This window comes from Aythya ferina, assembly GCF_964211825.1.
Source record: "Aythya ferina genome assembly, chromosome: 4".
In the NCBI taxonomy this organism is placed as follows: Eukaryota; Metazoa; Chordata; class Aves; order Anseriformes; family Anatidae; genus Aythya; species Aythya ferina.
Genome location: NC_140300.1, coordinates 1,450,545 through 1,520,016, shown reverse-complemented (window position 1 = coordinate 1,520,016; position 69,472 = coordinate 1,450,545). Strand labels below are relative to the sequence as shown.

Sequence of the window (69,472 nt, the reverse complement as noted above, 5' to 3'; positions counted from 1 at the left end):
TATTTCGGGTGCATTTTCTCCTTAAAATGCCATTATGCTCCTAAATGTTGCTTTTTCCCCCCCCTTGCAGTGGTGTAGGGTCCTTCTCACACCCTCCACATTCACCACGATGGCTTGTGCCAGGGGCTGACCGCAGGGCAGGGAAGGGAGCTGGCTTTTGCCATTGCCCTGGGACATCCACAGAGCTGCCAGCAGGGTAGGAAAACCCCGTTGAGGTTTGGCTCTTGGGATCAGGTCCTCAGCCTCCTCCTACCTGCTCCGTGTGCTGGATTTTCTCCCCTTACTGGAAATCAGAGATCATCCACAGTGTGGATTTGAAGGCCTTTCCCAAAGGACAGCTCCAAGATGTGCTCCTCGAGCACCTTCCCAGAGGAGACGAAATACTGCGCGCCGGTCTCAGCCCCGAGCGCGCCACAGAGCGGCTCTTCTGAACTCCGGGGTGGGGAGAGCCACTTTTTGGGGGTCCTCGACTCACAGCAAGGAAGATAGAGGGAGGGGAAACTCCTTTCATAAATCACACAACAAAGGGAGGAAACATAGAAAGCAGAGGGGATGCTTTCCAGTTTCTCGAGGAGCAGAAGAGGGATGGGGAAGGCAGCGTCGTTAAAGCGAAATCCCCGACTGGAATGACAAAAGGAAAAGAAATTAAAGCCAGATTTGTTCCCCTGGGCTGGAGGAAGGAGGATCCCTTTTGGTTTGTTCCTTCTTTCTTATTTCCTTTAAAGACAGGAGATCAATTGCGGGCCTTAATGAGAACCGTCTAGCGCGAGAGGTGGACAATGCGAAGCGGAGGACATCCCGGAGCCCTGGATTTTTTGCCACAGCTGCGAGCATCGGATCCATCCCTCTGTCCCCGTCCCTCCTAGCCCAGCTCAGGGCCGTGGCTTTGTGCAGTGTGAGCATCTCATGGTGCTGGGGGCTTCCGGTGGCTCTCCTGGTCCCTCATCCCGGGGGTCACCGTGTCCATGGGTTTCCTCTGCACACCCAATTTGGGAGCCAGGGGTACAGACACAAGGTGCTTGGAGAATCGGGGTCCATCGGGGCTGCCGTGGTGGTGACAGCCCCGCTGAGCTGCCTGCAGCATCACTGCCCACCATCCGTCCTCCTTCTGGGCATCCCCACGTTTTAGTTGCTGTGATGCTGCACCGGGTTTTCCCCATGCCCAGGAGCTAAGGAGGACTCACGGGGATGCTACCAGGACGTCCCCATGGGGTGCTCCTCCTGGGGAGGCCATCCCAGAGAGCATCCCCTGGAGCCCCACGATGGAGATGGGGGATGCCCACAGGGTGCACATGCAACAAACTGCCCTTTGCATGATAATCTCATGCCAAAACACCCCATCTCCCCTAGGTTTTAAACCCCATCACCCACTGGAACAGTGCAAGGGGGGAATTAAATCCCCGATCATTTCCCCCCAGGAATGGCCACCCGGGAGCTGGGAGCGGGGACACGGCCGTGCAGAGCAGAGCCTCCCCCATCGGCATCCCAGGGGATGCATCCTCTTTCAGGGCAAATCATTGTCCCTGTCACTCGATCGGTGTCGGGCCCAGCAGCATCCCTGGAGCTTCAGCAGCAGAGAGGGAGTTTTCGGGGCAGGTGAGGACGGCGAGGCGCGGAGCAGGGCTGCGGGAACAGCGCTGAGCTCGGCTGGGGACCTCTAATGAATGCAAATGAGCTTTTAGCTGCTGGGTCACTCGGCGGGGTTTTGTGCAAAGGTTTTGTGCTCCTAACCGTGACTGTTCACGTGCCCGGCGTGAATGGAGAGGGGCACGGCGGGGGCGGGAGGGCTGCGCAGGTGCCCGCTCGCACCGAAATGCTAACAGCTTCCTCCCTGTGCTGCCTGCCAGCTCCTGAGACCCGATACGGTTTCACCCAGGCCTCCAAAAGCCCTGTGCAAAGGTTTTTTTTTTTTTTCCGGGGCCTCGTCACCCTGGATGCTTCGTACCTGCTCACAGCTTTGCTCGCTGGCATGCGAGCAGGAGGAGGGGAGAAAAAAGGAGGCAATGCCCCCCCTGCTCCTGAACCCCAGAGCCACCCGTCGGGGCACCCCCGCAGGTCCTGGGCACTGCTGAAGCTGCTGCTCTCTGTTCCATGGGTAAGTCCTCAGTATTTTATGCAGAAAAATCAGCTTTGCCTTCTCCAAAAAGCTGCATGTGGCTCAAAGTGGTTACGAATTGCTTTCCCTGATTTTTTAACTCAGAGTGTGGGTGGAATTTGGATTTAAGGCACATTTAAATTCTGCACGGCTAATAGGAACATCTCCCTGCAACTCAGCAATCCTAAATCGAGACACAGGAAACCCTTGGTTCAGAGGGAGGTGTCGATACCCTCAGAGCCAGCAATGCCCCACCTGGGCCAAAAGTGATGCCCGATGTGTGCTGTGGGTGGAAGTGGGGTCATCGCAGTCCCCTTCCATCCAGATCAGGTTGGTGCTGCCTAAAAGGTGATGGATTTTTGCAAGAAAACGAGCAGAGCTGCTCTCAACTTCATCCAGTGTGTCCCTGAGGGAAGTGGGAAACTTCCCCAGACCAGAAATAGGAGTTCTGGAAAGCTGCTCTCTTCCTCTTCCCCTGGCCTCAAGCCTCTCATTGCTCCCTCTCCCACTTCTGGTCCTAGAGGATCAGAGGACAAAGTTGCCCCCTCCTCCTTTGCTGAAAAGCAGTGGGATGAAAATTAATGAATTCTGAGGGGGTGAAAAATCTGGTTTATAATTATTTTTTTCCTTTTGAAAAAAATTGTCGATCGTCTCTTGTGCCTGACAGGGATGCAGGCCTGGTGTTATTTGGCTACACCAGATGCCTGGAGCTCCCCATCCTGCTTTTTGGTGCCACCTTTTGTCCCCAGGGCTGGGGGAGCTCCAGCTTTTGGGCTGCAGCACCATCCTGCAACCCTGCACATGCTTTGTGAGGGTTTTCTCAAGGGCACCCTGGGTTTTTCCCCCAGGCACCCTCCTTGGTAGCACCATCAGGTGCTCAGGCTGCGGTGACAGTGACCCTGCCGCGAAGGGGCGGCCCCATCCAGGGGCACTTTCCTTCATTTCAGGCTCCTTGGCCTGGAGAGATGCAAGTGCTGCAGGCAGGGAGTGTGTGGGGTCAGGGAGAGGATGTCCTTCACCCCAGGTGGATGCCCAAAATGTTGGGTGCCCCAACCACCAGCACTTGTGCCCCAAACAGCCCGGCCACCTGGCTGTGGGTGAGCTCTGCGATTGGAGCTGGCTGCTGTCGCTGGCTTTTTGAGCAAAAGGGAATAAAATAAAGAAAATAAAAGGCACAGAGGGGTATTTTTTCATTATTTTTATTTTATTTTATTTTATTTTTTTCTGGGGGCCCTTAGGATCACCTCGCCAGCAGCTCCAACATGGAGCTCTGGAGGGCACCGAGCCCTGCGCATTGATGTTTGGGGAGACGACGAGTCCCACGCCAAACTTCCTCTCATTTGCGGGTTGATGTTTTTCATTTGGGTCTTGTTTTGTTTTCTTTCTCTTCTTTTTCACCACCTTCTTCCCCATTTTGCCCAGCAGGGCTCGGTAAGTGTCCAGGTGTGGCTGGATGGAGCGGGCAGTAGGACAGCACCGTGGGGACGTGGCCGCGCGGCTCCAGCCCTGCGCTGCCCGACAGCGAGGTTCCCACCACTCTCCTCCTCCGTATTTTGTTTGACTCTTTTTCAAAGGGCTTTGAATGAGTTTGGGAGAGGGGGCAGCAGCAGCAGCAGCAGCAGGGAAGGGAAAGAGGAATCTGGTGAAAGCCCAGGCGAGCCGTGCAAGCGGCTTGTGAAATGCCCTTCACGTGCGCCCGGCGTTTCCATCCAGGAAGACGTGGGCTCGGGAAGAGGTTTCTGAGCAAACTTTAAATTCTTCCCACTCCGCTGCAGCAGCGCGTCCTTGAAGTTGCCTCTCCAGCAGTGTTTTGTATTAAAAGGTCTGGGATATAAATAGTTTTTTTTTTCAGCAGCATCTTCAAAGTCTCATCGCTTTAAAATATATACATGCACACATGTACCCCTCCCTCCTCCCGGCCGGTCCCTGTCTCGGATTACGCTGGCATTTTCTCTGGAGATGAATGGAGAGACTTCAACGTAGTTTATTTTCCTTCAGAGCAGGGTAAGATGTTTCTCGTTATGCCTTTTTAATTCTCTAAAAGGCTGCATGGCATGTAGAATAATAGTGGCTGTATTCTTGCAATGATGCAAAAATCCTTCGCAGCCCACCCTTTCTAGTAATTATCTGCTGCTCGCATAGAGCGAGGCCGGGGGAAAGCCAGATGGTTTTCAAACAGGGCTGAGATTTAGGAGGACGGTTGTGCTGGTAGCAGAATGAAGAGGAAGTTTTTAGGAAAAAAAAAAAAAAAAAAAAAAAAAGAGAATAAGTACCATCAAGGACTGGTGGGGTTGTTTTTCGGAAAGGCATCTGAACCAGATTTTTAGGGCAGAGATACTAGAAAGGAAGATAAAATGGGAAACAATCCTGAAAGCAAGGAAGAAAAAAAAATAAAAGGGGAGGACACCCAGGAAAGGATCTCTCAGTAAAAATTTCAAACCGAGAAACATCGAGGAAAGGCCCTGGCTACCTGAGATGATTAACAATGTGCAGATAATGCTGCCAGCTTGCAGGGGAAGACAGTCACATCCCCGCGTATTTGACCCAGCTCAAATCTTTCTATTTTCACAAGCAGGCAGAGAAAACATGCAAAATGCTCCTAAAAGAGCAACAGAAACCCAAACCTGCCTGTGTACAGCTCTGGAGCTGAGGGGCAGCGGGGTTCCCATAGGGATGCCTGTGGGGGCTCAGGATTTGGGATGCTCCTCGAGCTGAGGGGCTCAAGGCGATCGGTTTAGAAGAGGGGAGGCAGGAATGGGACAGCTTCAGCCGGGGGAAAGGGGCAGGGAGGGGTGGAAAATGCTGCCGAGATGCAGGGCTGCACCTGCGAGCAGAAACTCGGGCATGGATGGACAGACAGGACACAAACGGAGCTGGACACCACGCTTCTCCCTTCATAGTATGTAAAAGAGGAGTTTGATTTTTTAATATGTAAATATATTTTTGTGTGTGTGTGTATTTCTGTAGCCACCACCTATAATAAAGCCTGGAGCCGGACCAAGCTGCGTGCCTTTTCCTTGGGAGACCACGTATGCACAAAAAGGGGAATATCAAAATGATCTCGCTTCTGTCTCTCTCCGGTCTCATACGGAACAAAGGGCGGATGGGAACAAGAAAGGAAGGAAAAAAGCATCACCTGTTCCCATACAGTCTTAGCGAGATCGCAGTCATTATCTCGGCAGCCTCACATTTCTAAAGGGGCTTCATTTTTCTTTTAAACACTGGCATCTTGTTAAAAACGAGAGGAGAAATCACCGATTTGCCCAGTTCCCCCCAAAGCGACCGGCGCTGCCTTGCCTTTCCCCGCAGCCCTGACTTTAACACCTGGGAAAAGAAAGTGGAAAGGAAACCAAAGCCGCTAGCCACCAAAACACAAATAAAGCTGCCGCGGCCGAAAGGCCCCCAACCCTGGCTTTTCTCGATGGCGTTTCTCCATCTGACAAAAGCCTTTGGTTTTCTGTCATTCTTTTCATTTCCTTGATGGCTCCCCAATTGTCAGGCCTTCAAGAAAATGCACTTTAGCTCTTTGTCACCAAATGTAATTTGATAAACTCTTTGCAGAAACATTCTGGTTTCGGAGGCTTTTCAAAAAAAAAAAAAAAAAAAAAAAAAAGGAAAAGAAAAAAAAAAACACAACAAGAAAAAAGAGAGAAAAAAAAAAAAGAAACAAACCACGAGCTGCTCCTGCAAGGGGCAGACGATATTTGAGAGCCTATTTGAGCATTTTTTTTTTTCAATGAGTGTTTTGCGGCAAAGCGAGAGGAAAAAGCGGGGCGGAGGGGTCCCAGGCGGGCTTTTTTTTTTTTTTTTTTTGGGGGGGGGGGGAGCACGGAGGAAGCTTTACATTGTCATCCTTCCTAAATGCTTATGAATACCGATTTTCAGGCAGCACCCTGTGGGCGGGGACCACCCCAGCTTTCAGGCTATAAAGCACTCCGGGTCGCCCCGGCGTGGGGAGCGCTCGGTGGGACAGCCAGGCTGGGGAGGGAGGGGGCCGGCGGCACCCCAAGTCCAGCGGGGCGTCGAGGTTTGGTAAGTGGCGGCGATGTCCCACTTCTTGGTCCTTTTCCCTTCTTTTTGTGGTTTTTGCCCCACTGGGGACCCCTGGGTGCCGGGTTGTGGGTGTGGGTGGTGGGCGTTGGGGAGCAGCCCCTGTCCCTCCCCACCAGCGCACCCCCGCCACCTCTCCCCTCCTTTTCCCTACCCGCCTCCGCCAAGGGATTTCGTTGTTGTTTTGTTTCATCCGAGGGGTGAAAAAGCCGGTGATGACAACTTATAAATTTCATCGCGGGGCTTTAAAGGCGCCTGGTTAAAAAGCGAAGCAAAACAAAGCGCCGAGCCCCAAGCGGGGGCCTGCTCCCAGGTGGGGGGGTTGCTGCACGCGCTCTACCAGCCGCTGGGACCCCACGGGGCTCCCCGGCGAGTTTGGCTGAAAACGTTGCGAAAATGGGCAAGAAGCTGGTTGGAAAAATTAAACTGTAGATTTGGTCAATTTTTTTCTTTTTTTTTTTTTTTTTTTTTTTTGATTCATAGCCTGGCAGGGCCGCTGGTTAAATCAGCAATGAGTTGGAGGTGTGACTGCTCTGAAATGTAAAGCTTCCATACGTGGTGCTGCGCTCCTAGGGGCACCGGAGGGATCGCACGGCGGCCCCCGTGTTTTATTCACCATACAGGTGGTTTAGTGTTTAGAAAGTACATGGCGGTCCGTAGCATAAAAGTTATAAAATCAGCCATAAAAGGGTTGTCAGAGCAGAGAATGTTAATGCCTGCAAGAAAGACAAACCATGGTCGGACTGAAAAGACGTAGCGACATGAAATCCATTCGCAGTGTGGTGTTAGCAGGGAGTCCTGGATCAAAAATCAACGTTATTTGGGTCAATCTAAAGCAAATACAAGTAGTGTCACACTCCTGTGCATGTTGTAGTGAAACCAGTCTTTGGATGGGACATGAAAATCAGAAATCGCACTTGTGCCTTTGCAATTCCTCCCAATTCCCCTCTTGGTGGGTTTTGCCTGCGTGCCAGCTGAAACACAGACAGAAGCGATCGGTGTGCTAGAGAAAGAGACAGGAGATGAGACAGAATTAAACAGAGAGGAAGATAAAAGGTGATTTCAGAATGAGCTGCTCGCTTAGAAAAGAAAAACAAAGCAAGGAGTTACCTAGGAGTGCCTGCGGGATTATTTCAGGGCATCTGCTGCCGGTGCGGCTGGGGCGGGTGCGCTCGCTCTGCCCGCAACCCAGGGCAAGGGTCATGGGTGTGGGGTGAGGGTCAGAAACCTCGCTCCGTCCTGCCGTGCCCGAGGAGCTGGAGTGACCCCGAAAGGCCGAGCAACCCCACTTTCACTGCTGGTGAGCCTTTGCAAGTCGCTCAGCCCAGCATTTAACCTAGGGGACTCTCTGCTGCTCTCTCCAGCCGAAACGTAACAGTGCTGGGGTTTGTCTGGGGCTGCAGGGAGAGGAGAGCATCGCTCCTTCTGGTGAAGCCAAAAGCCTGGAGGCTTGGAAGGGAGAGAAATTCGCTGCTCAGAGCTGCAGCTGTCAGGAGTGGAGCCGGGGAGGGTTGGGCCCAGCTTCGCCGAAGTTTTCTGCTTTTCCCCAGCAGGGAAAGAAGCAGGAAAAGTTCAGGATCTCGTTCGTGTTGCAAAACCGGGCTTTGGGATGGGGGAATTTTTGGAAGGAGGGGGTTTTGGGCACCCCTAAGCCTTAGCTTGGTAGCCCTGAGCCTGCTGGTGCTGCTGGCCTCAAGGCTCAAGGCTCAGCCCGGCAGAGCAGCAGCCAACACCGCGGTGCTCCCTCGGGCTGCGTTTCCCAGCCCCCTGCCTGGCGGTGTCTGCACCCTCTCCTCCCCATCAAAAATTGCTCCCCATTTGCCCTTTCCATCCCGTTCGCAATTCCATGGGTTTTTGCCTTTATTTGTTGATGACACTAAATTTATCCGGGTGGTGGTTGAAGTGTCCGAGGCAGGAGAGCTGCAGGCTGCACCCCGGGGACCTGGTGCTGGCTCCGCTGCTGGCGTTGGGAGCATTGTTTTCCCTCTGGACTCTTAGGGTTTTATCTCCAGAGGGGTGGGAATTCTGGAAACAAACAAACAAACAAACAAGAAAAAAACCCCAAGCAGCCAATTTTTTGGTAGGCTTTTCCCTTGAATTTCCACAAGAGGGAAAAGGGACAGATTCTCATGAGAATACATCGTGCCGGTGGCCGCTTTCTGTCCCTCTGCCAGCCCCGCAAAAAAAGTCATTTTCACATTTCTGGACACGAGCTGTGCTCACACACACTGAGCAGCTCCGGGGGTGACTTTTCCCTGGGGAAAGGGAGGAGGAGAGCAGGGCAGAATAGGGCTCCCTCTGAGGAGGCTGATCCTGTGCTCAGCCCCACTGTCTGGGGGTTCCTGGGGTGTTTTCAGCAGCAGGTGCTGATGGTAGGGTTGAAAAAATGTTGGGGGATTTGAGGGATTTGCTGTGCTAAAATAATTCTTGGCAGTTTTCAGCCCTGGCCCAGGTCTGGTGCTGAGCCTGGTGTCACAGAGCCAGGGGGACAAATTGCGTCCCCTCCGCTCTGAGCTGGGGGCACCAGGGGGGGAGCTGAGCTCTTTTTCCCCCAGTTTCTCTTCGGGGTGGGGGGATCTGAGCCCTATGGGGTGCACAGCTGCCTTGGGGGGGGCCAGGGCTCAGTGAGCTCCCCAGTTAGCAGCTGGGCAGGGAGCACAGCGGGGTGCAGGGGGAAGAATCTGGGGACGGTGCATTTGGGGAAGGCGCGCGGGAAAGTGTTTGGGAAGGTTTTTTTGGGGAAGGCGCATGGAAAAATGTTTGGGGAGGTGTTTGGGAAGGTGCTGGGAAGGTGTTTGGGGAAGATATTTAGGGAAGCTGTTTTGGGACATCACTCCTGGGCAGCATTTCGAGGCAGCATTTTGGGGAGATGCTTCGGGGAGGAATTTTGGGGAAGGCGCTTCGGGCAGGGGCTGCGGCACCTTGCGGGCAGCAGCCCTGACCTGGCCGGGAGGTGATGGTTTTGGGGGGGTGTGGGGGGGTTCAGCTTCGACCCCCGTAGCCCCCCCCCTCCGGTTTCGGTGGCCACCTGCGCGGCGCCGCCTGCAGTGCCGGCAGCGGCCACCGGGTGGGGCGGCAGGGCAAAGAGTGAGCGCGGCGCCGGGGGGGCGCCGGCACCGGGATGCACCGGGGGGGGGGGTTGGAGGAAGAAGAGGAGGAGGAGGAAGAGGAGGATGGGGGGGGGAGCAGCCCTGCAAGGGGTGTATGGGGAGAAGGGGGCCGGCGCGCCCTGGTGTGTGCTGGAGGTGTTTTGGAGAGGGTTGTAGGGGGGGTCCCCGGTGGTTGGGATGCGCGGGGGGGGTCCCTGCATCGGGGTGCAGCGGTGTGAGGCGGGGGGGGAGGGATGATCGTGGAGAGGGACACGCGGGGGGGGGGCCACACGGGGATGCGTGGGGTGTTTGGCACCGGTTCCGTGCGCCGGGATGCGGGGGGGAAAGGTGGGGGGGGTGGGCTCAGCACCGAGACCACCGAGACCCCCCCCCCCATCGCACTGTGCCCACGGGAGCGCCCGGGGGTGCTCAAGGATGTGGGGAGCATGGGGAGGGGGGGGCGGCGCTGCGCCCACCCTCCGGGACCCTTTGGGGAGGGGGCTCCGGTGCCGGCTCCCCCCGGGTTCACCTCAAAACAAGGCTCGGGGGGGGGGGTCCTGTCCGCCCCCCAGGCTCCCCAGGACCAGGAGCGGCGTGGGGGGGGGGCTCAGCCCCTCTCGGAGCTCCGCAGTCCCACCGGGCACCAGACTCAAACCAGCTGGGGAGGCTACGGGGGGACGCGGTGGGGGGGGGAGGTTGGGTGAGTGGGGGGGGGGTGGCGAAGGAGCGCGGGGGGGGGGGGAACTCAATGAACTTTTGTTTTTCCTGTAATCTGAAGCAAATGCTTTGCAAAAGTGCCTGTAACCAGGCAGCCCGGATACCTGCCTCTGCCTCCATCGCTGCTGGGGCTGCTGGGGGGGGTCCGGGAGGGGGGGTCCGGGGAGGGGGCGCAGGGCGGCAGCCTCCTGGGCAAGGTTTGGAAGCACCGCGGGGAGACAGCGGGACCCCCAGCCCTGAGCCCTGTGTCCTGGGAAGGTGGTTGGGGGGGGGGGGGGGGGCAGAAGAGTGGTTGTGCCCCCCCCCCCCGAGACATAGGGGTGAGGGGTGGAATAGGGCAAAGGCGAAAAAAAATGTCTCGTGGGGGCAGAGGGTGAATAAATGGCAAGTTACTGGGAGCAAATAAGCGGAGGAGGAATTATTGCAAGGGGGTGAATAATTGGGGGGGGGGGCATTTCAAAGAGGTGAATAACTGGGGGGGGCACTGCAAGGGGCAAGTTGTTGCAAGAGGCCGGGGGCAAATCGGCCAAGGGGGAAATCACTGCAAGCGGAGAGGGGATGGGGGCAACACGGAGGGCAGGGAAACGGGGGGGGGGGGTCATTGTGGGGGGGCAAACCGCTGCAAGGAGCCAGCCATGGGAGAGGAGAGAGTCCCTAAAAGGAGGGAGGGGTACTGGGGGGGCAAATTAGTGTGGGGGTAAATGATGGAAAAGGGAAAATTATCGGGGGTGAATCCTGGGGGGCATCACTGCCAGGGGGAAGTCCCGGGGGGGGAGTTCTCGAGGGGGGGAAATTGCTGGAGGGATTGTTATGGGGTGAGCTCTGGGGGGATGGTTGGAAGGGGGAAATCCTTGGGGGGGTAAGACTTGGGAGGGGGGATCCTTGCAAGGGGAAATCATTAGGGTTTTACACCGGGGGGGCATTGCGTGGGAGAAATATTGGCGTTAACTGTGGGGTGGAGGAGGGGGGGACCACCAGGAGTCGGGCATTGGGGTGATATTGCAAGGGGGGGTGTGACCCCTAAGGGGTAAATCTTGGGGCGGGGGGATTGCAAGCAGAGACTCATTAATTGGGGGAGCAAATCTTGGGGGGGTAAATCCCAGGGTGGGGGGGCAAATCTTGGGGTAGGGTAAATCTTGGGTTAAGGGGGTCGCAAGGAGAGCCTCATTAAGTGTGGGGGGCAAATCTTGGGGGATAAATCTTGGGGTCGGGGGGTAAATCTTGGGGTGAGGGGATTGCAGAGAGGGACTCATTAAGTGGGGGGGGGCAAATCTTGGGGGATAAATCTTGGGGTTGAGGGGTAAATCTTGGGGTGAGGGGGTTGGAAGGAGAGACTCATTAAGGGAGGGGGACTTCATTAGGGGGGGACTCATTAAGGGGGGGAACTTGGGGTGGGGTAAACCTTGGGGTGGGGTAAATTTTAGGGTGAGGGGGGTTGCAAGGAAGGACTCATTAAGTGGGGAGGGTGCAAATCTTGGGGTGGGGTAAATTTTGGGGTGAGGGGCTTGCAAGGAGGGACTCTTGAAGTCGGGGGGGCAAATCTTGGGGTGGGGTAAATCTTGGGGTGGGGTAAATTTGGGCCTGAGGGGCTTGCGAGGAGGCCCTCACTAGGGGTTAAGCATCTTGGGGGGGGGGGGGGGCTGGCTAAAATCCTTGGGGTTGGGGGGGGGCTCCGGGCTGAGCCGCGCTGCGCTCGTCTCTCCGCAGGCCGAAGGTGCGGACGGCGGCGGCGGCGGCGGCTGCTGGAGGAGAAGGAGGAGGAGGAGGCGAAGGAGGAGAAGAGGAGGAGGAGGAGGAGGAGGAGGAGGAGGAGGGAGGCCGAGGAGCTCGGCGTGACCGTGCTGCGGGCGGCGGGCCAGGGCTCGCACGCTCCAGCGCCGCGTCCGCCCGGCTCGGCCCGCCTCCCCCGGAGCCCTCTGAAGTGAGGGTGGGTGTGCGGGGGAGCAGCCGGGGCTGGCGGCGAGCCCAGCCCGGCTTCCCCGCCTCTATATAAACACACATTGACTTTCTGTTACCCGAACTCACATCGCGAGGGGCTATACCGAGGCAGCCCTGCCTCCTCCTCTTAAACCAGGAGTCTTGTGAAAAGTCTGGGGCTAACAAATAACCGGCGCGCATATATATATATATATATATTTATATATATATATATATACACATATATATTTATATATATATTTATGGAGATATATTTATGTGGAGGGAGATAGAGATATAAACCGATCTGTCTCGCTCCCTGTGTATAGATACATATATAGAGCTATTTAATTCTTCCATCTCTCCAGGTCTTTGCTGACTTATTTTAAGATTTTTTTTTCAGTATTTTTTAAAATCTCGCTCCTTTTTTTTTTCTTTCATTTTTTTTTTTTTTTTTTTGCTCCTTCTGGTGTGTGTGGCTTGCCTTGAAAGCGAGCGAGAGCCAGAGCATCTGCATTTGGACTTTTTGGGGGTCTTTTTTTTTTCACTCCGGGGTTTTCCTTTTTATTTTTTTTTCTCGCGTTTTTAGCTACTCAGTGCCCCCACGCCCCTCTTTTGGGGGCTGTTCTGTAGCCTTTTTCTTTTTTCCTCTCTTTCAGCGTAGTTGGTGTGTTTTTCTTTTTTTTTTTTTTCCCTTTTTTTTTTTCGCCTGTGTCACTCTGTCAAGTTTATTCCAAACAAGAACAAAGTTTTCAGAGAGGGACAGAGGAGAAACTGCTTTTTTTTGCCCCTTTTCAATTTTTCCTTGCCCTTTTTTTTTTTTTTTTCCCTCCTTTTTTTTTTTTTTTTTTTTTTTCCTGCTGTTTTTCTAACCTGCCGGCGGAGAGGGGGGCGAGCGCAGCCCCCCCGCCCCAGGACCCCCCAGGCAGGGTCAGTGTGCGCTCCGCAATCGCCCTCTTTTCGTGCGTGCGTGTGTGTGGGTGCGAGTGTGGTGCCTGTCAAGGGGCTGTTTCTCTCCCCACCCTCCTCCTCCTCCTTCTTCCAAATATGCTTTTTGAAAGTTTTGATCTCGTCTCGGCACTGGCTACCCTCGCGGCGTGCTTGGTGTCACTGACTTTGCTGCTGGCCGTGTCCCAACAATTGTGGCAGCTCCGCTGGGCTGCCACCCGCGACAAAACCTGCAAGCTACCAATCCCTAAAGGCTCTATGGGATTCCCTTTAATCGGAGAAACCTTCCACTGGCTCCTGCAGGTAAGGAGGATTCCCTTCCCTCCCTGGAAGGTGGGCTGGGACCGGCTGCTTTTTTTTTTTTTTTTCTTCTTCTTTTTTTTTTTTTTCCCTCCCTTTTTCTTTCCTTTTGCACGGGCTGCGATTGCATCAGGCGGGTTCCCGGCGAGCTGGGGAGGCAGATGGGGCTGGGGGGGACCGAGGGAGCCCGGCTCGGCTCGGCTCGGCTCGGCTCAGCTCGCCCGGGGCTCCGCGCTGCGCTGCCCGGCCCGGGGCGCGCCGGGGTTCCCCCGGCGGGGGCTGCGCGGTGCCGGGGAGGCGGCGGGGGGAGGCTCGGGGGTCTCCCCCGCGCTGCCAAAAAGCCTTTTTCTTCCCCCAGCCCGAATCCAAGCAAAATGAAAAGAGAAAATCAGCCAAACCCCGGGGGCGGCACGCGGGGATTTGGCTTCCCCGGGGGTTTGCGGGCACGGTGCGGGGGTCCCCCGGTCGCGCCCCCTCCCCTCTGCTCATCCCGCGGCTCCGGGAGCTGCTCCCGGCCGGGTTCCCGACCCGCCCGGCTCGGGTCCGGTGCCGGGGGAAGCCCACGGAGGTAATCGGGAGCTTAACCCGGGATTAACCTCGCTAAGTGCTGAGCAGCAGCGGCGCGCGGAGCGGGATCCCCTCGGACCGCGTTGAGGAAGGGTGACTGCCAAAAAAAAGGGGAGAAAAAAAAAAAAAAAAGAGAGAAAGAGAGAAGGAGGAGGAGGAGGAGAGGAGGCTGGCGGCCGCCGGGGGTGCCCCGCTCGGGGGGGAGCCGCGGGTTGGGCTGGGGGCACCCCGCCGCTCGCAGCCTCCCGGGAGGGAAGCCCCGAGGACAATTAGCCCGAGCCTTTCCCACTCCGAGCCAAACAAACCTCCGCCGGGATGCTCTCGCCGCCCAAGGTCGCGTTTCATTGACGGCACGGCCCCGGCACGGCTCCTCCGGGCAGCGCTGCCCGGCACCGGCTGCGCGGCTGCGGCTGGCCCGGCCCGGCCCGGCCCGGCTCGGCTCGGCTCGGCTGGGAGCTGGGGGAAACCCCGAGGTGAGAGCCCCCGCACCCCGAGCGGTTCCCCCCTTCCCCGGGCGCGGCGCCGAAGGGGTTAACCGCACGCTCTCAATAGGGCTTTATTTTTTAAAGAAATTTATCAGATTTTTACAGGGGGACCAGAAAAGGGTTCTCGCTTTTCCACAGGCTCCATCCAAACAGAGTCCAGGGCTAAAAATACAAAATTTTGTATAAATTGGACTCCATTCGAAACTTCTCCCACATAAAGGTCCTCTTTGTGCTGCCCTGGAAATGGTGTACAAATAACTCTTTATTAATGCCACAAAAAGGACTTTAATTATATTTACGCAGATCAAGAAACAGGGTCACCTGAACATCTGAAATTCACAACCGCGCTTTTGTTTCAAAATAAACACACGCACTCGCAACCCGCGATCGCTCGCAGCGCTTCTCCCCGCGGGTCGGGGTTTTTTTGGGGGGCGGACACGAGCCGGGTTTCCCCCCCCCCCCCCCCCCCGCCTCTCCGGCCGGCTCCTCGCCGACAAAAGCCCCCCCCGGAGCATGTGGGAAAGTTATTAAAGCCGCCCGAAATCTGCAGATTTACTTAGGCGAATCGCAGCCTCTCGAGTAAATTCGGTCTGAGCGAGGGGGAAAAAAAAAAGAGAAAAAAAAAAAAAAAGGAGGGAAGAAAAAAAAAAAAGAGAGGGGAAAAAAAAAAAAGTGAGGGAAAAAAAAAAAGAGAGTTTTAAAAGTGCCGGGGGAGGTAGAAAAAGGGAGGCGGACGGGGAGCGGAGGGCCCCGGCGGGAGGAGCGGGCAGCGCCGGGCGCCCCGTCGGAGGCAGCGGGGCTGTGCACGGGTGGGACCCCCGCATTTTGCCCCCCCCCAGACCTTCAGGCACGGCTCCCCCCTCCTCGGCGCTTCCCCAGGCTGCTCGCCGGGTCTCCGCTTCCAAAAAACAGGGGGAAAAAAAAAAAATCCGAAATCCCCGCGGAGCTGCTCCGGGAGCGATGCTGCTCGCGGGGGGATGCGGGGACGCGGAATTTGGGGGGGATCCCCACGCGTGGGGGGGAGAAGGGGGCCGTGCGGTGACACCGGCCTCTCGGGGCCCCCTCCCCGTGCTCCCCCCCGGCAGGGCTCCTGCTTCCAGTCTTCGCGACGGGAGAAGTACGGGAACGTGTTCAAGACGCACTTGCTGGGGCGGCCGCTGGTGCGGGTGACGGGCGCGGAGAACGTGCGGAAGATCCTGATGGGGGAGCACCACCTGGTGAGCACCGAGTGGCCGCGCAGCACCCGCATGCTGCTGGGGCCCAACACCGTGGCCAACTCCATCGGCGACATCCACCGGCACAAGAGGAAGGTGAGGAGCCCACGCGAGACCGGGCGCGCCGCGCGTGGGGGGCGCGGGGAGCGGGGGGACCCCCCTTTTTCCCCTCCCTTTCCCTCTTTTCTCCTCCCCCTCTCCCTCCCCTGCTTCCCCTCCCCTCCCTTTACGCCCCCCCCCGGTCCCCCCTGCGTGGGCGGTCCCGCGTGGGTGCCCCCCTCCTCCTCATCCCGTCCTCCCCCCCACCCGTGTCCGTGCTCGGAGCCTTTGAGGAATTTAAAAGGGCGACGGGATGGTGGGAGGGACCCGGGGGGGGGGCACACGGGGCGTTCCCGAGGGCTGTCTCTGCCCCCCCCCGCTGCCCACCCGTGGCTGTGGACACGCGTGGCGGGGGCTGCCGTGGGCTGGAGGTCGGGAGCGGCCCCGCAGAGGTCTTAAAAGGGAGATGCAGGAAGGGGGGGGGGGGGCATCGGAGAGAGGGGGCAACGCAGAGCGCCCCCCCCACGTCCTGGCTGCACCAGAGGGGGCTGTGGGGAGCCCCCGTTGGGGTCCTGCTTGCTGTAGCCTGGTTTCAGGGGGCAGTGAAGTGTCCTCAGGTGTCGGAGATTGACCTTAGGGACCCCCCCAGGCAAAAATCCCCCAGGCAAAGGCGGTGGCAGAGGTGACAGGCAGGGCGTGCTGGCGTGGTGGCATGGGTGATGGTGGCATGGGCTTCACATCCCTGCTTCTTGCCCTGCTGGGTCAGGGCGGGGGGTTAATTTGGGGGGCGGTGAAGGGAAAGCATCTCCCTGCTCCCCAAAAGCATCGCCCCCAGGTGGGATTAAGGGTGGTACCCAGCTCCAAGGGGCTGCCCCAGGGCTTGTCCCCAGGCAAACTCTGCTCTCCTTTTTGTGCTCCAGCAGGATTCCCTATCCTGGTGCATGCATTTCTCTGAAATCCCTACCGAACCCCATCGCTTCTCTTCCCTCCTGGGGTTAGGATGAGAAAACCACCTTGGTCTGACTCCCACGAGTCACATTTCTTAATGAAAAGCCCCAACACTGCCACCAGGACCGTGCTGCTGGTCCCTGCTTGGGATTGGGGTGAGCTCAGTGCCTGCAATTGCACCGCCGGCTGCTTGGGCTGCTCCTTTTTGTCTTAAGGAGGGAGGAATCTTTCCCATCCCTGCCGTGAAAGGTTGTGCGTGGGGCTGTCCCATCACGGAGCGTGTCCAGGGGAAGGAGAGGTGCAAGGACAGGGATGGTTTTCCTCCAGCAGCAGGGGAAAGCAGGGGTGAAGCTGCAGCTCTGGCTCCTGTTTGCTATTACGAGAGGGTTCAGTGGCAGCAGACAGTGATGTGAAGGTGTCTCCACTCTCCTCCGCTGCTTCCTTTATCTCGTTTGGCAAAAAAACAGTTTTTCTCTGCTGAGGAGTGGGTAGCTCAGGCCTCTGGTTGAGATGTCCTCAATAAAACCCGCAGAATTCAAACCTCAGGAAAAGATGCTGGGAGAGGAGAGGAGAGCGTGGGTTATGGGAACGAGGTCATGGAAAAGGGAGGCCTGACCTCTGTGGTATCCTGATGGGCTCGTAATTTGCACCACAGCACAGCTGGGGAGCGCTGGCACCAGAAAGGAGCAATACCAGTGGCATAGCCAGGGGACAGCCTCTCTCCCTCAGTACCTGTCTCACTTATATGCTAGGCTGTGAATCCCAGACCCAAATACTCCCTGTATTTTTGAGCCCAAGGCTGGTCTGGATCTCCATTCTCCTCAAAACTCTTTTGCCTTCCCAATTTTTAGCATTGTGTATGATCCCTAGCTGGCCAAGATCCTAATTCCTGCCTCAGGGATGGCTAAAGATTCCCGAGAGCAGGTACAGCCCGCTGTCCTGGGATGCCCTGTTGTTGGATCAAGGCTCTGATGCAACCGAGCCATGGCCTCGGATGCTTATGGACCACAAGAGCTCCTGCCTGCACCCCTCACCTTGCTCTGGGCTCTGGTGTAGTGGAGAGCAAGATGAGCAGCGCTGGGGATGCTGTGGGGCTAAGCAGACTCTTAGCTTTCTATTTCATCAAGGTTTGGGTACGATGGGCTCAGCTGGCTGGTCCACTTTCCTTTGAATACAGCTGATTATTCTGATTCCTTCACTCGGTCTTTTAATTACTGTTTAATTACTGTTCTCGAGGGGCTGAGCATCCTGTGGGTCACGCACCCAAGGGTGCTCACGGAGCCTGTTGGCTGGAATCGCCCTTTCCTCTGTGCAAACCATCCCTCGCCCTGGGCTGGGCGAGTTGCACATGCAGAGATAAGGTGAACCTGCTTCTGATGTGAAGCAATAGATCATTCTGTTCCTGGCGAGATTGCGATGACCAGATTAAAGGTTTTTCCAGGCCAGGTGCCTTCTACGGGCAGAAATTAGCGGTGCCTTTTGAGTTTGTCAGCCCTGAGCTTTTGTTGCTGTTAAATGGCATCGACTTTTAACTCTCCCCATCCTGACCGTGAGATGCATGAGGAAGAAGCACTAGACTGAGATTTAAGTTTTCTCCTTCTGCATAGAAGTTTTTCTCTTAGGTACCTGCTCTGTACCTCCCTGCTGGGAAGCCAAGCAAAAAGACATTGGCAGAAGATGGCATTTTTCACAGATATCACCAACTTTTCTAGCAAGGGTGCTAGTATTAATAGAAAAGGTTAAAAGATTCAGAGCAGCCTGAAAGCTCCATGGAGAAGAGCAGCAGTAGCTCCTGGGAAACCTGTGGGGTTGTTGATAACTCAGTTTAAACCTTGTGGGGCTTTTATTTCTCTTTTCCCCCCACCTCTCAGCTCGACTCTTTGCTCACTCTTAACCACTTTCTCATCCTCTGGTCCTGCCAGAAGTTGCCATGAGCTATCATTTCCCACGAGGCTGCCTGTGGCATTGGGTGCCAGCTGGCAGGAGGAAAAGGAGCATGAAGCCCCATGTGCTCACCCTCTTCTGAGACCCAAAGCATTTGGGTCATCTCCAGCTCTTGTCCCACCAAGCGCTGCATGGTCACCACCTGAAATGAGTCCTCATCATCTTCCTATAAGCCAGTGGAGCTGCACTTATTTACACCAGCACTGGCAAATGCTCCTTCGTTGTTCCCTGGCAATCAAGCTGTGGTCTCTTGGTGGGGCAGATTGCCTCTCAGACAGCAGACAAGCTCCAGTAAGAGCTTTAAACCCAGCACGTTCTTGTAGCTTGCTGCAGAAATCAGCTGCTTTGCTGGCCGTGCATAGGTTTCTGCAAAGTTTTAGCTTTTCTCTGTGTTTTTAGCACCAGCAAGTTGCAGCCTTTGCTGGTGGATCTGCAGTAGTTGCCCATGATGGTGATGGGATCAGGGCTGGGGTGGACGTCTCGGTCTCTGGAGCTCTTCTCTCTTTCTCCCTGCATAAAGTGGGTGAATATCCTTCTCCATCCCTGTCTGTCAGAGGCTTTAATCCCAAAGGTGTTGATACAGGGCTCAGAGTTTCTCTCCTGGAAGATGCTTAGGAGGAATGAGGTCACATTAAGAAGACAATCCCCATGGCAGCTCTGCTTTCCCATCCCCTCTTTATTAAAGCTCCCCTGCAGGAAACCATCAAAATTTGTACAAATAGAATAATTTTTCCTTTTGGAACTCCCCGAGCTTTGTTGGAGAAGAGGTCTCAGGTACAAAGCCAGCTTTGCCCAGGGCTGTGACAGCTTGTGGAGGCAAACTCCTCAACCTCCTGAGATAGACGCCTACTGCGAGGTTGTTACTGCCAGGGGGCCACAGAGCTCATGTCGAGGTTGGAGAAGGATATGGGCTGCCCATGCCACACTGGAGGGAGCTCATTCCTTTGTCTTGGCCTTTTTGTCCCCAGATCACCTGGAGGTGACTGGCAGGAGCAGACACATTGCTCTCTTGCCTGGCTGAGCAGAGCCATGGCTTTGCCTTGGCTTTGTGGTGGCAGAACCCTTTCCATCTCCTTGGGGTGAAGGACACACATCATCCCTGAGGGTTGGAGGTGTCAGACACATTTTGTATCCCGAGGAAGGGAGGCTCTTGCTCTCCTACAAGAACTCATTGAGGAGGGGTCCTGGGACAGCGCCTGCCTCGGGGCTCTCCCCATCCTGCTCTCATTTTGGAGGCACAGCCATGGATGGGGATGGGACCCTGTCCCTGTCTGGCTGTTCACACTGAGTCCATTCCACATCCCTCCCTAAATTTGTCTTTTTTACCCCCTCAGTTCCCATTTATACCCGTGAAACCCCAGTGAAATCAGTGCAGTTGCTCCGGATTTACCCCGTGTGTATTTTGGAAGTGTTGACCCCTGGGTCAATACGACCTGTAACGAAGGCAAAGCAAACCTGTGCAGGGATAGCGTGGGCTCTGGTTTTATGGGATTTAAGGGCAGTGGGAAGCTGAAGTTCAGCAAACAGAGAGCGAAGGCTGCCGTGCTGCTGCCCACGAGGGAGCCCGGTGTCTGTGTACAGAAGGGAATGGGAGCTGGAAATGGCCAGGATGCATCACCCTGAGCTTTAGGGTCTGAACCGAGCAGTGCCCGGGGCCAGGAGGGAGTTTTTTGGTGTAGGATAAGTGGTGCCAGTGTGCTCTGGTGCAGGGAAAGGTGGGACAGTGACTTTTCCTTGGAAGCATCCAGCCCTGGCAAGAGAGCACTGGACTTGCAGGGCCCGTGCTCTGTTCCAGCATAGTAATCCCAAAATAGGCACAGCTGGCTTAAAAAAAGGAAAAGAAAGAATAAAATAAAAGCAGTCCGTGGGCTGGGTAGACATCCTAGACCCGGAGACTCGAGGAGGAAGCAGACAGTGGTGCAGAGAAACGGCCTGTTTTGTCTCACTGTCCAAAACTACATCATTCATTAACACACCACAATTAATGTTCTGCCTCGGAGGCATACAAGTGTTGAGCTTATTAGCACCAAGTAGAAAGGTCTGAGGCTTTAATATAGTTTGCAAGAGGATTAAGAACACAAAAGGGGCCATAAATTTACAACCAAATATAAACCAGCTGCTGTGGGCAGGACTGGGGGGAGGGAGGGAGGGAGGGAGGGAAGGAGGCAGACGGGGGAGAGGGGCGGGAGGAGGAAGGAGGGATGGGAGGCGGCAGGACCGAACCTTCCCCACCGCCAAACACCCCGACCCAGGCTGCTCAGTGAATTTAATATTTTTTTTTGGCATTTCCATCCTCCTCAGCAGGAATTGTAGGGAAGGAGCCATCGCCTTCCAGCTGAGCCCCCCCCCGGATCGTGTCGGGTCAGCTCAGGCGGGCTGGGCTCCAGCTGCCATGCACCAGGCCCCTTTAGCCCTTCCCAGGCTGCTTTAACCCATGGGCAAAAGCCACTGGAGCCGGAGAAAAAAAAGGCTCCCATTGATGTAGGAGGGCTCCCGCTCGCGGTCTTGGGGAAGAATTTGCTGGCGAGGCTGGCTCATTGACTTTAGACCAAATAGTGCTGTCATCTACGGCAGTGTAAATCCAGAGTAATTCCAATGGATTAAAAAAAAAAGCAAAGCGCAGGTGCTCCTGGCTGAAGTATGAGGTTTTTGGGTTTTCAGAGCGCCGCCCACCCCAAAACACCCCACGTGCTCAGGCCCTGCTTTGGGTTGAGTTGAGCCTGAGCACGGTGGCAGCCCTGGATCTGCCCTTACCCCACGGGCTGAGCCCCTCGTGGGGCTCTGACCATCCACATCCCCTGGGGTGGGAGCTGTGGGATGTCCTCTGAGGCATGGAGGGGAAAAAATCCCTCCTTGGGCTGCTCTGGGCAGCACTGGGGGATGCCAGGAGCGCATCCTGGAGTTGGGGGAGAGCTTTTCAGGCTCAGGATCCGTCCTGTGCTGTCTGTGAGTAGTTTTGGTTTTCTGCCTCAACATGGTATGTCCAGCCAGGCAGCTCGGGCAATTGGGGTCTGTAATATCCAGCTCATCCCTCTGGGGTCAGAGGGCTTTGTGTTGGATTAATGATGCTCTTTACTTCCCAGGTGGCACTTCTGTCACCAAATATATCAGCTTGCTCTTCATCTTTCCTCTCCTTAATTACGCCTGGTGGCCTTGGGTCACCTCAGGCTTTGTCATCTCTTCTTTGGGCTTAGTTTAAAGCCAGAGGTGTGCTTACTGGTAGTCTGCAGGAGCTCACATCTTCACAAGCAGGAACTCCTCAGCACCATTTGAGGCATGCCCATCCCCATCTGATGCAAGACCTTCCTCAGGATTTTGGTGGCAGAGCTGCTGAGATTTTTCTGCTGTGTGGAAGCACTTTTCCAAGGTCTTCTTCCATTTCTGCCAAGACAGTGCATGCACAAGAAAGGTGTATTTATTCCCCTTTGGGATGGAGCAGGCTGTGTCATGGGGCAGGTGTTTCCCTCCCATCCCCTTGTTCTGCCATGTAACACGTGGCAGGACCAAGGTCTCAGCACTTCTGGGAAGGGCTCTCAAAGCTGGTTTCTTTGCCAAGTCCAACATTGCTGCTAGGGGAACCTGTGGGTTTCTGAAACATAATAGGATCCCTTCCCTTCTCTCTACCCTCCATGCTTCAGGAAAAGTCACCAAAAAGGGGACTTGTCTCCTAATATCTCTCCTCTGTTGGCTCTGCCGTGGTGGCAGGGCACCATGCCTGATGCCAAGCGAGCTGCTCTCCTTTTCTTTAGCTCTGGGTGAGCTCTCACCTCCATGCCACAGATTTGGGGTGCAGCATGTTGTCCGCAGCCCATCTCAGCTCTTTCTGGTCATCTGCTGCTGGGGGGTGGCTGCCCTGACCATGCCATCACCTGCCCGGTGGGCTCAGGGGATGCTACATCCCCTTGGCTCCAGCCACCAGCAGCGTTGGACCTCTTCTGGGCCAGGTGATGCCTCTTCCAGGTCCAAGGGCACTCCCTGTGTTTGATTTCCCACTTGACAATATGTAAGGTGAATTTTGCAGTCCCCCACTGTACTGGTTGCCCATGAGAAAATGGGAGGGATGGGGAGCAGCGTTTCAGCAGGTTTCAGGCACAGAGATGCTGAAGAACCACAAAGTGTTTGGGTAACCCCATGGAGAGGGCCAAGCAACCTAAATTGCTGAATGTAACAGGTTGCATTTTGCTGGTGCTGGATTTTTTTTTTTTTTGGAGACAGTTTTGCAGATGGGATGCTGAGATAGATGTAGGGTGTCCCGCTTCTTTCCTCCTCTCCCCCTTTGCATTGCCATCCCTTTACCCCATTATCCTGTTAAAGGGTTGGAAAGCAAATCCTCCCATGCCAAGCAAAGTGTTTCTAGAACTGCTTGGACATGGAGGTTTCATGCTACAGGGAGCTGGTGTGCTTGGGCTGTTTGGTTTTAGTTTGAATTGGAACAGGAAGACAAAATTCTAGAGTTTCTCACAACCCCAAGTGCTTAAAAAAGAAAAAAAAAAAAAAAAAAAAGTAAAAATTGGGTCTATGAGTAATCCTGAAAGGTGCACAATCATCGTAACTCACCCCAAAGATGCTGAGATGATCTCTGGTTTTCTTTTTAGTACTTTTTTTTTTTTTTTTTTTTTCGTGAGTCATTTGAATATCAGTGAAACTGCTCATTGCAAAGCAGTTTCTTCTACTCCACTTTTTTTCTGGTTGGGCCAAGCCTGGTGAAACGGCCCCTGCTCTGCTCCGTGCCTTGCTCTTGCAGTCCGGCCACCAGTGGCATGGCCCAGCAGAATGCATGGGGCTCTTGTGTTTCTCCTGGGGAGGGATTGCTGCCCTCAGCTCACCCACATCCATGCTCCTTGTTTTGCAATGTGCTGTGTTTTGCTCTGCGCATCCAGCGCTGCTCCTTTTTTGGGGAGCAGAATCTCCTGGCTTTTCCCTCTAAAGGGACCTGGATTCCTCCCATGGTGGAGGATGGTGGCAGAGCATGCCATGGGGAGATACCACAAGACCTCATTTCAGTCCCGACACAAGCAGAAGTGCTCCACCTTCCAGGGGACCAGCTTTCACCAGCAGCAGTGCGTCGGGGCAGTGGAGGTCCTCTCCTCTTGGCAGTAGCTTGGCTCAGTGGCACATTCCCACAGCTCTTTTGCTGCATTTTCCCTTCTCTCATGCTCCCGGCACCAGGACAGCCTCTTGCCCAGAAGCCTTCTCATCCCTCTCCAAAAACATCCTGCTTTATGAGCCCACTGGAGCACAGCAGTGGGCTCCACGCCTGGCAGAGAGAGGCAGACATCCTTTACAAAGTGGTGACAGGACAGGGCTGGGACAAACACTGCCTGGCCTTTGGGACGTAGGAAGCAACAGCACATCTCCAGGTTGGGATGATGCTTTGGATGCTTCCCTGACACGTACTGCTGATGCCAAATTGTTTTGTGAAAATGTCTCCGTGCTGATCGTGCCTTTGTGTTGTCAGGCCAGCAGCTCTGAGCTGGATGAAGCATGGGTGTCTGATCCCAGCTTCTCCTCCTGGAGGGTGAAAAGGAAAAATTCTGCTCCCTCTTTCTGTGCTAGAGAGCTGGGGACCCACAGATCACAGTGGTGAAAAGCAGGGGATGAAGCTTGTGCTTGCAGGGGGAAGTTTGGCTGGCACCAAGGAGGGGTAAAATGATGAAAAACATCATCCCTGATAATTACACTTCATCCCAGCTACCAAATTAAGCTTTTTCTAAGCATAAAAATGCTGTGGGTTGAAGCTGAAGGTGCTTTACTTGAATGTCCTCTCCTCTTTGTTGAGTTTTAAGGATGGGGCTGGGGTACACCCCATCTGCGACTGGGGGCTGCTCACTGTCACGCAGAGCTGGACCTCTGCGGGGGAGCTGAGACACCGGGAAGGAATTTTCTGCCTTAGGAAACCCATAAATCTTTAAATATCCTGTTTCCACTGTGAGGCGGATTCGGAAGTTTCCAACTGGGTGGTGGGGGTCTCCCCGGGCAGGGGGTAGGCGAGCACGTGCGGGTGTGAGATCCACAGAGCAAATCCCCAGAGCTGGCTTTTTTTAGGACACACCAAAAACTTGGAGAGATGAGGGCTCTTCCCAGCAGCCACCCCAAAGCCCTGGCCGGCTGCCCCATGGCTGCTACCGGACCCCCCCCGTAAGGGGCATCCCCTTAAAGCTGTTTTTGCCTCCGGGCTGCTCGGGATCAACTTTTTTTGTGCAGCGATGCTCCTCGGCTGCGCTTCACTAGAGGGCGCAGGGATTTTAGGCTAGAAACGCGCCGAGGTCTGTCAGGGAAAGTTGGCTGCCTTTTCCTCCTTTTTAATCAACTGGAAAGATGCAGGGTTGAACTGGAGGTGACTGGAAGGGGATCCAGACTTGTGTCTGGCTGGGGAAGGATCCGCTGACATCTGGGATTAGGCGGCGTGGAGCGCAGCGGCGGCGAGCGGCCGGGACCCGTGACGCCGGCTTTGCAGCCGGAGGGGGCTGGAGGAGCCCGACAGCAAAAGGACAGCTCAAAAAAGGGCAAAAAAAGACCAAATGCCCCCCCCCCCCCAGTGCAAAATATTCCCTATTTCCAGGTGGTTGACCTCCAGGGTGGGTCGTTCTCTCCCTTGTGCCTTTGCTGAGCATCGCTCCTCGGGACGGGTGCGCTCGTCCTGAGTCCAGCTTGGCCACAAGGTGTGGATCCAGCCCCGGGCTGGTTCTCTGCACTGTGGGGTTGTTTTTTTGCATAGCAGGACCAGAGGTGTTTCTGTAGATGCTTGGCTTTGTGTGGGGAGCAGGAGGGGTCCTCATCCCTCATGGGAGAGATGTCGGGCAGCAATGTCCAGCTGAGGCCGGGGTTTGCCCCAGGTTGGGAGCCCCAGGTGCCACCTCCATCAGGATGCTGGCCCCAAGCAGGGCTCCAACCTCTTCTTCTCCAAGCAGCTTCTTTCTCACCCCCTTGCACAAACCCGAGCTGGTCTGCCTGAGCATTGCTGTCCTTTCAGGGCTTAAAAATAGCCAGTGAATTGCAGAGAGGCACGGAGAGCAGCAGCCGCATCATCTCGCACCCTCACCCTAGCCCTGCCGTTCATTCATTCTCCTGCTCCGTTCATTCATTCCTCAGCTCTCTGTAGACACCTGGGGCTGTCTGTCTGTCTGTGAGCATGTCTGTCAGTCTTTGTGCATCTTCTCCCTCTCTCACAGCCCTCCTCCTAGCACCCTGCTTGCACACTGATTTCCACACCAAGCTCTGCCCTGCCGTGTGTGGTGTGATGAGTTTTACTCGGGGCTCAGCCCGCATGCGGCGTGTTATGAAGCAGCTTTTGTCGAGCCTCCCACCCGGGCTGCAAGGGGACAGAGGTGTTATTTCACCAAACAAACTCCCGGCGAACGATGTGCATTAGCAATGAGGGGTCGCCGCCAGGAAAATGTTACCTTTCCCTTCGAGTGCTGACTGCAGAGGAAATTCCCACATTTACAGCTCCGGTGCATTCAACTCTCGTCAAAAGAGGGGGTGGCTTTGATTTCTCTCCTTTTCTTGTCATTCTGATAACTTTGCAGCCCCCCTCAAGCAACCAGCCTCCGGTGGAGGCTTGCAGCTCCCTCCGTGGGAGCCTGCTTTAATTTGATTTTCCCGGAGGCCTGGCATGTGGCGGTGCATGTGTGCATGCCGCCGTGTGTGGAGGTTAATAAAAAATAAACAAACAGCACTTTTTTCCTCCGGTGCACTCTGGGAGGGATGCGGCGGGGATGCCGAATGAAAGCGCGTGCTGTGGGCTGTGCCGGGGGGAGGCCAAGGGACATTCCTGGCATTTCTGAGCTCCTCATGCAACACGCGGGCTCAGTCCCAAATTGGAGTAAGGAGCCGTTAGCATCGGGGACCTGGGGAGGCCCACTCCTGCGCAGTGTTTACTTGCAGAACTTAAATTAATAGTGTCTGCTGACATCAGGTTTTTAGCCCGGTTTCCCAAGGAAATGAGATGTGTGCGATCTCAGCGCCTGCATGCGTGTGTGCCTCTTTTCCCCAATAGCACTTGAACCTCTGAGTTCAGCCAGATTTTGCAGAGAGCCTAAAGGCCTTGAACTAATTATTTTACCATTTTTTTTTTTTTGTATATATTTAAAACGGTTGGTTGTTAGGAGAGAGAAACTCCCAGTGCTTCCCACTGAGAGAAAAGCTTGCGTGTGTGTTCGTGCACAACCAGGCTATTAGACATCAGAGAAGCCCCACGGAAGAGCTGTGTTATTAGCACCCAGCTGGTGGGATGAATGCAGGTGGGAAGCAGGACACATGGAGCTGCAGGAAAGCTGGCTCCATCCACTCTGCCATGCATGAGGTGAATTGTTTCCTCCCATCTCCAGTTAGCTGCTGGAGAGGGGCTTGGGGACACCACAATATCACCAGTCCTCTGGGGTGGCTGTGGTGGGGTCGGCCTGGGGAGGCTCTCTCAGCTGGTGGCTCTCCATCAGCCCTTTTTGGCAGTGATTTTGGAAACTGGTCACTCTGGATGATGAATTCTGGATGGTGATAAGTCTTCTGCTCAGTGTAGGAGATTTGTGATGTTCATTTTGGTGAGCAGAAGCGGGTTATTGGAGAATGCAAAGATTGTTGGGGCTGCGTAGAAATCTCTCTCACTCTCTTTCAATAGGTTTTCTCCAAAATCTTCAGCCACGAGGCCCTGGAGAGCTATCTGCCCAAGATCCAGCTGGTGATCAAAGACACCCTCCGGGCCTGGAGCAGCAACCCCGAATCCATCAACGTCTACCACGAGACCCAGAAGCTCACCTTCCGCATGGCCATCCGCGTCCTGCTGGGCTTCCGCATCCCCGACGAGGAGCTCAGCCGCCTCTTTGAGGTCTACCAGCAGTTTGTGGAGAACGTCTTCTCCTTGCCCATGGACCTGCCCTTCAGTGGCTACAGGAGGGTAAGAGATCTGGGCTGGGGCTTCCACCAGCCGATAACCCCAATCTGGGGTTGGGAAGGCAGTGGCTAATCCCTACCTCTCTGCATGTTCTTGGTGGGATGTCTTCTTACCCTCTGATGTCTAAGAAGCAGGTCTATTTTGGGCTAAAAAGTCTTATTTTGGTTGAGTAGAGAGGGAGACACATTAATAGGCTTTCAGAGTGCTAGGTTTAGCTCCTTGGTTTAGTGCAATGGAGAATACAGTCAGCATCTGCTCAGATTTAATGGGTGATTTTTCCTTGCAATGGCACTTTGCTTATTTTTATTTTTATTTTTTTATTTTTATTTTTATTTTTATTTTTATTTTTATTTTTATTTTTATTTTTATTTTTATTTTTATTTTTTTATTTTCATTTTCATTTTATTTTGTGGGACCCTTCTCCTACCAATGCGCTGCCTGTCTGCAGGGCCAGACAGGCCAGCAGCCCTCCTGATTCTAAGAACTGTTCCAGTTCTTGTATGGAAGATGCAAAGTGAAAACGCAACAAGATATAGTTGTATTTCATCAGAAATTTTGGTAATAGATTTTTTTTTTTTTTTTTTAATTATTTTGGTGGCTATCACTGCAAATTCTGTTATTGTTACTTAACCATGTGAATCGTTGGCAGCCCCAAGCTAGCTCCGTGGGGCTGCACTCCCATGCCAACTGCTTTAGTGAGGCCCAGCAATAAAATTGCTTGGGAACCCCATTTCACTCTTGGGAATAGGATTCTTTTGGATGAACTGACTTTCCCCCGAGAAACAGTTTTCCCAGTGACTGCTGTATATCCTGGGGAGAGGGGGAGGCCTGTGAACTGGTGCAGCACTGGAGCTCCCACATCCCACCTACCATTCGCACCTAGGTGCCGATTACCCTCGCCTGTAATCGTGCACACCTGGGGTTTGCTCCTCCTGGCCAGGGAGTGACTCCAGCATTTTTATACTTCTCTTTGAGCACCTGCAAGTGCAGTTGGATTCCATAGTTGTGTCCTCCTGAGCAAGTTTCAAGCTGCTGGGGATGCTGGGCAGCCCCAGGGCAGGAGGGATGGTGGTTGTAGTGCTGTGCCCTGTGTAATCTGGTGGATTCCTGCTCCCCAGGGCATCCGGGCACGTGAAACGCTGCAGAAAGGGCTGGAGAAAGCCATCCAGGAGAAACTGCAGAACACACAGGGCAAGGACTATGCTGATGCTCTGGACATCCTGATAGAAAGCGGCAAAGAGCACGGCAAGGAGCTCACCATGCAGGAGCTGAAGGTAAAGGTCCTCCCCGCGACCCCTTGTCCTCAGGGCTTGGACTCCCTGCGCAGCAGAGCATGGGCTGGAGCAGGGTGGATTTCTTGGGGGCAGACCTGAGGTGGTCAGTCAGAGCTGGGGGTCCACAGAGTGTTGCTGGAGCTGCAGGTGAACCCTGGCCTGGTGGAGCACGGTGCCAACAAGCCAGTTGCTTTCCTTCGGGGTGTATTCATCACACTCAGTCCTTGCTTAAAAGCATTTCCACGGGATATCAAAAGACCGTGCAAGCTTGCTGAAGCTTTTAGCCCTGACCAGACTCTCACCCCTGCCTGTGCAATTTTTAGGTGTCTCCTCTGCAGGGTGTATGAACCCTTTGCAGGTTACTAATTGCATGTGGCATGACTTGATCCATCAACACCCATCCCTGGGAGCTTTTCTCCTGTCTGTCACTCTGCATCCTCCAAGACTCTTTGGAAAGCTCCCTGTGGTGTGTCCAGCCTTTCACACTAGCCACCCATGTCTCCCTTTTAAAAGGGAGGTTTCTCATTTCCCCTGAGTGTAGGAGAAAGTGGGCAGCAGGACTGTGCCTGCACCAGGAGGGACATCACAGTGAGGTCGGGCTGGAGAGCTGTGGGGTGTTGGGGGGGACCCCTGCAGCATCACCTGAATGGGGCAGGGAGAACATCCTAGGTGTGGGAGCGATCCTGCCCTCCTGCTGTCAGCAGCAGCAGAACATCCCCATGCAGAGTTAAAAAAGGGGGAAATGCCTCTTTATCCCCTGGAGCTGCACGCCTTGAGACAGAGGGGAAAGAAGTGCCGCAAGCCAGGCTGCTACAGCCCTGTGCCTAGCCCCTGCTGTCGGTCCATCTGTCTGTCTGTCCCTTCTGTGTCTCACCCCAGCTTTCCTTCTGCCTTTCAGGACGGCACCCTGGAGCTCATCTTCGCCGCCTACGCCACCACCGCCAGCGCCAGCACCTCTCTGATCATGCAGCTCCTCAAACACCCGCGGGTGCTGGAGAAGCTGCGGGAGGAGCTGCGCAGCAAGGGCATCCTCCACAACGGCTGCATCTGCGAGGGCTCCCTGCGGCTCGACAACATCAACAGCCTGCACTACCTGGACTGCGTCATCAAGGAGGTGCTTCGCCTCTTCACCCCCATCTCAGGGGGGTACCGGACGGTGCTGCAAACCTTCGAGCTGGATGTGAGTACTGGTGTGGTGGTGGGGTGCTGCTGCACTGTCACCTTCCCCAAAAAGCCCTCTGTGCCTTGTATAGAGCTTGTCCAAGCTTTGTTTAGATGAGAGCCAGGAAGGATAAATTCAATCCTGGTGGTGGTGGTGGGTAGAAGTGTTGCAGAGTCATGGGAGGACGCAGGGATCCAGCCCCTGGTGGGGAAGAGATGCACTCAGGATGTCAAAGAGGAGACAGCCATGACGCCTCAAAGAGCAAATCGTGACAATGTTTGAGGCCAAAATCTGAGCTGGGGTGTGACAAGGGAAAGGTTTACTGCAGAGGGCACCTCCGGGCTGCCAGATGACAGGCGCGTTGCTCACCACGATGGCTGGAGTTTCCCACCAGCGCAACAAAAGCCTGAGACCTGACTGTCACCACAAATCCTGCTAATGCAAGGATTGGAGTCAGAAGCCTTTTAAAGTGCTCAGGGGATGAGAAAGCTTCCCCGTTTCACACCACCCAGGCCCTGACGTGAGCGTTGGGTGGCAGGGTGGGAGCAAAGTGGTGAAGGGCGTGTGGCTCCTCTGGGCTGCCTGGCTCACGGGGCAGTCGGGCACTGCCGGGTTCCTGGTAGGTGGCTGCTGTGAGCGACCACAAAGCAAATAAATTGGAATGGCTCACCTGAAGGGCTGGGATAGAGGCAGGGATTAATCAATCCAGCATTCCCATCTCCTAGCACTTTGTGTTACTCTCTCTGCTTTTTTATAAATTTAGTTAATAACCCCAAATAAAACAGAGAAAAGCATTTGCTCTGGGGACCAAAGCAGCTTTGCGCTGTCCCCTCTCCCTTCTTGCAGCATGGTTAACCCGCTCTGCTTTTTTCTCTCCCCTTCCCCTCTTCCCTGCAGGGTTTCCAAATCCCCAAGGGCTGGAGCGTCATGTACAGCATCCGGGACACCCACGACACCGCCCCCGTCTTCAAGGACGTGGACACCTTCGATCCCGACCGCTTCGGGCAGGGCCGCAGCGAAGACAAGGAGGGCAGGTTCCACTACCTCCCCTTCGGAGGGGGCGTACGGACCTGTCTGGGGAAGCACCTGGCCAAGCTCTTCCTCAAGGCGCTGGCCATCGAGCTGGCCAGCACCAGCCGCTTCGAGCTCGCCACCAGGACTTTCCCCAAAATCACCCTGGTGCCCGTGGTCCACCCGGTCGACGGACTCAAGGTCAAATTCTTCGGACTGGATTCCAACCAGAACGAGATCCTGACGGGGACAGACGCAATGCTGGGGGCCACGGTGTAGAGCCCGCGAGGGACGGGCGGCTGGGGACGGAGGGGTGGGGTGGGGACACGGGGACGAACAGGAAGGGAGGGGAGAGGACCGAGAAGCTTCTCCACGATGCTCGTTTCACGGAGCCTCCGGGTCGGGACTGCTTTCTCCACCGGTGAAGCTGCCAAAACCCTTCTGCTCCGGGCGTGGAGAAGGTCGGGGTGGCGTCGTGCCTCTCGCTTCCTTCGAAAAAGAGGGAGAGTCGCAAATCCCGAGTAGAACTGGGACTGTCTGACCATACACAGTATCTAAATATTATAAATATATATATATAAATATCTATAAAACACTTCTGCTGCGAGGAGGAGCGCTGCAAAGCCCCGACTGTGGGAAAGGCTTTGGAAATCAGCCGGCAACCAGAGGTCTGGTGGCCCAGGGTGGCTCTTGGGTGGCCGCCGGGCTTTTTTTTTTAACAGTGTTAAATTAGCTGGTGATAACAGTGTTTTTTTGTTTTTGTTTTTGTTTGTTTGTTCAGTTGTGTTTTTTGTTTTGGGGCTTTGGGGACTTCCCTGGGTGAGGGGCAGACAAGTGATGCCCATTCCCACCCCATCCCCTGGGCAGGTTTGGGGAGGGGGGGGTGCTGCCGTTTCGCCTCTGCTGCGGGACCGAAAAACCCTGTGGTGCCTTGTCTAGGACCGAGAAGACGGCGAGCTGTCTCTCCAAGGCCTCGGACAAGTGCGTTTTTGCAAAATGGGCTCTGGGGCAGGGGGGGGCTCCTGTTTTTTCTCATTGAGTTTCCTGCTGCTGCTACACAGCCTGTGTGCATCCGTCCCGTCCCCCCCCAACCCCCCGCCCTCTCCACGCAGAGGCACCCATTTGGGGGCATTTCGGTGCCTTTGCTCTCCCTCAGGGTGCAGGCACCAACCTCCAAAGCGTGCAGCCCCTCAACCTGCCACGGCGCTGCAAGCACCAAGCACTGGGGTGCCCAGCGAAACCGCCCCGCTCAGAGCTGCTCCTTTTGGGAGGCATTCACATTAAAGGTGATCTCTATAAATAAGCCAACGTCCGCATGGTTTGTCTCGTGTCTGGGTTTTGTTTGGCGATGGGAGAGCTCGGCAGGAAGGAGAGTGAACGGCAGGTTCCTTGCAAACTGCTTGCCTCGTCCCACCGCCCACCTGGGAGAGGGGTCCTGCCCAAAGCAGCTCCAGCGCAAGCAAGCAGCCACCAAGGTATCTTGAGTTTCATTTGCTGAGTGGTATTTTTTTTTAATTTCATTCTTTTTTTTTTTCTTTCTTTCTTTCTTTCTTTTTTTTTTTTTGCATGCAAAAGGCTTCCAGGTTGAGTGTGAGATGGGCGCGTTGTGTTGAAAGCAGATGTTGCCTCATGCGTAGGTGCAGAGCAAAGACACCCCGAGTGCTCTGGCTGGCATTTGGTTCAGATCAGTGCTGGGAAATCCCTCTTGGATCCCTCTTCGAGGCATTCCATCCCTGCTCTGCACAGCCCTGCTCCTCTCCCAGCTCCTGCCCTCCGTGGTGGAAAGGATGAGACAAGGACCGTGGCTGGGACCTCTCCTAACCGTGATGGGGAAAGATCTCATGCTTGGGTGGGCAGCTTGGCTTTCTGCTTTAAAGGTGTCCAGATAAGTCGGAGGGGCTGAAGTAGGAAGGACGAAGGGGCAGATGTTGCTTACCAGGTTGCTTTGCAGGTTGTGCTTTTGAGGAGTGGGCGCCTCTCTGGAAGGTCGAAGGAAGTGTGGAGCGAGCGACGGCGGTGGCTGCCTTTGCCAGGCTGCCGTCTGGTGGGGGCGGTGGGGAGGGAGGCAGGCTGTGAGCCAGGGGAAGCTCTCGAGGTCGGATTGCCGTCAGCCAAGCTGCCAGAAGCCCCCCAGGAGCATCCCGGCGGATGGGCTCCACTCAAGCCAAGGTGCACGACTTGATTTCCAGGTGGATTTGACCTGAAGTAAAACTCCCTGCCTTCCAAGGGATGCCGCTGAGATCCGGAGCTCGCTTTCTGGTTGGTAAGCAGCGTGCCAAACCTAAGAGCGAGGTTTCGGAGCTGTGTGCTACCTTGGCACTGTGCTACCTTGGCACCGCGTCCCTGGAACAGAGGCTCAGCTAGTTTGCCAGCCTGGAAATGTTGAGAGGAACACCACTAGCTCCAGCACCAGTGAGATTTTAGGCATTTTCCTTGTCCCTGGTGGAGAGAAAACATTCCCAGAAATAAAAGGGGCTTAATCACAGTCTGAGTCCCAAAAGGAAGCAAAGGAGGACATAACCTGAATGCAGTGGGAAGAGGAGAGTCTCCTGGAGGCAAGTGTCTGGGGAGAGGTTTGTGGCGCCTGAGGCCATCCGCAATTTTGGCTGACAACAAACATCTGTAGGGCATGGGGATGGGGCAGGAGGTGGAGGACGCAGGGTGAAAACCCACCAGGGACCCACTGTTCGGTGCTGTCCAGGAGCCCCTCATTTCCAGCTGAGACCTTTTGGGGACAAAAGCTGTGACTGGGGGAGAGAGGAGGTGAAAAAAGGGGAACGCTGGTGAGGGGAATGGCCAACAAGGTCGGGAGGTCTGCTCAAAACTCACTGGTGGCTTTGTGCTGTGCTCCCGTGAGCAAAATCTTTTGAGGAGACTTTTGGAAAGGGTTTGGTCCCGCTCGTGCTTACAGGCAGTCAGTGAAGGGCTTCGCTGAAATTGTTATTTTAACTTCCAATGTCGTTACAAAGTGAAAAACCAAACATGCTTTTGAATGAATGGTTGATTGGAGAGCTGTAATGTCAGAAGCATACATCCATTATATATATATGCTTACATCATGTGTATATATAATGTTTGTGTGTGTGAGTATTTAATCTAGGCATAAGTAAGTCATGCTTTTGTTTTACCATTCCTAACTAATATAACTTGACTAAAAAAAGTTGCTGCAGAGGGTTTGCAGAATAAAGCACTTTGAATCTCAGAATTGTTTGTGTTATTTTTTTTTCTTAGCACAGTCCAATTCGCTATAATATTATTTTATACACAAATTTTTTTTTGGTCTGTCTTTATAAACTATTATAAGTACTATTTTTGTTATAATTCAAAATAGATATTTAGTATAAAGTTTTTGCTGTTAAATATTTGTTATTTAGTAAAATATGATTTTTTTTTTCTCTTTATTGTAAACATTGTCTGGAAAAATATTAATATGTTTTATCACAGTTGTTTTTAATATTAAAAAAAAAAAAAGAAAAAGCACTTGTGGGGTTTTTCGTTATGAAATTGGTGCCGTGTGAACATGTGTTGCAGTCATGTGGTTCTTAATATGTATATAATATCATGTGTCGCATATTAAAATGAATGTTGTGTATTTTGTGATCTTAAAAAAAAAAAAAAAATAATCCATGTGGCTATTTTATAGACTTCCATAATAAAAAGAGTTGAATCTCCAAAGCTTTTGTTTCATGCCCATCTGCATCGCCTCTCGAAGGGCTTGTGGCCTCCTGGTTTGGGGTCTCAGGGTGACATCCCTGTCCTGGGGCTTGGTGCACCCATAGTGGGGGTTTTGCACCAACGTGGGGACCTATCCATCTCCGTGGATGGGGTGCAGCCTTGCTGGCTGGTCTGAGGTATGGGAAATTCCCTTTCAACATATAATAAAGCATTTTATGGGGAGGATGGACAGGCATTAAACCAAGCTGCCCAGTGATGCTGTGAAGTCTCCATCCCTGGTGATACTTGGAGCCTACTGAGACATGCTCCTGAGCAACCTGCCCAAGGTGCCCCAGCTCAGGTCCATCCCTCCCAGAGGGTCTGGTGGGCTCCAGGACACCCAGTGCCTGCCCAAAGCTTCTGCCTGTCCCCAGCCAGAGACACAGGCTGTGCAAAACCAAGCAGGAGAGGAGGGAGAGGTGTTTGTCTCCAGGTGGACATGGGGCCTGGCTGTTGCTTTGGGCTCTTTCAGGAGCTCACAGATGGCCCAGGAGACTGCCGTGGGTGAAAGAACATGCACCCAACAACAGATTACATTAACAGAATGGTTGTTAAAGGCTTGTATAGCCACCGTGGTGGGTAGGTTGGTGTTGGTGGACCAGACAAAGCAGGACACACTCAGCAAGGGTGGGCAGAGGCAGTGAGCTGCAGGCCACGTTGTCCCCAGCCCTCCTGCCACCTCCTGTTTGGGGCTACAGAGTGACTGATGCTCCTCAGGAAACCTGACCCCAGAGTCTTGTGTGAGTGGAGCTTGCCTCGAGCCTCCTACACCCAAAAAGTTGTAGGAACTTTTGGCCCTGGGCAGTGCTTCGCATGAGACGTGACGGCCTAAAGCTACTGGTGGGAGCTGCAGCTGCACTGGTCCCAGGGCGGAGCTAGGGCGGGTTGGGAGTGCTTAATGAGTCGTTAGGTAATTATTTAGGTAATTAGCTTCTGTTTCACTCCTCTTCTTCCCATAAAAATCCCTCAGATAGGGCTTTGGCAGAAAACAGGATGCTGCTGCTCTGTGGGCTCTTGCTATGACCACGCTGAAAGGCAAGTGGAAGCTGGAGGAATTAACAGAGTCCTTTGCAGTTGGCTGGAAAATATGACTGCGTGACTCCAGCCTGTGTCCCTTGGTGCAGCTGGAGGCTCCCTCTCCTCCCTTTGGAGCTTTGTGGCTGCTTTCTTTCCCTGCTTCTGGATGTGTCCTGCCAGCAGCGGCCTTGCTGTGTCCGTCCCGGTTGTTGCCAAAAATGACTGTGGTTGTGCTCGGCCGTGGTCCTGTCCTGCTCCTGGCTGCTCCTGGAGCTGAGGGGGCTGATGTGTCACCTCTGTTCCCTTCCAGCCCATGATGCATTTATAACACTTGTCTGTCACCTATTTAATAGCAGGGAAGGTCATTTCCTTCCAGCCTTTTCTCTTTGGGAAGTTTTCCTCAAATTCCCATTGCTTTTATTTATTCTTTCATGTTCTGAACTGCATGGCCTGAGTGAGGAGCTGCACCCTGAAAGGGGGCTTGCTGGGCTCCAGGCAGAGCAAGGAGTGTGCCCTGTGCTCCGTCCCTGCTCCCACTTCTTTCCATTCTGCTCCAGGACCCGGGCTCATGTTTCTTGTTGTGTTTTAACTTCAGCTGAACTCTTGAAAAATTTCCTTTTAAAGGTGGTGTGTTGTGAGAGTGTAGAAAAGGTATGCGGGTATGCATACATAGTGTTTTTTTTCCTCCTTTTTTTTCTTCTTTTCCACCACTTCTCAACACAGCCCCCAGAGAAACACCCCTTGCAAAATGCAGTGTGGCTTCGGTGCATGAGCCAAGGACGGACTGGGTGCTGAGGTCCTCACGAGGGGGTGGCGAGGCAGTGCCAAATTAAAGGGGGCATTATAAAACATTGAACTGTAACTAGAATAATATTTACAGGAATTATTTAAAAAAAGGAGAGGTGGGAGAAAGTGATGGGTGTCCAGGTGGCGTGGATGGCTTCTTGGCATTGCTTTTTCTCAGATAATTTTAAGAGTCCTCATCTCCAGTCTCTGCTGGAGTAGAAACCTGGGTGGCTTGGGGTTGCTTATGGCTTTTTCTCTCCACGTACCTCTTGCTCTGGAGGCTTCAGACACTACTTTTAGGGCCTTTTGGTGAAATGGGTTAGTATGCTGTGTGCATCCAGTCCCCTGCCAGCCTCTGAAGAGAAACAGGCTGAGAACCCTGAATATAAATTATACGACCTCTTCCCAAATGTTGCAATATTAAATTATAGCGCTTGGATAGCCTTGCTATCTTATAAATGTCCAACCTGTACATTTAAAAATGATTGACTATGACAGCAAAAAGGATGTAAAGTGGTGGAACAGCAAATGGCTTGCTGGCAAATATTTCTCTTTGAAGGTCTCCCTTCTCACTTGCATGGGAGAAATTTCCAATTTATCCCAGCTGGAAATGAAAACTTTCCTCTAGCACAGGTGATTATGCTCAAATTCTGATTTATGGCATCTTCCTGATTGTTGATTAAACTGCTGATGTGCAATTTTGATATGATAAAATACAAATGATAAAGGTCTGTGTGTGTGGGGGGGGAAAAAGTGAGAAAGAGAAGGGCAGGGAAGCCTTGAAGCTGTCTCAAGTCTCAGTGTCCACGAGTGCATTTTCTGGTAAATGGCCTGCAGGTCAGAGGTGCAAAGCTGTGGGCTGAACAGTGGCTTTGGTTAACACATCCCTCTGCTTGCTGCTGCTGGGTGGCTTCAAGAGAGGGTTGCTGAGTTCACTGAAGTCAAGTGATGGTCCTTCCACTGTGACTTGACCTTCCCAGGAATGTGGAAGATCAAAAAAGATGAGTGGCAGCACACTTAGGAAAGTGTTTTATCCACTTCAGCCTCATTTTCCCTGGTGGAAATTAGCCCAGATTGCACAGTTCTGTCTCAGCAGCACAACTTTCAGTGCTTCCTTTATTAACCAGTTTCTCACTTAAATTATTAGAGGAATACTTTTGCATTTCAAGCTAGATGGGCCTAAAGAAGGGGAAAAAGGGGGGATTTGAGGCATTGCTCCAGACCTGCTGAAGGTGTTGTCTCTCCATCTACCCTAGCAGGTGGAACTTTACTCAAATAACTTTCCAAATTCACCATTGGGTGATATGAAATTAATTTAAAGTGTACCTGAATGTCTTACTAATGCTAGGGAGTATGGGCTGCAAAACCAAATGTTTCCTTAATGTTTCAGGCAGCAGCTTGAACAGTGAATTTGCTCACCCTAAGAACATTTCTTTTTAATGGCCTAAGACCAGTATCCAAATGACCTTACCTGCATCCTCCAGGTCATGTTACCATTTCAAGTCCTCCTCCAACACTCAGTAAAGTCAATGGTTGTCTTTCTCGTGCCTGTGTTGGAAGCTAGATGAGGCTTTTACAGGCTTTTTTCAATATTATAAATATAGATGGAGTGTATATATGTATATTTGTTCTGAAGTATCATGTTTAACCATTTGTTATGGCATGAACAGTTTCTCTTTCAGTGTAAAGAACACAGTTTTATCTGGCATAAGAGCAATGTTTAGTCTACACTCACGTATAGTTTTTCCTTTAACAATATTTGTCTAATTATGGCCGCACAGATTCATTTTTCTCGGTAGGGAAAGGTTGTTTTTTGGATGTGCTTGTGTGTAATGGTGGTGGATTGCAACAAGCAAACCCAAACAGCCACAGATGTGCTCCTTGGGTGCTCATGAAATGTAAGAGCAGCCATTACTCTCCACCTTACCATATACCTGTCTCTGTGCATGGCCAGTAACATATTTCAAGAGAGAGGCTGAAATAAACAGGACTGAACATTTTTTTTTCTGGCTAACCCTGAGATTTAGGGCTATGGACTGGTCAGGAAGGTCCTGGCCTGTTGGAGCACCAGGGTCATTTTGTAGTCACTACTGAAGATGCTCTCCGTCAGCTGTTTTTGTCCTCTTTTAGAGCCTTTTCAAAGTAGATTTCTCTCTTGGTGTTGTAGTCTGTAAAGCATTTTAGGGAAGGATGGATATGGGAGAGGAAGGGGGGGGAGCGATGATGCCCAAGGTAATGACCAGTGCTGCTGGTGGAGCTTGGCTGACTCCAAGGACTGGGCTGCAGACCACCAAAATGCTGAGCCTCGTACCAAGCCCAGAGGTGGGTGTCGTGGTGTCCTGGGCTCCCATCACATTATGGGGCTACGCTGGAGGCGTGCGAAACCAGGAAAGGTCAATTGCAGGATGTGGTTTTCAAAAACACAAGTGGAAATACAGAGTAGCGGAGTCTGGCACATCTCTTGCAGATTGTATACATCAGCTTCCCCTGAAATTAAACCAAAATAGTGGAAAAATGGGATGCTATGGCAGCATTAACACAGCAGAAGCAACTGGCCTGAAGCCCTGTCTCTAGCTGGACTGAGGCTGCCAGCTTCTTCTACAGAAGCTTATTTAAAAGCAGAAGCATTTGAGTACTAGAATTGCTTTTGCAGGAGCCTCGTTAAGACAGATGTTATTGCATCTATTAATAAAGCACAACATTTCCTTTCCTGAATATTAATCACTGGGTGGATACACTCGATGGGGCAGTGGAAGGGCCTCGTGAGCAAATCTGGACCAAGTAAATTAGCATCAGCTTACTCAGAAAATAAACCAGTGTTTGTTCACAGAAAGGTAGAGAAACTGGAGCCAGAAGGACCAGAGGGCCACCCTCCTGTTAAAAATGGTCTCCTGGCTAAGGTTAATTTATAGGAAGTGCCCTTGAGATCAGTTCCTTGAGGTTTACAGGATTCGAAGTGTTGGACATGTCTGAATCACCCAGCAGAGTTTCAGCAAGTGTGCCACTGTCTGCCAGTGCTGATATGCCAGCCAAGAGACCCCAGGGAGTAATTCATCAGGGAATCCTACCAGGATTTTTCCTCCCAAATTCATCATCACTGCAAACATGCACATGCTTTTTCCCTGCACGCAGAGCATGCATGGGACTCATGTCCTACCTGCCAGGATTTGGAGCTGCTTAATGCCCCAGTTTCCTTCTCTATCTTGTTCCCTGCTGTTATAAATGCTCATCTGCAGAGCATGGAGCAGGTCTTGGAAGAAGCAAAGTTGCTGTAATCAGTGACTACATGGCAGCAGTTTGGGATCAAACCCTGTCTTACTGTGTATTAAGTGCCTTAACATCCCTCTCTGGTAACACCTGACTCTCCAAGTCCATGGAGTGAAATTCAGATGTTGTGACCCTGAACCCACAAATGAACTCAAGATCCATGAGGCTTACTAGGGCCTGTTTCTTCTTTTAAGCTTAAAAAAAAAAAAAAAAAAAAAAAAGGAGGCGATATTAACCTATTGACAATTTGCATCTTAGCTTCTATCACGTTTTCCACTAAAAGTATGCAAAATGTACTTTATTTATGGGGTGCCATGATGTCACCTTCCAGACATGTTCATTTGGTGTCATTTCTTGGGGGGAGTCATCCCTATGCTACAGGCAAGCAAGAGGCCCTGCATTGTTAAGACCTAACATAACGATTTCTAAGAATTTTATACAGAGCATAAGTTTGGGATTTTCACCCTAAGTGAGTGAAGTCCCTAAAAACTTTTATATTGTGTAATGTGTAGGCAAGAGAAAATAATCTGGTGGTCTGACGGGTGGGGAAGATAGGGAGCTGTGCTGAAGTGAGTTCCTGCATCTGGCAGAGATGATGCATTGGATTTGGTTTATAGACAGCACAGCTCCATGGTGGTATGGTGCTCACTTAAATCTCAGTCATCATCAGTAGATCTGACATGTTCTTGCCCAGTTTTGGTCTGAAGGTTACAAGTGACCACCAACTTTGGCTTTGTATCCCTCCTTCAGCCTTAAATTGCTCCCACAACATGCAAATCCGCTGATGGTCATGATGCCAAAGCAGACAGAGACAATAACAAAATTAATTTATTATAATATATATACATATTTAAAATCTGTTTTGGGGAAATTCTCTCTCTGTGTGAAGGGAAGTGGCTGTTCCCTCCTGGTCAGTTCCATGGGAGTGAGAAACTCATCTTCAATGTTGCTAGCTTCTGAAGCACCTGCTGTTTTACCTCGTGTAGAAGAAATCTGTGTTTTAGCTAAACTATCTGGTATGGTACTTTGCAAACACCCAGCAGTGAGATTTCTCCCTTTTTATTTTGTTTTGCCAAGTTTTCTGTTAAGTTTTCCATAGCAGAAAAAGAAATGATTTTGAATCTCATGTGGGTTTCCTGGGCCAGTCTCACCTCAGATATCTCACTGTATTCAGGGGATGATTGGGATGCAACGAAGGGTTTTGTTACCACTTGTGCAATATCTGCTCTTGAAAGAAATGCTGTCACAGAAAATTAGTGAGATGGTTTAATGCAAGGTTTTATTAAATCAAGCATATGCAGGACCAGACTGGGAAAACGTGTCTCTGCCAACTTTCACAGATTTCTAGATTCATCAAATTTATGACCGAGAAGGGACATTAAATCATCCCGTCTCATCTCCTCAGTACAGCCCTTCATTTTCATCCTTTTACCTGTGTGCTGCATCCTGCCATGTGAATTCGGTGGGAGCACGTCTTCCAGGAAAGCATCCCATCTTGAAGAAATCAGGCGGCGGAGAATCCACTGCTTCCCTCAGCAGTTCGTCCGGGTAATCGCCCTCACTGTTTATTTCCACTTGTAATTTGTCTGACTCTCAGCTATTAATTCTTGTTCTGCCTTTCACCACCAGGTTAAAGAGCCCTTCAGGACCCAGATTTTCCTCCTTGTGAAGAGGCTTAGGCAATGTAATCAGAACGGCTTGCGGTCTTCTTTTTTTGATAAGCTAAGCGAAAATTAGTGAGCTGATGAAGCCTCTTGCTGCAAGGTATTTGGCTTCAGCCTCTGAATCACTTCTCTGTGTGCTTTCCTCACAATCTTTTATTTATGCATCCTCCTCTTAGAAAGATGGGACACAAAAACTGCCCAGATTTCCCTTATCTGCCCCATCCCTGCAGACCTCACCACAGAGAACTCATTTCCTTTAGAAATGTCTGCATGCACGAGTCACTCTGGGTTTCCTTTTTTGCCCACATTTCCCTCACAATTTCATGGTCGGACTCACCATTGGGTAACTCTGCCCCTTTGTCCTCAGATCCCTGCTGGATCACCCGTTTTGGGGACAAAAAAATGGATTTTTTTGGTGCTGCAGAGCTTCCCCACTGGCTGGTGTAAACCATCTCAGCTGCTGGGAGCTGCCTGGAGGCGAGGTGAGTGCTGATGCCCCAGCTGCTCTTTGCTGGCCTGATGGTTGGGCTGTCTGCCCCTGCACCAAACAGTTCAGTTCCCAAACTTGCACAAGCCCAAATGACTTTCCAGCAGGCTGTGAATTCCTGTGTTTACCCTTAGGAAGGCTCTGCAGACTTCTCCATGCTGAGATCTTGCTCCTGTGCTTGCAAGGGCTTACGATAGCATAGATGAAACATGCTTGGACCAAACAATGGGGTAATGGTTAAATCTTTATCTCATCCTTGCATCTGAGGGTGACTTGGCTGGCTCCTCACATCTGACTCAGAGATGGGGAAAGGAGCAGGCAGCTGGAGACAGCGGTGGCCCGACAGAGGAGCTCTGCGGTGGGTCTGGTGGCCCTGGCAGGTTCACGGGGCCAGGTGCTTGCTCTATTAAAAGAGAGTGGAAACTGGACATCAGACGTGGCCAACCCTGTGGTGCAGACACCCAAACAAAGCAAACCTGCAGCGGTGTTTCCATGACCCCAAAATACCAGCTGAGCTCTCCAGGCTGCCCAGGACCCTGCAGCGTGACTGCGAGGCATGCTCTCCCTCTGCAGTTTGTGGTTTATTTACTCTCTGGGTGCTACCGGTGAGCTGTGAAAATATCCCAGGGCAGGCTGAGCAGTGTAGCTGGAAAGAGAAGGATGTGCCAGCTCTGTCTGTATTTTTGTGCATCACCAGATATGGGAAAGGCTCAGGAGTTGCTGTGAGTGGTGAAGCCAAATGTCTGTGTTTATGTAGGGCACCTGTGCATCAGCAGTGCCTATCGGGACACTGAAAATGGAAGGGGAGAACCTGAATCTGGCCTCTTTATATGACAGAGGGGTGATGATGCACTGGGGACATGTCCTGTGCCTCTGCATGGACATGCAGAGGGTCTCCTTTGGCTGCTTTGATGGAACAGAGCACGTTATGCCTCTGTAAGTAAAACTGCAACCCAGCTAATCAGCCTGTTCCTAAGCTTAAGTGCTGAATTAAATGTTCTTCTTAGGAGCTTGGCTCTAGATTGAAATATCACAGGCTAATTGCAAGTATGAAGATGCAAGAACAGTATGTGCAGATGCAACTTCTGGAACAGAAGTGCATAAATCTCTGATTTCCTGGGTTGTGCTATTTCCAGCGAGGTTTTCCCTGGGTCAGCTCCGCTGCTATTATCTTTGCCCAAATGCCTTTGGTTTCTCTTGGCATTGCCCGAGGAGATTGCAGGCAGCCCTTCACCCCTGAAGCCCTCTGCTTTGTCTGCCCTCGTAGCTGCCAGAGCATCGCTGACCACGACCCCATCTGGCAACGTGTCCTGGTCCCCTCTAGTGTGTGTCACACAACTGTCCCCTGCTGCTCAGTGCAAGTCTGTGAGCCAAGCAACAGCTCCTGAGTCCTGCCCGTGAATCTGGAGGACATTATGGTGCCCCAATATTCTCATGGTCATTTGACTGATTTTTTGGGGGAAAAAAAAAAAAAGAAACTCTCAAAGGCATGTGAAAATGAAGTATTAGTGTGGCTGCAAAAGCTGGGAAACCCCAAGCTAAACTGTGGTCGTGTGGCTTTCATTTTGCTCCTTTTGGTGAATAAATGATGCTCCTGTGTTAAATGACACAGTCACAGTGGCATTGCTACACGCTGTGGATCAAAGGGAAGGTGTTTGCTTAATGAACAGCTCCTTAATAACTGTTTTTCTCCTTGTTGACCACGAGCAGCTCTGGATTGCTGGGTTTTAGGCCACTGCTTGGTCCCAGCTTTGTCTGGGGCTGCCCAAGTGACCCTGTCCCATAGCGGCTGCCCAAATGTGCACACACATCCCCTCAGCACAGTGTTGGGAGCTGACAGCACTTTGCAGAGGGGAAATTGAGGCATGGTTGGCACATTGACACTTCCCTGAAGTGGGTGGTCATGGGCTGAGCCTAAGCACAGGGTGTTTCAGGACCTGCTCAGGCTCTTTCCTCCTCACCTGCTCCCCTACCCAGGGCTGTATTCAGGCTGTGCTTACCCAAGCAGATGCCCAGTACAGCTCTCAGCTCCTGCCTGGGATCTTCCTTCTCAAACTCTTGCTCTGCATGTTGTTGCTTCAGATGCAGATGCTGGTGATTCCTGGTTAATCCCACAAATGGATTGAAGGGAGACAATGCAGGCAGCAGGCTGCCATCCCTGGGGACACCCCTGCACCTCCTGAGGACCAGGGATGCTTTGCCTTCAATTCTTTTGCCCAGCTCATGCCCTTCTCTCTCTCCTCAGTCCCCAGGGAGAAGGGATGTGGCTGTCTGCAGCCTCTCCACCTGCTTTGCCTTGCACAGACACCCCACTCCAAAACCTTTTTGCAGTGAGGATTGCCTGAGGTTTACAACCAGCTGACCTCTGCACAGGAAGGGCTGAGGATGGCAGGGTGTGAGGTTCTCCCTGTACATCTCTGAACTTTCTCTGCCAGAGTTGAAGTTCTTTTTTTTTTTTTCCCCACTTTTTATTTTATTTTCTTAATTTTCTGCTGCATTCAGTAGCAGACAGCATGTGCTGGTATGCACTAAGGTAGAGAATAAAACAGAATTTCAAGAATAAAACAGAATTTCATCCTGTTTAATGCCTGCTTTAGGTACTGATGCCAGTGTACTGGTGTGCTGTGGTGGCTGGTGCTTGGGGGTGATGGGGCAGGTGGGGGTCTACAGCAAAGGGGGACTGATCCTGGCTCATGATGGAGCCCTAGGAAGCACTCTGTCCCCTTTCTGTACTCCATGAATGGGGGAGATCAGACTGTAGTGCTCCTGCTGAGACCTGTGAGCTCATTACACATCTGCAAATTTGTTCTGTGCTTCACCAGTGCAGCCTGTGGCTGTACAGGCTCTCCTTCGCTGTTGGTTGTGCGTTTGCACCCACTCAGCAGCTTGGTGTGGGCTGTCCTGGGGGCTGCGTGGGGCAGCCTGGGTTTGCTGGGACATACGGGCACGCTGATCCCAGCCGTGCTCAGAGTTTTGGGGTGAGGCTGTACCCAGGCACCCACCCGCTGGGGGGTGTTTGTGCCAAGCTTCTCTTGGTGCTGGTGCAAACCTGAGTGCAGCGACCGTGGGCTGCATGGCACATGTGTGGGGTTGTGTGTGCAACTGAGGGTGCTGCTGAGAACTTGTGTGTGTCAGGGAGCACACCCAGCATGTGCACGCATTTGGTGAGTGTGTGTGGCCTTTCGGGGGGCTGCTGGGTGAGATAGGGTGCCCTAATTTTGCTTGCATCCCTCCAAGAACCTTCGGAGGCAGGGTCCAGTGCTGGACACTGGACACCAGCGCAGCGCTTGGCCGTGCTCCCTTGCTGCCCTCTGCAGGCAACCACCCCTTGTCCGCAGCATCGCCGAGGAAATGCAGCCACGGAGAAACACCCTCGGCCTCCTCGCCACCTTTTTCACCCCAAAGTACCCCTAAAATAACCGTTTTCCATTGCAAACGCTGCCAGACACCGGTGGAGGATTCGCCGCCAGCTGTGCCAAAGGGCAGCTGTACTCCTGGCCTGGGCTGGTGGCCGAGCTGGGCAGCTCGGTGATGGCTTTGGCTGGTGGAGGAGAGCGTAGGACGTGGTGATGTGAGTCACTGCCGAGCCTCACAGGCAAGCAGCCGTGCAGAGCTGCTTGGCAGCTGCTCCTGCAGGAGCCTACGTGCAGAGGCAATGCGGAGGGCTGATTTGGGAAGCTTTTTTTTACGTGGTGCACAGGCTGCACTATGGCCAGTGCCGAGGTTTTCTCTTTCCTCTCCTCTGCTCCTTTCTCTGTTGGGTAAGTCAAGGTTGCAGCCTGCTTGGAGGTGTTCTTCTGCTCCGTACCACGGCCCCACACAGGTCACTCACTCTCCTCATGTGATCTCTTCTAGCCCTGGAGGCAGTGCTGGAAGTTGGGCCAACCTGAAATAGCTGGCCCTCAATTGTATTCCGACCCAGGCTGGGATGAGGATGTCCATAAGTCTGTCCCTGACCTGAAGCAACAGCTTGTTGGGACCCTGGACTTGGATATTTATTAGCACTGGCTCCAGAAGCTGTGATCTGATGGGATCCAGAGGAGCCCCAGACAAGACTCCTCTGGCAGATTGGGTTCTGCATGCACTGAGGAAATCAAAACAAAAAAATAAAAAAGAAAAAAAAAAAGAAAAGAAGGAAGAACTTGAAACCACCCCAGTTCTGCAACACTTCATTTTTCAGTTTCTGGGCAGGATTTAAATTTGGCATCTAATTTATCTCAAAACACACAAAAATCATGTAGTTTGGTAATTCCACAGTGCCTTTTACCTGGGAATTTTGAAGCACCTTGTTAGGAAAGCGGGGCTTTGTAATTGTCCCAAGTGCCCAGATGGAAAAATGAAGGTAGGATGCATGATTTTGCCAGGGCTACCCAGGCAGTCGGTGGCAGAGGTGAGAATGAGGTGGTAAAGGCACTTTGCTGTTCACAGAGTGTATGAGTTCAAGGGGAGAGAAGATGGGATCACTGCTGAGCTTTCCAGGAGCAAGCCCTGTTTGCTGGAGCCCGTACTCGGCCTGACACTCCATAACTGTTGCAAAACAGCAGCTGAGTAACATTATAGCAGGTTAATTTGTGGTTGCACATGGAGCTCAGGAGCCCTGATTGATGGTACCGTGCTCGGACTGCCAGGCTCCACAGCCCTACATAACGAGAACATAATCTTGCGCAGCACCTGGATGCCGAGCACAGTTTTGGTCTCCAGCAAGATGAGGAGGATTTTGCATCCTGCTGTGTAGGTTTAGGAGCTCCACCCTCCAGGATCTGGAGTTCAGCGTTTGTTACAGGGGTTGTATGCACTAGATTTTTATAAGTGTGTTGTTTTTTTGTGTGTCTGAGCACTGAAACTCTGCTCAGCAGGACGTGGACCTTGCTCTGTAGTAGTTTGTGCTGCCAACATGAGAGGTGGCAGGACCAGAGCCTGCCTCAAGTTCATGATGGAGCAGCTGGGCCAGAAGGAGGAGGACAGGGATAACGAAGTGGCTTGTCAGTCATTCACTGGCTGGGAACAGTAGGGAACAGCTGGGTTTTAGACCACAGCTTAAAAAGCTGAATTAACGGGATGAGGGGAACAGCTGGACTCTTGCATATTTGGACAAGGCAACAAGCAGGGGAAGGACAGTCTGATGGTTAGGGAGAGGAGAGATGTGTTTTGATTCCTTGCCTTTCCTTTCTGTGTGCGTTCCCCTTGTTTTGATGCAAGGGGTAAACTGCACACTTGGGCATGAATGGTTGTGCTTGTGCTTTGAGCACTAAGCTGCTTGAGAAGACCTGCTCCTCCACGCTGCTCAGGTCTGCAAGTGCCAACATTCAGCTGACAGCTACATTTTGGGTCACCCATTCCCCAAATCAGCTTGTGGTTACATCTGAGGCTTTGCAGTGTTCAGGCTGATGCCCAAGGCTGGCGCTGTGAATGTCAGCCTCTGTGTGAGGGGCATTAGAGCTCTGCTTTCATTCATAAAGATCCGGTGAAGCTGAGCACCTCGTGAGATGCCAAAGATGGGAAGCAGATAAGAACCCTCAAAATTTAAAAACCTCCATATGTAAAAGAGGATGAAGGCTGCAGAAAGAAGAGCCAAGACAAGGAGGATCTCACGGTGGCTGAGATGCTGGATCTGAGGTGGTGGATCCGAGATGGAGTAAAGGCTTGGCATGAGAGGGAGAGGAGGGAGCAGACATGAGAACCCTGTGCAATGCCTGCCCTGTGGCTCACTGGTACCTTAGCACAGGTAAGAGGTCATTTGAGCTCTGGCAGCAGCTATAAGGGAGCGCCAATTGGAACCAGATGTCAGGAAGTGCGAGGCACCACAAACGTGTGGAAGGGCCTCCCAGCCATGGCGGCGGAGCCCCTAACACTGGGGTCATTCACGAAGCAATTAGTTGGCATCCTGCGGTTTTGGCCTGTTAAAAACGGGAATCAACCTTCAGGAGCTAAGTGGGCCTGCGAGGAGCTTTCCCAGAGCGATGGGAAGTGCTGGCACGGAGAATTAGAGAGAGCTCTGGGCGGTAGGTGACGGGAGGTGGGATGAATGGGCCCACCGTTGACTGTGGAAAGGCTCCTGTTGAGTTCAGAGGACTTTGCCTCAGGCTGAGCGCCATGGCTTTGAAAACAAAAAATGGAAAAAAAAAAAAAAAAAAAAAAAAAAAGAGGCCAGGACTTCTACTTCTCATTCAGCTTTCCTGCCTGTACATCCATTAGGGCTTTTGTAAGTCACGTCTTCTGTGCTTTCTCTTGGGGAGCTGTTGTCTGTTGAATTGTTGAAGTGGTTATTCTAAGGTCGTGCTGGGTCTGTAGCTGCTTCAGGTCTTTAAAGCCATTTCTGAAACTTTGTTAGAGTTATATCATAAATCACCTGAAAGTTATGGCCAAAGCAGGAATTTCTGGGTGAGATTCTCTTGCCTGGCTTCTGTAGGAGGTCAAGCTGCTTGAATATATGCAGTTCTTTGTGATCCTATGATCATGGTACTCAACCCAATGTTTTCCCCTTTGCTGGCTCATGTTCCTCCAATTTACATTAGCTTCTTTGCATGGCACAGAGCCTGCGAGGATGTATTGCCTAAAGGCTTTCCAATTTACATTCATGCATAAACCTTACAGAAAATTGGGGGTGTGGAATACTTCTCAGTCTGGAAATGTTGGCTTGTGCTTTTTTTTTTTTTTTTTTTTTTTTTTCTCCTCATTATTTCTTATCTTCTCCATTATTTCTGCTCTATAGAAAGCCCCCAGAAAACTCATCAGGCATCTTACACTAGTTCAGTTTTACAAGCTCAGAAGGGTCAAACGGCCACCTGTTTTTCTGTCTGCATACTGTTCCTCCTGACATAACCTGAGTTTTTCATACCTTGATTTACTGCTGGAGGTGAAAGGCTGGGGTACAAAGTCATTCCTTGATGGTCATGGAGAAGCATTTATGCAGGTGAATATTTGGAGAACCACCAGCTCCAGTGGCTGCGTGCTCACCATTAACATGAAGCAGTTGCTGTTGTGGATGAGGAGAAAGTTGTCCTGGATCCTGCTTTGCTGAGAGATGCTGCATTAAGTCTCCAGGAGGCTGTTTCACGGTCTGCAGGTCAATGGATGCTGCCCCAGTGAGCTCAGTAAGCTACAGGAGACACCTGGGGGTTGGGAGGTGGGGGGACAGTCTTCAATTAAGTTGTGATTTATTAGTGCTGGTATGGAAGCCTATTTTCTCAGGAACCATAATGCTGAGTAATATTGCTTGAAGAGACGTTGGTATGTGTATGTGATGGAGCAGCCAGAACCTGGATCCAAATGTATCCCTGCAGGAGGAGGCTCTTTCTCAGGGTGGCAGATCTCCCCAAGGCTTGATACAAGGATGGTGTGTAAGATCTGACAACGTGGCTGGTGTCTGCAAGGTGAGTGGTTAAAGCTCTCAGCCCTGCTCCCCCCCTTTTGCACACCTCTGGAGCATGTCACACCTCAGGGGGTGTCGCTCCCCCTCGTGGGTCGGGCTAACACCTCACTCCCCGATTTCTGGAGGGAGGTGAGAGGATCCCTAGCTGCAGGACACGTTATGCTTGCTTACTGCTTTTGCCCTCCTGGGAGGCAGAGCTTTGATTGCTCATTCAGGCAAAAAATAAAAACAATTAAAAAATAAAAAGTGGATCCACTCAGATTTTACAAAACGTTGTAGGCTGCATGAGGGTACATGGGCAGTAGTAGGAGAGGTTGGCTTGAGGGGATATCTGGAGTGGGGGGGATCCTTGGCTGCCCTCTGCTTCTTCCAGGCTTCACCAACAGAAAGAGTCCAAGGGGCTATGGCTGTATAATCGCTCACTTAACAGGATCGGAATGACTTACTAACTGTTCCTATCTGAACAAAAATAACACCAAAACATTCTCATTTCTTCCCCCCCCACCCCACCCCCTTCCAGGCCTCATGACTTTAAAAGGATTTGTGACAAGCCATGAGCCTTGAGAAAATAAAGCATGATGAATTCCCATCCATACAGACAGTTCTGAAGGTATGTGTCCCCTCCTCCCTGCTCCCTGGAAAACCACAGTCTTGGCCAGAACTGGAAGAGGAGCCATTCATTCAAGCCCGGTTTCCCAAATCGTATTGCAGAACATGGACTCAATCACTCTTAAATGAGCTCCGTGGGGATTTTGTGTCCCCTCGTGTGCCAGGTTAGCTCTGCAGAGCGTGCGGGACACACGTGATGGAGGGACAGCATAGCGGGGCTAGCACGTAGCTGGGGAGTGGCTGGGAAGAGGGTGGCCTAATCCATGGGCTAATCTCCCTCTGGAAATACCCAACTCCTCCTTGCCCTATTCCTCTGCGATTAGCTTGGAAGAGGGATGTTAAAGCAGAAGATATTGCCTTACCTTTTGCTAAAGGGTTTTGAGTACCAGGCAGATTTGAGTTCTCAGAGAGCAAAACTGACACTCATTCATGGCCCTAAATCAGTCTTGACCCTGATCTAGGTCCAGGAGAGAAGTCATCACTGCTTGATGAGTGGGGACACTTAGAGGTACTGCTTTTCTGTCTGCCACTCCCCTGCAGGACATGATTTTGCTCCTCTGAAGGCACACATGAGAAGATTTACACCAGAATATGCTGCTGAGAGGGATGAGGTTAGCACAGGGCAGTCTATACGCTACATAAAGCTCTGTGGGATGCCTGCAGAATGCTCTGCTTTGAGCTGGTGAGAAGGAGGACAGGGTTTTGCACACAGAAGTTAGAAAGATTGTTTTCTTCCTGTGCACCAGAAGCTATCTGTTTGGTTTTCTTGAAAACTTTGGTAGAGATGAGCAAAAATTTGTTGCTGACAGCACGGTGCTTAGTATTTTTCTCACATTGGTTTGTAATTGATAAAATAATGCTGAATTCCTTTTGTTCCCCTTTGCTCTTAGGAGTTTTGTTCAGACATTGGCGAAAACCTGAAAACAGAAATGAATTTCTAGAAGCAGTCACGTTCTTGGGGAAAGGTGAAAGGAAAAGTTTTTTTCACCTCCTTCCTCAGACCAGTTACAAACTGCCCTTAATTCCAAGTTACACTAATAAAAGTCTGGTGCTGCCTCTTCCAGCTGAGCAAAATGATTACTGGTTCCCAACCTGTTTGTTTTTTATGAGAGGGACGAGACACAGGCCTTTTCCTGCAGTTTTGTGTGTGCACATCACAAACTTTGCCCTGGAAGGTCCCGTGCCCCTCTTGCAGGGCGGGTGGGGAGGCAGAAGACCTCGCAGGCATGAAACACATTGGAAAATTCTCTTGTGATGGGTGGGGAGCGATGGCACATCACAAGAGATGGGGAAAAGTGAACCCCGTGATATCAAACACATGGCAAGATGAACCACCTACTGTTTAATGAGAGAATTAGGACACATGAATGCTTTTTCTCAGGCTACTTCAATCTGTTTCTAATCCTGGCCTAGGGAAGAGTGGATGAGAAGCAGGAGGCCAATATATATATATATTTTAATGTTTCTCATCTTTAGTAAGTGTGTGTGTGTATTTATATTTACCGTAATTGCTCACAAAGACATGTTTGACACTGTTATTTCTGGTGTTCCTTGGCAGCAAGAGGCTTTTTACCACCAACCTATTGATACCACATGGTGGATGAGAGCACCTCCTACTCTCCCTCCCCTCTTTGCTCCAGACCGAAAAGCACTGGGTTGTCTCAACTTGGCAGAAGAAGAAATACAAAAAAGGGGAAGCCAAGTTATCAGTTCGGCTCCAGAGCCCTCCCTGCTCCTTCTGAAGTGTGGGTCCCTTGTTCCAACAAGGGCATGTGTGCATACGTGTTTCCTACGAAGCGTTCCCATGGCAGAGCTCTCAGCACTCTATTTATTTTGCTGGGTTCTTGCTCAGGTCAACCATGATGCTCTGAAGCATGGTGGTTTGGACTTGGAGATGGCTCATGTGGTCTCCATTACTGGAGATCACCACTTAAAAGCCAGCCTTGCCAAGACAGACCAGAGTCTCTCATTATCTGACAGCTTTGCCCAAATTTGGGTGAACTTGTAGCTTTCTGGGAGAAGGGTCTTCCTGGTCAGCATAGATAATGTGGAAGTACCTGTAGGATAGAGGATGGAAAAGGAGAGAGTTCCTTATTCCTCCTGTTGTGAAAAAGGTCTATATTTTTCTGGAGAGTTTTGCTTATGTAGATTATCCACCCACAAATCCTTGTTATGCTTGGGAAGTCACCATAAATAAAGGGAATTTGTGTTTGTGGTGGCTGGTGGTGTCTCAGAGGGGCTTATGGGGGAGAGACCGCTTCATGATGTATTAAGTAGATTTACAAAATCTGTTTTTCTTCACTAAGGACTCTGTTGTGAGAAGCACTGATGATCCAGAGCTCTGCTTTTGGGAGAAGTCTTGTCTGTGATATACAGATGAGAGCTCTGCTGGAAGACAGTTGCAGAGAACTTTCTGGGATAAATGTGTTGAATTTGCCAATGAAACCCAAATGCTGAGCTGGTTTGATCTGAACTCCTTTCAGATAAAATCTGGTAGCCTTCTATCTGGGGACTGGAAACCAGCTGGCAAAGTGGCACTCAGGCTACCGAAGTCTGATGACCTTATTTTAAGTCAGGCTAGGGTTGAATTGTATATATGTGACAGTAGTCCTTTTCTCTAAGCAGACACATCCTTTTATATAATACGTATGGCAAAGTGCTGGTGACTGAGCCTTTTAGGGGCACTCTTGGGATGCCTGGCACTGCCTTGGCTGGAGAAGGAAGGCAGGGTAGGACTGGGGTAATTGTTCATTGCAAGACATACAGATACGCTAAGGCAGCCCTAAAGCTGCTGGGTTTTGTCATGGTTTGTTAAAAGTTAAAGTCAGAAATGGTTTGTAGATCCCTTCAGAAAATGGCTCTTCCACAAAGCAGTCTGTCTCATCCTATGATGAGTTAAATTTTGGAAATGGTGTCTGCTTTTCATGGATTCTTAAGGAAGTCTGCATCCAGTGTCTGGGCTGCCTCATGGCTTTTAGACTCCTAAATGTTGGTGAGATGAATCCCACTCTTAACACCTTACTACTTTTAAAGTAAATTGAGCATTCAAGGTCTTCCATCATAGCACTTTCTCTTTGTGGCTTTTTCCTTTTCAACATCTTTTCTACAATGTGAAATACTGTGTTCAGTTTGCAATACATGTCTGTGGTTTCTACAGACTTCAAAAGTCTTCCTTGTTCCTATTCACCACCACCTTTTGGGCAACTAAAGTCAACTTTCTTGCTCGGCCTGGCATGCCAATCCTTCTTAAAAAAAAAAAAAAGAAAATCAACAGCAACACTGTTCTTCAGGTCCCATCTCTCTGCTCCATGGGTATGGTGACTGCACCTTGTCCTGTGCATGTAACATTGCATTTTGCTTCCTAAAATATGTATTTGAGCTAAAGCATGTGATCAGACAGTCTTGATGGACCTGAGTGCCCTGCCCTCCTCATTACTTACTGCTGTGACAGCTTCTCTGACCTAAACAGCTTACATCAGCTGCAAGTAATATATTTACTTTCAGAAAGCTGATGACACTGTTGACTACCTCTGGGCAAGGCAGTAGATCCTGACAACCAACCATTGGTGATGTTTTCTCACTGAAAAATCCCTTCCAGCTTCTGCAAGTGAGCCAGTTCCCAATCTATTGAATGTATGCTTTATTTCTATAGAGCAGCAGCAGCTTTTCAAAAAGAAGGTTGTGCAATGTTCAGTCATGCACCACATGAAAGTTTGTATTATGCCTGTAACAGACTCTTTGATGAACTGAACTCATAATTTTGTCGGAAAATGAGATCAGGCCTATTTCCCATGAAGAACATTGACTGACATTTGTTGCAAATGTAATTATTTTGTAAGGTGGTGTCACCTCACCTAATTTTAACCAAATAATAGTTTGCTGTCTGATCCAAACCAGCTGCCAAGGTTCGTTCTGTAGTCAACAGAGCGAGATCAGCCCTCCAGCAGCTGAATCATCTAATCTACGTTAGACATCTGTCTTACAGTAGGATGATTGCTGTTTGGAAGAGCCTACCTGTCTCCATTGACTGAAGAAGGAGCAAGGATTAATGTTGAGCTAGCCTGTGTATAGCTACCTGGGTGAAATCACTTCTTCTGTTAAAATATTGGCACAGTTTTACCATTCCTTTCTCCAACTGTTGGGAAATGCATTGTTCCCCCTTCAGGACTCTCATGACTCATAGTCTGCGGAGTTTCAGGTAAGTCACAGGATGAATCCTCAACTCATAAGTCCGAGAACCCCTCTGTTCCCCTTGTCTTTATCCAGGAAGATGGGTTAGGTTTTGGTTGAGCTGTTAATGGGGCATCGTTTGCTAGACTACGCCCTGTTTGCCAGCTAGCCACAGGCTTTGATCCTTGAGCTCTGTGCGTCACCCTGGCTGGAAGTCTTGAATTTGCCCCCAGCAAATGCCTCAGGAGTAAGCAGTGAATTTGAGAGAAAGGTGCAGGGGGTGAGGATGGAAGCACCTACGTGATGATTGACCCTGCCTCAGGGGAAGGGGCACGGCCAAGCTGGCTGGCTGGGAGCTGGGGTGGGTGCTCCTGTGGGTTGTACCAGCACAGGACAGCCAGCCTCCACAGATCACAGGAGAGGATGGTCTTCTCCTCAGTAGCATGGTTCTGGATGCATTGACCTGCTGCAGGCTCCTAAAGATGGGCTCTGGTAGCCTGTGGGCAGCAAGGTCTCATTCCAGGCAATCAGAGCTTTATCTACGCTTGGGCAAATGAGATGGCTCATTAACAGCTGATGCCAGAGTTTGTAATGGGTAACTTTCAAAGGTGCACAGTGAATGACAAGTAGAGTGATGTTTTTTCTCACTTTCTCAGTGAAAATATATGTCATGATACATGCAACTAAACCAGCTTTTTCCAGTGAGGAAAAGAAACCCCTCTGGTTATCTCTGCCTTATTCCCTTTTCAGCGTGCATCACTCCAAAGATATCAGAATAGTGCTGGAAGGGCACAGATGTACAGCTGCAACAATGAAGTGCTGAAACCAGCCAAGGATTTAGAAGCTATTAATTACAAATAAAACAAATGAGTGCATTTCATGACCTGCTAATTTGTAAGTGGAGAGAGAAACGCAAAACAAATCCAACTGTTGTTTGCAGCAAATGGTTTACTTTGTTCTAATAATAAATACAACTAAAAAGAAGTGCCAGTGCTCTGCCAAGGCAAGAAATGTGTGTCTGAATGTGAGAGTAATTCTTCTCCTGTTAAGCACTTTAAATGAGTGAAGCTGAAAGAAGTACAGAAATCTCATGTTTCATCCTGTAAGCTCTTTGTTCATTTTTGCATTTCATTGATTCAGCGGAGGACAGACTAGATTGCTGTAACATGGTTAATCTTCAATTAATGTCAATTAAAGCAATTTTGTTGTATTTAATAGATAGGTTGCTTTTTGGGAATCAGTTTCTCTTCTAAGAAGAACAATTTTGTTATTGATTGAGGGAAGTGGAAACATCCTTTTAGTTATATTGATTTTATTTTAACTTCTCTTCCCATCTAGCATGGGGACTGCTTTCTGCAGCTGCAGTGCTGGGCAGTAAAATGGACATATGTTAAGATGTCTGTGAACAAGAGAGATATTTGGGTACAACAAAATTCTCTTCTCCTCAACGTGTGGTGTGGGTCTGCAAAGCCATGGGGTGTGTTGTGCTTTGAGGCCCTGCAGTAAGGAGAAGTTTTCACTTTGTCTTTCTACAGTGCCCAGGACTGGCTTTCAAGTATTTTAGCATTTCAGATATTTGTGTTCTGGACATGTTCCCTTGTGGGAATAGCAGAGCCATCCTAAGCACGGAGGAAATGTAGATTCAGTACCATATCCAGACTTAGTAACTTAAGCCTTCCTCTCTAATGGGCTGAATTGAGATCTCTGATCTGAGGAGTCCCAGAAGGCTTCAGCTGGAGCCCGCGTGTCCGGTACGAGGCATTCTGAGATAGAAGAAGGCCAACTGGAGAAGGTCCAGAGGAGAGCAACAAGAATGATCAGAGGTCCAGAAAACATGACCTCCAAGGAAGGACTGGAAGAGTTGGGATTGTTTAGTCTAGAGGAGAGATGACTGCAGGGAGATTTGCTGGGAGATTGCTAGTATGTAAAAGGGTACGGTGGAAAGGAGGAGAAGAACCTGCTCTCTGAGTCCACTGGAGGAAAGCAGACATGTTTATGTCTAAATCAGGAGAAAGACTTTTGCTTCGGACAAGAGTAGTGGGTTTACAAGGGTGAGGCTGGTAATGTCAAACAAACGTCTTTTTGTAGAGCTGATCTTATGAATGAGGAGAAGAACAGAGTAGGTGACCTGGTAAAATCTCTTCTGGACTTTTTTTTGTGTGTGTGTGTTTGAAGCTGTTTGGATTCTGATCCTAGTTTTGCTGCTTTTAATATGTGCCTTTGTAGTTGTGAATATTGGATGTATCTTGTAGTTTAAAAACTCAAAGAAGAGAAGCAGAAATGGGCAGACGAAGGGGTCCTACACAGGGCAGATGCTGTCCTGTGCAGAGCAAGGAGAAGAACCTGGGAGTCTGTGTGGCTGGAAGCTAACCCACAGGTTGGGAGGTGTGTGTGTGCATGCACATGTGCACAAGAGGAAATAAAGTATAAGATGAGCAAATATGTTCCTTGCCAAGTGTAAAGTCCTTCCCTCAATGCTCATTGCCATCCTCTGTCTCAGTTTTGGGTGGGTACATTACAGGAAGCAGGTGTTTATGGGATGCTTCTGAACCCAATGCCTAAAATAATTCCTTTATTCAGCATTTGTTAAACCACATCTAGATACTAACTCCAGCGTTAGGGCTACCTTGGTACATGAAGGTACATGAAAACTGGAGCAAGTTCAGCAGAGTCAACCAAGATTTTTTGGTGTCTGGAGCACTTGCTGCATAGGCACAGGCTGAGGTAATGGAGTTTATTTGTCCTTGGAGGTTTTCAGTATCAGGTTGGATAAAGCCCTGAGCAACCTGTTCTGATCTCCCAGGGGACCTTGCTTTGAGCAAGGGGGGGGTTACAGACTTTTGGAAGTCTGTCCCTTCCAACCTGGATTATTCCATGATTCGCTGACTCCAAAATTCAAAAATTCACTGGCTGCGTGACCCAGCTGAGGCTGGAAATGGATTCAGACTTGCATTAGCGTGATATGAATGAGGAAAAAAACAAAACAAAAAAACAACTATGGACTTGGACACAACATTGCTGTGATGTGGCTACCCACTTCTTGGAACCTACTCGTTACCTTCTCAGGTACTCCATACTTCATGCTGAGTGCACCTCTCCAATGTCCTGGGTTGTTTAACCCACTGCCTCCTCTTTTTTTAAGCCTTTGGAGCAGCTCAGGTTATTCCAGGTTAATTAGGACATATTAGTTATTATTCCTGGCCATGGCAGGGGCGTTGGAACTAGATGATCATTAAGGTCCCTTCCAAGCTGAGCCATTCTATGATTAAGATTTTTTTTTCCTGTTGTTTCTTGCCATGTTAGTGTGTTTAAATATCACAGCAGCTCTTTCTCATTATTTATTTATTTATATATCAATATCAGAGATGTAGCAGACCCTTGTCATAGATTTTAAGACATAAATAACTTTTATGGCCAGTTTGAAGCTCAGGCCAGTCTGACATCCGTGACAATCAGCCGTGTAACACAGCTGATAGAGCTTCTGTGACGTGGTGCTACTTCCACAATTCATCAGGGATTTGGAATAGATGTGTGTGAAAGGTGTATGTCCAAACCTGGGCACAGCACATCGATGGCACGTTACTCTGAACTCCTAATAGTGCTCCCCAACCAAGGTGCCCACCTTTATATCCTAACTTACCCTCATTTTCAAGTGCCTGAGAGAGAAAAAATGATGTGCAGCACCTTTCTTTGCAGACACTCCCAGTGTGGATGGTCCCAGCCACGAAGAGCAAGCCCCCAGACCTAATCCATGCCTGGATTTGCTCCAGTTTGGGCAAGGGCCCTGCCTGTGCTCTGTGAACACCGTCCCATGGTGCACGCGTGCTCAGCATCACACGATGTGCTTCTTGCAGGGAACACCCTGCCCGGATCTAGTCCATCTCTGGTCAGGGAAGAATTATTCCCAACAGACTGTGCTTCAGTCCATTTTTAAATATCTTAAAGAGCAGGGTTTCCACCACAGCCTCTGGGGAGGATGTTCTACAATCCAGTAGGTTAGATCTCACTGCTAAGAATGTTTCCCCTGATATTCAGAGTTCATTTTCCATTCCTTAATCCCATTTTGTGACTCCTGGTTATTCCCCTGTTGGGCTAACCTAAACAATTCCTCCCCCTCCCCGACATTTATGCTTGTCAGCTAGTCAGCAGACAGTTGTCCTCCTTTGCTGTCCTCCAGCCAAGCTATACATATTTAGCTCCTTCTGTTTTTTCCTCATAAGTCAATCCTTCCAGGCACTAAATCATCCATTTTGTCCTACTTTGAATTCTCTCCAGCTTGAAGCATTCCAGTGCTGCTGAGGTGCCTAGAAACAAATCAAGTCCCCGGTGACCTCAGCCCAAGGAGGAGGTTGACAGAGAAAACCTTGTTTATGAGAAAATCCCTACAGCCATTGTCTTCACCATGAGGTGGAAACGGGGACTTGGTGCTACCCCTGAGACCTGTCCAGCAAAAAGCTGCCAATCTCTTTCGAATATTCCCTTGAATGCAGGCACTGGGAGCAGATGAGAAATGGAGTCCTGCTTCATTATTTTAATTCATTTCATTGTGATCTACTGTGGTGTTGTTGGCAGGACAGAAAGAGGAAGGGTTGGGCCAAGAAAACACAGTGATAAACTCATTCTCTGCCCAAAAACGTTTGCTATCAATAGTCAAGTGCAAGGACCTGCATCTGGGCTGGAGCAATCCAAAGCACAAATACAGGCTGGGCAGACAATGGATTGGGAACAGCCCTGAGAAGGACCTGGGGGTGCTGGTTGATGAGAAGCTCAACACGAGCTGGCAATGTGCACTTGCAGCCCAGAAAGCCAACTCTACCATGGGCTGCAGCAAAAGCAGCGTGGCCAGCAGGGCGAGGGAGGGGATTGTCCCCTTTTGCTCTGCTCTTGTGAGACCCCACTAGAAGCCTGCATTCAGCCCTGGGGCCCCCAGCACCAGAAGGACATGGAAGTATTAGAACAATTTCAGAGGAGAGCCACAGAGATGATTAGGGGATTGGAGCACGTCTCCTACAGAGACAGGCTGAGGGAATTGGGATTGTTCAGCCTGGAGAAGAGAAGGCCCCAGGGAGACCTTGTAGTGGCCTTCCAGCACCTAAAGAGGGCTGCAGGAAAGCTGGGGAAGAACTCTTTGCCTGGGAGTTTAGTGATAATGCAAGTGGTAATGGCTTTAAACTAAAAAAGGACAGGTTTAGATTAGATATAAAGAAGGAATTCTTTGCTCTGAGGATGGTGAGGCTCTGGAACAGGCTGCCTGGAGCCTGAGCAACCTGGTCTAGTAGGAGGTGTCCCTACCCATGGCAGGGGGTTGGAACTGGATGGTCTTTAAGGTCCCTTCCAACCCAAACCATTTTATGATTTTATGAATTAATTTTCTTTAAGACCCCTAGGAAGTCGCTTTCTGTTTGCCAGCTCCCCTGAGCCAAGGTTGCTGCTCACATTCTTTTGTTTGGGTACCAATCTGTGTTTGTTAATGTAAGCTAGAAAACATATTTTTGAATCTTTCTATAAACAAGTAGGAAGAATAAGCCTCTGAAGGGCTTATTCTTATAAAGGCTGGAAGCATACGCAAATTACCCTGGCCCACAGCAAATCTTTAAGTTCTGCATAGGGTAAATTAAATGTCGAGCTTTTATGGGTGATCATCACTGTCCAGAGTCTGGTTTGCTCCTTTCCAAAGCCTCTCAAACTCTTTATCTTCTTCCTACTGAAAAGAAAAGCATCTGGAAGTGGTGATTTAACAAGTGATTGCTGGAGCAGAGGTCAGGGCTTGTTTGAAGCTCTGGATTCCTCCCAGGGTAGCGGTAATGTCTCATTCTTGGTTGGAGCCCAGGGTGCCATCAGGTTACAAGGAGATGCTGTGGTGCTGCAGCTCTTGCCTTTGCTGTGGCATAAAATGAAGTCCCAGACTGCTTATTCACATCTGAGGTCCTCTGCCATCACTGATATTCATTACAGCACTGGCGTCTGTTATTTGTGGTAGAGTATTGTCTGCCGCCGTAGACAAGATAGTGCCCCAGATGACGGAAGATTTAATGACATTGTGAGAAAAAATGACTGTGCCATCAAAATAGACAAGGCAGGAGGAGGAAAGATATTTTTCGTTTCCATTTTAATGATAAGAAACAGAAATCTGAGGCTAGAGAGGAAAATGTATTCAGCTTCCTCTGCTAGGCCAGGTTTTCTCAGGAGCTCATTCCCAGCTGAAGCATTTTCCTAACCCCACAGGTCATAGGATGCTTCAGCTCTTGTCCACAGAATCTGGTTTCAAGGCTAAGCTTTAAGCAAAATGGCTTGAAATAGCAGGTGATGATTTTAATGCAAGATCACCCCTCCCACCACAGTGAATGGAAAGAAGCTTGAAGCACTGGCTGTGTCTGATGTAGCTTCATGGATAAATTGAATTTTGCTGGAGCAATCCTTCTTATTTCACACAAATACCACGTCGTGAATGGCTGTAAATCATAGTGAGGTTACTGTAGCTGAAAGTGCTTTGTACCAAAACTGCAGATTACTGTAGGTCAACCCATCAGAAAATTCCTTTTCAGATTTAGAACACAACCACTAATTTTGCCTCTCCAGCCTATTTTAAAAATAGGAAAACAACAGCCTCTTTTAAAAATAGGAAAACAAACACTTTACTAAAAACATCATTTTTTTTTTTATTTTTTTTTTTCTTCTTTCTTTTCCTATTTTATTTTGCAGGCTGGCTAAGCCCTGACTCAGCAAGGCATTTCTCCTTTCTGCATATCTTATGCCTCATGTACCACATCCCACCTTTATTTTGATTCTCTAATTCCTTCAAGTTTTTGGCTCCTGGGTGAGGTCCAGATAATGGAAACTTAGTCCCCATGGAAAGCTGAGTGGGCAGAATTAAAAAAAAAAAAAAAAAAGTAGAAAATAAGGAAAGCTTGGATGAAAATTAGCCAAATGACAATGGGAAACACCTGAAATTCTCCTTCTGCAGAGGACATACATGTAGCTGTGAAGTAGAGGGCAGTGTGATAACATCAGGCTCCCTGGCAGATGTTGCTGCTGGAAGAATAAAGAGGACAAGTTTTGGTGTGCATCCAGGTGGGGACTGAATTTCATGTGCTGTGTCCAAGCCTGCATTGTCCATCCCCTATCTATCAGAGCAGATCAGGAGCATTTGAGCTCCTGTGGGAGTCCTTGCTGATCTTGAAAGAGCAAGACTCCTTGCTAAACATGTAAAAATGTCTTATTTATTCATTTATTTATTGAGCTCATGCTAGGAAACTTTGCTTCTGTCTTGCAGAGGCATCATCAGACCATACTGACCTCCTGTTTGTTACTTGCAGGTGAGTGCATTGCATCCTCCTGGGTCTGAAGGTGAATGTGAACATAAGGTGCTTGTCTGGGTCTGGCAGCACTCCTGGAGGAGGAGGGCAATCTCTTTGCCATAGGGACTGGGCTGGAGAAAGGATGAAGTGCTGATCTTGGCATCCAGCTGCTTCAGCCTGTGTCTGAGGGCCAGAAAATGAAAATGATCTATTTTCTTTCCTGGGAGCAAAAGGATAACTGTGTCCCTAATGACACACATTTTCATTCCTTTTTTTTTGCCATTTATCAGGTCTTTACAGTGCCTTTTTGCAGTGCTTGAAGTCAGTTCAGAGGCTTCGGTCAGGGATAAAGTGGCCACAGAGACATTTTGGATGTAAATGAGGTGGTGATCTCTAACCTCAGAGCTGTGAGGTCCAGAAAATAGATTCTTGTAAGCAAGGTGAGGGTACCAGCCCAAAGGAACCATAAAAATGGATCTTAACCTGTTTTAAGGAGGTGATGTGTTGTAGTTATGGGAGCAGGGGGTTGGAGGCTGGGCAGTTTTGCTGGGAAAACCTAGCTAAGTGACTGCTGCTCTTATGTCTGCCCTGTGCATCTGCTGCTGACCACTCCTGCAGGCAAGGTATGGGGTTATTTGGGCCTTTGGTTCATGGACTTCAGGAGGGACTCTGGTCCCAGTTGTGAAGTAAGGACCAGCCCATCACTTTTTCCTAGAGTAACATTCAAGCAACTTGTCTGTCTGAGGGCTCTGCGTGACAATGTGATATACCCATGAATGTATGGGGAGTATCTTCTAGGGCCAAAATCCAGCATACTTCATACTCTTGTTATTAATTCCCCTATCACTTGTAGTATTTATGACAAGTCTAATTATGTGTTGTCTTTCTAAACACTTCAGAAGCTTTTACAAGACTCCAGATGCCCCTTAACACCCAGCTCAGACAAGCAGTGTCCAGGATGCTGCTGCAATGAATAACGGAGGGTTCTCAAGCTTTTCTTCATTCCTCTGCTATTCTTTACACCTCGTCAAGGCAAAATATGCAGGAAACCACAGGCAATGTCACAAAATGCCTTCTAAGGATCATGGGTTGCTCTTGTGTTTGTAGCATGGCATGCAGGCTACTGTGGGTACATTGAGGAATAAATAGGAGTCAAATAGTAAATAATAATAACAGCCACGCTCCTGCAACATGTGAGCAGCTAGCATTTAAAGCTTATTTACTGCTTTTTCACTGCTTTAATCTCTCCCCACCCCTTTCTCTAATGTTAAATGGAACTGTAAAAATAGTGTTTTGAGCTAAAAGCATGGGAAAGTCCAAAACCCTCTCTGCATTCCCACTAAAGCACCACCAGTTCCCACAAATTGGAGATTTCCCTCCCTTCCCCCCAACTTTTTTTTTTTTTTTTTTTTTTTTTTTTAAATCTGGATAGGAATTGTTAGATTCAGGGAGACCATAAAGGATTTGGGGTTGGAAAGGAAGGGAGTGGGGAAGGGGGGGAAGCAGGGGAAAGCAAATGGAAAAAAATACACCACAGTAGTAGCCACAGAATTCTTCTCTGCTCCAACTTCTCCTTTGAACTGGATACGCCACCCCCCCTCTTTAATAAGGAACAAATTTTCAGTGCTCTATGGGAAAGTTTGAATGCAACATATTTCTGACAGGTCACTGTCAGTTCACACTAAGGATTTTTATTTTTTTCCCTGCCACCACCCCCTTTTCTTTTTCTTTCTTTCTTTCCTTCTTTCTTTCTTACTTACTTATTTTTTTTTATTATTATTTTTTATTTTTTTTTCCCTCCAGGATGGACGTGGTGCCCACAAAATACTCCAGCTCATGCTGACTGGCACGTTGTTGTGGGTAGTGGCACACAGGAGACTCAGGGTTAGCAGCGTCCTGCCAATGCCACCCATTGCTTGCGGGTGACAAGGAGCTGTCCCTTGTGTGGCCCTAGCAGGGCTTTGCCACCGCTCCAGTGTGTGATTGAGAGCTGGGGAGTTTGGGCTTGGCCCCTGCCTGGCCTCTGAGCTCAGATGCCAGCCGTGGTGCAGCTGGAAGCTGCTCAAGCGACGTGCTGGGAAGCAGGGTGAACTGACCAGTGGCAAACCCCAGAGAGACCCTGGTCATTCCTGGACAGCTCTGAGATACATTTATTCTCCTGGAAAACTTGCAAATAATTGCAAAGATCCCCAGAAGGTGGGAATTTAATGTACAGACCTCAGCACATTTGAAACCAATGGAGCTGGAGGATCCTTCATGCTAACGGGCCTCCATCCCTGTTAATGGACCTGCATCTTCATCTGTCTGAGATGCATCTGTCTGGCCCTCTCTGGCACGAGACAAGCTGCAGGTAAAGCTTCAGACACCTTGCTCAGCTGGAAGCCCCAGTGCCGTGTGCTGAAGTACAGCACTGCCTTGGCCTCGTTGGACAAAGCCCTTGGTATTCAGCCAGCATCCTCTACAGCCTGGCCCATGGCACTCAGGCAAGGAACCAAAATGTGATTGTAATGATGGTTTTCAGCCCTGGCTTGAGGCAGCTGGTGCAGACTGGTACAAGCCAGGGCTGTTCTGGGAGCCAGCAAAGGAAGCACTTAGTAGGGAAAGCCAACAAAATAGGGCAGTCTTGCTTTGCCAGTCTGCTGCGAAGCTGTGGTGGCTGCTGCTGCTGGGGGACGGTGTGGGGCTGCCAGGGTGAAGTAAGAGGAGGTGCCCTCCTCCATTTCCCTTCCTCTTCCTCTTCTCACCAGGAACATTCTGTCTCTTCCTTTCCCCCTTTTTTTTTAATGTTCTCCCTCTTCTTGTAGGAGTAATCCACGGGATGTTTCACCCTGGTGTGGAACAGTCCAGTGCCATCTCCACCCACCACATCCTATACCAACAGAGATGATGCTCAGTGAAAAACCCCTTCCAAGTGGTACCCCCCCCAGTGCAGCACCTGTGCCCCAGCCTTGGTGCCTTCCCCAGAGCCGCCAAGGGGTTAATAATTAAAAACAGCAATCAAATAGCTGCCCTGTTGCTGTTGGTGATGCCTAACGGGGGTTATCTCATAAGGCTTTGGGTTGCGGCCTGGTCCCTGGATGCCACTCGGGAGCTGGGCAGAGGGTGGGGGGTGTGCGGTGGAATGAGGCCCTCGAAGGGCAGCCTTAGGCGAAGGTAATTGGCTTCATATGTCTAGCAGGCCACTTCTGAGATCTCAAAGCAAGGTCAAGGGTGCTTGAGGCAGAGACGAGAGGCTGTTCTTGCTAACATTCATTTCCCAGCGGTATGTCAACAGCTTGTTACACGGCCAGGCTGACGACTGTTAAAGATTGGGATGGGTGACTCATCGCATTTACTTTAATATCCATTTTTATTTAGTATCGCGGTGCAGTGGTTTGACTAAATGGCATAAATCTCCCCTGCTTCCCAGGAGTGGAACACATCAGCGCTGGGCCCAGGAGGAAAAATAGAAAAGCCTTTTAAAATGAGGTTTGGCCAACGGTGTCCCACGAGAGGGACAACCTTCACTTTTGGCTGTTCTTTGGGTTTTCTGCTCATCTTACTGGGTGGATTTTGGCTTGTCAGATTGTCCCTCCTTTCTCTGGCTGGGCCTCAGCCTTTTCCTAACAGGCTCTGCTTTGCAGTCCTCTGACACTCAGAGGTATGCCCTGCTGATGCTGCTAACAACGGAGCCAGCCTGGGCCAAAAAATGCCAGGGCTGACATCCAAGTGCTCAGCAAAAACTTGTTCACAACAGATGAAGGTACTTGAGCTCCTACTGGTTCTTGTCACTGCAGAGCTGAGCAGCTCAAGGGAATGCTGGGCACTTGTGCTAGTGGCCAAGGAAGTGCTCGGATCTTTAGGAAATCTTGTGATTATCTGTGATGGTGGATTTTGGGAGAAGGGAGGGAAATTGGATTAAGATGGTTGGATAATATCATAATCATTAAAATCACTTTCCAGCCAGCTTTCTATTCCAGGGGGCTCAAAGTAAACCCAGGAGCCCATGGGGAAAGGTCCTCTTCTTTGATGGTAAGGTCTTTGTCTGGCTCTGGATCTCTTCTGCTGGGGGTGACTGATCTGACCTAAAGTCATATTTTCTTCTGGGATGATTTTTACTCCTTGGCTAAGTGTTGCTGATTTCCCCCCACCCTCCTGCGGAAGCGCATCTATGCTTTGAGTAGGTATTGAGCATCTATGAAATGTTTCCCTTTGCATCCCTAAAATGTCCTGATGGAAGGAGGCAAAAACGAACCTGATTTACTTAGGGAAGATCTCACAGGACATGATCTGTCAACTATGGGACATTATGTTGGGAACTCTCATCCTCCCACTACGGGGTAAGACTTGTGGGAACTCCCGATGTTTAAATATTAGCCTCTTGGTCTTTCTCAGGTTATTGAGGCTGTCAGAGATAGGTGTCATAATTTCTGGTTCAGCCAAAGGGATATTCTCAGAACCCACATGCTAAGTGGAAACTCCCAGCAGGAAGCCCTGACCCCAGGATTGATCTTTCTGGAAGTTGGAGCCTCTGCAAAAAGAGGGCTCAGGATGATGTTCTTGCCTTAAGGTGGTGGTCCTTAAGATCACCAAGATAGGGAACAACCAGAGCCTTCTCTTGGACTGTTTGGACTTCAGCTATTCTCCAGCATGCCATGGAAGAGGCGAAGGAGACTGTGACCCTTGAGAGGGACAAAGAGGAGAAAGGGCAAGAGAGAGCCAGGGTTGTTGGTGGCTCAGCTTGCGGTGGTGCATGGCCTGTTCAGATCCCTTCTGCTAAGGCTGGTGCAGTTCTTAGGGATTCAGTGAGTAAAGTGCAGTCAGTGGGACAGGGATGATTTGTGGATGTGGGTGTTTGGTCTCTGCCCAAGCCCAATTATTGGTGTGAATGCTGCCACCTGGAATCTTGTACTTGGTTTGAATTTGTCTCCAGAGAGAAGGGGAAGCTGGCTTGTGCCCACCTAAGCCCTCCCACTCCCTCTGGATGTATCTACTGCTCTCCACTACCACTGAATCAACCCAGATGCTTTGTTTTGAGGAGGCCTTTAACTTTTGGAATTAGGTGTTATGAATTTGGAAGACTAACACCTACATACACAGCATTGCTTTTTCCTGCATCTGAACTCTTTGATTGTTCCTTAAGTGACAAAATCTATCCTGACAGGTCTAGTCTAGTCTTTTGCTATTACTGTGTGCAGTGGATAATGGCAATGCTATGGTCAACCTGACTTTTATTTTGCTTCAGATTTGTTCTCACCTCCCTCAATTCAGCTATCTTTTCCACGAAAGAACTTTGCTTTCTTACCCAAATTGTATTCACTTCCCTGGCTGCCTCTTGGCAACATTTCAGTGGAATTGAAATGGAAAGTCATACAAAAGTTACTCAAGTTCCTGATCTCTGCTAACAATCCGTGTAAAATGACTAATATAATCCACAGTGGTGCAAATTGCCCACTTATAGTATCTCATAACTAATATGTTAATTAATTCCCAGGCTTGAAACTGCTTTTGTTCAGGTTCTAGGAGAAGACAATGTTATCAAAACAGGCAGTTCTCCCATTCTGGCAGTGAGCAGGTTGATCCTGGTCTCCCGATGAAGTGGAATATACCCAGTGCCCAAAGAGCTGCCAGTTCTTGATGTGTCTGATTGGATCATCTTATACTTTCCCATCAAAAAGAAGGGCTGGGAAGGGGTATGACGAGGACATCCGTCACCTCCTTTAAGCTGTGTGAGACAACACCTTTGGGCTGAGGTGAGGTAACTTCTTCAGTTTATACTGCTCTTCAAATGAGTTAGAAAGTGAAAAAAAAAACAACTCAGTACAATGATTCAACTTGTAACATGGCGCAAAAGAGTGGGAAGGGGGAATGAAATGTTTGTAAGACGGTAGCATTGCCCAGATGAAAAAACGGGTTACGGTGTTAATGTTGGAAGCCAAATTCCCTGATTCCTTGCCCGGTGTCCTATGCACTAGATCACACTGGTCTCCTTGTTGGTCTCCTTGTTGCAGTGAAGTCAATGGATTTGTGCTCTCCCACTTCCTCCTTTCCCTCTAGGCATGAATCAGCCTGCAACCCCTTGGCTCTGGGGCGCATCCATGACGATGAGGTAAGTTTCCAGTCTTAGGCACTGACAGAGACAAGCTGGGAAGAATTTGTCTCTATGCGGCTGGAGAATGACTGTGTCCTCCCATAAGGGAGCAAAAGTGGAAGCCAGAAAAAGGATCGCCTCTTGGCAGTGCTGCAGGAGTTCAGCGTTACAGTAGCAAAAGGTCAGGATGCAGTGCAAATGTGGCTAATCCTGCAGCAGCAGGGGCAGGGGAAAGGCTTTATATGGTATGGCCCTCTCCTCCTTTTCTCAGGAGAAAGGACTTCCAGAACAGCCCAGTGCAAGGAGCCAGAAGTGGGGGATTCTTCACATTTTTCCTGAAACCCCTTAAGGGAATCCTATCAAAGTAGAAAGCCGGTTACAGCCTCCTGCTGTTACAAATACCATCCAAGCAACCTCGGGCTGACCTTAGTTGGTCAGTGACACTGGTCTTTCTCAGAAACCCACAGTCCTAAAAAAGAAGGAGCCGCTTTTCCTCTTTCCTCCCCTCCATCACCCTCTCCCCGTTGAAGGCCAGGCCAGAAATGACAAACAATCCCTCGACCTTCCAAGAAAACAAGGCAGAGCCACCTAGTGCGGAACAATAGAGAATGATGAAGACACAGCCACAATAGCTGGCTGTGGTTAACCTCAGAGGCTGCAGTCAAACCCAAGGAAATTACAGAAAACCCTTAAACAAATACAATGGCCACGACTGTTTTCTCCCCAGGGGACCCATAAATAGAAGCTAGCGCTCCCGGGGAGGGAGGAGGGGAGAGGCGGGTGGCCACTGTTTGTTCTTCTGTGGTTCGGTGTAGGCTAAACTGGAGATTAGGCTATGAAATCGAAGGCAGAGAGAAAAGCAGACTGTAATGGATTTTGGCGCTGATTCTCACATGAGCTGCACAAATCCAGAGCAGAAAAATGTTGTGTTCCTGCACGGTTCTGCAAGGCTTGCATAGGCTTGCTCAACAGTCGGCGAGCGTGGATTAAACTCACCTTGAGCCAAGGGTCAGTAGCTCTTCAGATTTTTCTGTCCCTCTTCTTTTTCGTGTTGTAGGGCCATGGCTTGAAGCGGGTCCCCTGTGTGGGAACATCAGGCTGTTGTGGTTGCATGTGCTTTAGGCCAGTGGTGATCTCCCTCTGTCTTTTTGTTCTTTTTATTGTTATGAGACCTGCATGGACATCTGGAAGATACCTGTAATGTTCATAACAGAGCAGTGTGACAAAAGCAAAGGTCTGGATAAAAGCTGGCCACCAAGAGTGACAGATGGATCTGTCCCTTTTAGTTTCCAAGTCATCTGGCCACTGCTTGTGTGAGGTGTTAACACGGGGCCGGACTTGAGCTGGTGGGGAGCTCTGGGCATTTTTTTTTATAGAGAAGGTTGCAGTCACACTCCATGGTATTTTTTTTTTTATGGCAGCCTATTCTGCTCCACTATTTTGTATCATTGATTATTGTTGTCATGTTGCATTTAAAAGAACATTTAAAGGAAAAAGAGGATGCAGTGGAAGCTACCAATACCTATATGACTTTCAGCACAGAGATAGGGTGTACCAGCTCACTGGGGTCATAAAAGGAACATGATTCGAGAAACTTGGAGCTCAAGGCATTTCTGAGTCCTCAGATTAGCTTGAGTGTAGCCAGCTGAGGTATTCTGCACAGGGAAACCATCCTTTTAGAGAGCCTGGATGCACAGGAAAAAAAAATAAAAAAAAGAATGGCCCAGAGAATAGTTCCTTGAAGTGAAAAAGGATGGTTGTTACAGGGGAGAAAGACAACTGATGCACCCTAGGCACTACCATCATGCTGTCTTAGGCTGCAGCTACTGATGACAGCCCTCCAGACCTTATTACCCTTGCCCACTCTCCTCCAACATAAGCAATAACTGAGGCAGCAGCAACCCTCACTTCTGCTACTCTCAATCCTAAATTTTACAAGGAAAATTCCTCCATGTTAGGTGGTGTGGAACTGGATGGGCAGGTCCTAGCTGGATTTTGCTGAGCTTTCTGCTTACAAGCCTCCCTTCTTAGAAGGTATAGGTTAAAACTGAAGTAGGTGAAAATTTCACATTAGCATTCGCTTGGATTTGGGAAGACCTCAGGTGCTTGAATTAATGTGGCAAATCATCAGCATTTTGTTTTAAGAAGTTTAAGAAGATAGTAGCAGCTGTGTAGGGATTTTAGTCTGGGAGATCTGAGTCAGAGCTGGCATGAGGGCAGCAGCAAAAGGCAGGGTCTGAGGTTTTGTGCTGGTTATTTTTCACATTGTGGAGGATTAGCCAGATGAGTAACTGCTTCTCACATTTTCTGTTGAGAAAGTTAGAATACCTGTCATTATTATTCTGGCTTGCCTTCTAGGTCCTATGGC

General features: G+C 50.5%; 1 protein-coding gene and 1 long non-coding RNA gene across 3 annotated transcripts; both read left to right on the top strand.

The window, feature by feature from the left end:
• Nucleotides 1-12,725: 12,725 nt before the first annotated feature.
• CYP26B1 (cytochrome P450 family 26 subfamily B member 1) lies at nt 12,726-34,325 on the top strand. Its single transcript, XM_084517724.1, has 6 exons — nt 12,726-13,119; nt 15,254-15,478; nt 26,931-27,206; nt 28,322-28,477; nt 29,376-29,657; nt 30,537-34,325. The coding sequence occupies exons 1-6, from the start codon at nt 12,916-12,918 to the stop codon at nt 30,927-30,929; spliced, it is 1,536 nt and encodes a 511-aa protein (XP_084373850.1). The 5' UTR covers nt 12,726-12,915; the 3' UTR covers nt 30,930-34,325.
• Nucleotides 34,326-35,321: 996 nt separating this feature from the next.
• On the top strand, nt 35,322-51,780 carry LOC311436031. 2 transcript variants are annotated; one of them, XR_014692561.1, is made up of 8 exons: nt 35,322-35,399; nt 41,064-41,198; nt 41,466-41,584; nt 48,442-48,498; nt 48,623-48,679; nt 48,869-48,958; nt 49,478-49,567; nt 51,125-51,780. It is a non-coding gene; the product is annotated as an uncharacterized lncRNA (long non-coding RNA). The 2 variants fall into 2 exon arrangements; XR_014692562.1 differs by lacking the exon at nt 51,125-51,780 and having other exon boundaries at nt 49,478-50,643.
• Nucleotides 51,781-69,472: the final 17,692 nt, after the last annotated feature.

Coding starts and splice junctions, on each gene's coding strand:
- CYP26B1 (XM_084517724.1), top strand. CDS start 12,916: ATGCTTTTTGAAAGTTTTGATCTCGTCTCGGCACTGGCTACCCTCGCG. Junction 27,207..28,321: donor CCTTCAGTGGCTACAGGAGG/GTAAGAGATCTG, acceptor CCTGCTCCCCAG/GGCATCCGGGCACGTGAAAC. Junction 28,478..29,375: donor TCACCATGCAGGAGCTGAAG/GTAAAGGTCCTC, acceptor TCTGCCTTTCAG/GACGGCACCCTGGAGCTCAT.